This window comes from Pollicipes pollicipes, unplaced genomic scaffold (genome assembly GCF_011947565.3).
Source record: "Pollicipes pollicipes isolate AB1234 unplaced genomic scaffold, Ppol_2.1 Scaffold_4740;HRSCAF=5597_pilon_pilon_pilon, whole genome shotgun sequence".
Classification (NCBI taxonomy): Eukaryota; Metazoa; Arthropoda; class Thecostraca; order Pollicipedomorpha; family Pollicipedidae; genus Pollicipes; species Pollicipes pollicipes.
Genome location: NW_023596545.1, coordinates 19,475,155 through 19,544,080, shown reverse-complemented (window position 1 = coordinate 19,544,080; position 68,926 = coordinate 19,475,155). Strand labels below are relative to the sequence as shown.

The 68,926-nt window shown below is 53.6% G+C and overlaps 5 protein-coding genes across 12 annotated transcripts in view; 4 read left to right on the top strand and 1 right to left on the bottom strand.

Moving 5' to 3' along the window:
- The window catches only part of LOC119098511 (golgin subfamily A member 6-like protein 1), a 13,775-nt gene extending 5,660 nt beyond the window's left edge, over positions 1-8,115 (top strand). For all 4 annotated transcript variants that reach the window (XM_037221458.1, XM_037221461.1, XM_037221459.1 and 1 more), the window contains 7 exons: positions 4,206-4,372; positions 4,689-4,880; positions 5,287-5,427; positions 5,873-6,022; positions 6,420-6,575; positions 6,868-7,020; positions 7,424-8,115. In XM_037221458.1, the coding sequence (XP_037077353.1) occupies positions 4,206-4,372; positions 4,689-4,880; positions 5,287-5,427; positions 5,873-6,022; positions 6,420-6,575; positions 6,868-7,020; positions 7,424-7,486 (1,022 nt within the window). In that variant the 3' untranslated portion in view covers positions 7,487-8,115. The remainder of the gene's footprint in view (positions 1-4,205; positions 4,373-4,688; positions 4,881-5,286; positions 5,428-5,872; positions 6,023-6,419; positions 6,576-6,867; positions 7,021-7,423) is intronic.
- Positions 8,116-28,000: 19,885 nt separating this feature from the next.
- On the bottom strand, positions 28,001-32,130 carry LOC119098517 (uncharacterized). The gene is made up of 4 exons (XM_037221472.1): positions 32,020-32,130; positions 31,102-31,318; positions 30,399-30,576; positions 28,001-29,533 (listed from the first exon to the last, which is right to left on the bottom strand). Exons 2-4 carry the CDS (start codon positions 31,301-31,303, stop codon positions 29,365-29,367), a joined length of 549 nt encoding a protein of 182 aa, XP_037077367.1. The 5' UTR covers positions 31,304-31,318; positions 32,020-32,130; the 3' UTR covers positions 28,001-29,364.
- A 381-nt stretch (positions 32,131-32,511) lies between these two features.
- LOC119098516 (putative lysosomal cobalamin transporter) lies at positions 32,512-45,871 on the top strand. Of its 5 annotated transcripts, none has more exons than XM_037221469.1 (12): positions 32,512-32,569; positions 35,596-35,716; positions 37,528-37,768; positions 38,494-38,578; positions 39,180-39,364; positions 39,766-39,965; positions 41,064-41,185; positions 41,724-41,816; positions 42,189-42,396; positions 42,618-42,800; positions 43,753-43,887; positions 44,599-45,871. In XM_037221469.1, the coding sequence occupies exons 2-12, from the start codon at positions 35,642-35,644 to the stop codon at positions 44,665-44,667; spliced, it is 1,596 nt and encodes a 531-aa protein (XP_037077364.1). In that variant the 5' UTR covers positions 32,512-32,569; positions 35,596-35,641; the 3' UTR covers positions 44,668-45,871. The 5 variants fall into 5 exon arrangements, with proteins under 5 accessions (XP_037077364.1, XP_037077362.1, XP_037077363.1 ...); XM_037221467.1 differs by lacking the exon at positions 32,512-32,569 and adding an exon at positions 32,577-32,701; XM_037221468.1 differs by lacking the exon at positions 32,512-32,569 and adding an exon at positions 32,577-32,731.
- A 3,360-nt stretch (positions 45,872-49,231) lies between these two features.
- LOC119098025 (cilia- and flagella-associated protein 61-like) lies at positions 49,232-54,534 on the top strand. Its single transcript, XM_037220955.1, has 10 exons — positions 49,232-49,463; positions 49,550-50,610; positions 51,175-51,423; positions 51,466-51,942; positions 52,077-52,342; positions 52,693-52,789; positions 52,847-52,943; positions 53,258-53,325; positions 54,085-54,320; positions 54,429-54,534. The coding sequence occupies exons 1-10, from the start codon at positions 49,232-49,234 to the stop codon at positions 54,532-54,534; spliced, it is 2,889 nt and encodes a 962-aa protein (XP_037076850.1).
- A 1,823-nt stretch (positions 54,535-56,357) lies between these two features.
- On the top strand, positions 56,358-58,194 carry LOC119099500 (cilia- and flagella-associated protein 61-like). The gene is made up of 3 exons (XM_037222657.1): positions 56,358-56,400; positions 56,803-56,959; positions 57,738-58,194. Exons 1-3 carry the CDS (start codon positions 56,390-56,392, stop codon positions 57,996-57,998), a joined length of 429 nt encoding a protein of 142 aa, XP_037078552.1. The 5' UTR covers positions 56,358-56,389; the 3' UTR covers positions 57,999-58,194.
- The last annotated feature ends 10,732 nt before the right edge of the window (positions 58,195-68,926 follow it).

Genomic DNA, 68,926 nt, shown 5'->3' with positions numbered 1-68,926 from the left:
GACCGTTTTCGGCGCGGCCAGAGAAAAACACTGGCAGCTATCCTATGCCGCTTTGTTCGCTGTCGTGCGGCGCCCGGCCACCCAAGGTCGTTTGTGTTGACGTTCTAGTCGCGGGCGCTGGAATCGTTGGGCTACGGGTTTACTGGGAGGGCTATCTCGGCGTGCTATCACAGAATTTGCGCAGGTTTTGCCGCTGTTTGTTAGCCGAACCACGGCAGGACCTGTTGCGGACGGGACACCTCCTGCGATGGGAATCTGCCGACGAGGAGGCGTTTGCGCGAAGCGCGTACGTCTGTTTTGGGCGCGTTTGAAAGCTCGGCTGGCCTGCGTGGTTGTGCGTGTGGGACTGCCATCGCCGGACTTGAAAGCAAGCCAGCGTCTATTTCTGCGCCTGTGGTGCGTGCCTCTGGCAGAGCGCATGCGTCCGCGTCTGTGTGTAAATATTTGGGCAGGGTGGCGCACCGGGACGTGCGTTGACCGTGCGCCGGCCGGCGCCAGGTGCCGGGGTCGGGATCTGGGCCAGTGATGCGCCACCAGCCTGCCAATGTACACCGAGCCGGCGCTCACTTTCGCATCACAAGGACATTCCTGCCGACTTGGGGAGTTGGACTGAACTGATGGCGTGTTTGAGCCGCCACGGATAGGTTTGAGAAGGAGACTGAGGGAGTTTGAGGAAAAGTAGCTCACTAGAGTTTTTGTCAGAAGCGTTTTTAATTCAAATGCAGTCCAACGAAATCCAAGTGGACGAACAAAGGGAACGCTTTCACAGCTAGCTCGAACTACCGCACGCTGCTTGCGCGAGCATGTGGAGCTCCCTATCTTTCAGTCGGGTGTACCGTCGGCTGATCTGACGTGTTTTGCCGGACGTGCCGCGCAACTTTGTCATAACCGTGACAACACGGATACGGTCCGCCGACCCCTGCCGCAGCTGATGGTGGCGGCGCAGTTGTCTACTGCGCATGACCTCGCGCCGCTCATGAGGTCGCCGCGTGCACGGTACGACGTAGCCGCAACCAGTCCTGGTCACGTGATGCCGCTCCCAGCTGGTCGGCCAGCTGGTGCGAGGTCACGTGACGACGCGCTTTCCATCGTCGGAAGGGGAGGGGAGGGGGGGGGGGGGACGGACACTGCGCAGTCCGGCGCGGCCTTGCGGGGGCGTTGCCCGCGGCTGGGTCCCGTCGCCGCGCGCGGCGCCTCTGCACGCGGCGCAAATACCTGCCGCGGCGGCCTTTGTGGCGTCTGCGCCGGGGCTCGACGTGGGCGGCGCCGGCGGCCGCGCGGGCCGAGGTCAGCGGAGGTCAGCGGACAAAGGGCTCCCGCCAGCCCGCCGACTGATGCGCGCGGGACGACGCGGCGTCGCTTACAGTGGGACGGGCCCGGGACGAGGCGGGCGGCCAGACTTCCGGGACGGTTTTTGCCCTGTCTCGCTGCGCGGTGTTGTGGCTGATCCGGGCTCGGCCGCCTCCGCTTGCCAATGGGAATGGCTCCGCTCCGCCTCTCACTCCGCCTGTACTGTGCGTCTCAGACCGACGCGGCGCTTACAAGGCGGTCAAGAAGAACAACAAGCCTCACTGTAAGCAGCCGAAGAGACGGCATTTTATCAGTAAGTGTGGCACCAATGGTTGACCTGATGCGGCTCCCTCCGTTTTGTGGCCTTTTTTCTTTTGTGCTTGCTTCCAAAAGGAGCCGTGCTCCGCATATCCGTTTGGCATACGTCCCGCCCCGCTGCTCGCATGAGCCCAACCCGCCGTTAATTGGAGAGCCCTGCCGCCTTCCAGCGCAGAGCTGAGCTGCATGTTGAAGCAAACGGCAGCTCCCGCCGGGATTCGAACCCAGTTTTCTGGGTTGGGGCCCGACCGTCAGCACCCGTCGGTGGCTCTGCCGCTGTGTGTTGTCCGCATCAGCCGGCCCGTGAAGCGGCCATGATTGTGCGGACCGTGTCGCCGTTCCCGAGCGCTATTTATAGCGTGGGGCGCGGCCGGGCCGCCCGCACGGCGTCCCGCGGGTCGGGCCGGCGGCGGCCCTCGCCCCTCGCCGGTCGATACGGCCGCCGGGACCGGCCGACGACCCCCGCCGCCGGTCGTGTTTACCCGCCGGGACGCCGCCACGGCTGCCTAGCGGTAACAGCAATTAGCGATCATGACCGTGCCGGGCACCGGCCGAAATAGTGCCGGCACCGCGCGAGCCCGGCCGCTTCATGGCTCGCCTGCGCCCGGCTGCGCAGCGGACGCTTCGCTGTGCCGTCGCTGCCTCTTTGTGCGCTCGGCGCTTGTCGATTGGCTCGGCGCGACGTCTTGCGTTTTTTTTTTCGCGCGCTTGACCGTGGTAGTGGGAACTGGCCGCGCCGCCGGGGTGGCCCGGGCCGCGCTGTGTTAGCGGTCAGCGGGTCCGACCGCGGCCTGACAACCCCCTCACCTCGCCGCTGCTATCGGTGGCGTGACGCGAGGCTGACTCCGTTCGCTTCCCGTCAGATACGGCCGTGGAGGCGGCGCGCTTTGCTGCGCCGCATACTGATGCGGGCCGGCGCGGCCGAGGCCTGCCTCTTTGTCGGGTGTTCCACCGTGCGGCCCGGACGGGCGGGCCTCGCCCTCGCCCGGGCCGCCGCCGCCAGTCTCAACACCGGTGGCACTTGTCCACCCATGTGCCGTTTGTTCAACACACCTCGCCGGTTCCGGTCTGGGCCAGACGCGGACGGCCCCCGCCCCGCCCCGTCCCTTCCCGTCCCGTCCCGTTTTCATGCAGGCTGGGCCGGCTTGACGCCCGCGCCTCAGCTGTTGTTGCATCCGGCCGGCCTTTGTGGCGGCGTTGCATGATCGCCCGCCGTGCGACAGCGCCGGCACGTCAATGTTGCCGGTCGCTCGACGTTCGTGCCCCCGCTTCTCCTCCCCCTCCCCGCACCAGCCCCACCCCAGCCCCGTCCGCCGTGCACGTCACCGCCTGACGTCGGTGGGCTGCTTTAGTGCGTGCATGTCGCCACTGCGTTTGTCTGTATGGTGCCCGCGGCCTGCAGAGTGGCATCTGACAGCCAGTCAGACGCCCACCGGTTTGTATGTTTGTGTGTTACGCACCGCGCTGGCGGCCGGGTTTTTGTGCTCAAGTGTCTGCGCGCCTCGTGGCCGTCAGCTGTTTGTCGTTGTGCGCGTGTCGGAGGACCCTGGCTCAAAAACAAGCCTCGCCCGCGGCTTTGCCCGTCGCTCTGTAACGGCGCGATGACAAAATCGAACCACATTCACCAGCGCTGTCTCGCCTGATGTAGTGACCCACCTCAAGGACGCCGCTGCGAACGCATTCAAATCAGTCGCGATCTAACACGTCGCCAGTGAGAGAAGGCCACGGAGGTGGCGGCGAGTCGTAATGCGCTCGGCCGGCGCGGCGGCACGCGTCGCGTTTAATACCGCGGCCGCGGGAAGGACGCCGCCGGCCGGCCGTGCCGCCCACCGGGTCAGCCGTCACGCTGTGCCGCAGCCGGCGGCAGCGCGGCGCGCGGCCGCGTACAGGAGCAGGCCATTTGTTACGGCGTTAGGCAACGCCGAGCGTTGCGCTGGCTGGTGGCTGCGTGCCGCGCCACTGCCGCCGTGTGCACGCCCCGGATCTGCCATGGAGCCGTGGGTCGCGGCTGGGCTGTTGCGCCGGGTGTGTGAGAGGGACGTGACGCGTCGCGGGCCCCCTGCGCGCTGGGTCGGTCGCCGTCCGCGTCTCCGGCGTCGCTCGCCGTCCGCACCGCTCGTCTCCGAGGGAGCCTGTACCCATGGCAGGGGACGCCCTCTGGGGGATGCGCTCCCACTCGTGGCGGATGTCGCCCCGACTGTCAGTCGGGAGGCCCCCCCCCCCCCCTCCCGCCGACCACTGCTGTGCGGTGGGGCGCCGTCGTGCTGGGAAGTTCCTTTCCGCGCCACGTCAAGTTAACGGCATGTCTGAGACATGAATGTGTTGCCGTGCGTCGGGGCGTGATCATGTGACCGCGTACAAACCGGCTTGGTTCCCTGTGCGTGCTCGCCGTCGCTGCTTATCCGTCGTGGTGCGGCGTCGCCGGCGGCCCAGTCACGGAGCGGGCAGTGTATGGTACCGGTCCTGTGCCGCAGCCACCGAGGGGCCCTGTCACGGAGCGGGCAGTGTATGGTACCGGTCCTGTCACGGAGCGGGCAGTGTATGGTACCGGTCCTGTCACGGAGCGGGCAGTGTATGGTACTGGTCCTGTGCCGCAGCCACCGAGGTGCGCTGCCAGGAGAAGTCCGGCGGCCTGGCGTATGAGGTCATCCTGGCCACGCCCACCACCGAGCCGCCGGCCAACGTCGCCTCGCCGGCGCCCAAGGCCACGCCCACCGCTGATGACATCAACAAACGGCTGCAGGCCGCCGAGGAGCGCAAGAAGGTGAGCACTGAACGGACGGCAGGACGGCCCGCCCGCGGGCCTTAGCACGGCCAGGCATGAGGTGGTGGCGCCCTGTGCTGCAGGGTGGCGGCCGAGACTCCGGATGCGGGCGGGCTGACCTCGGCCGGATGTAGCGGCCGCGAGGAGGGGACGGGTCATTGCTCGCGCACCTGTCTCACATCCATGGCGATGAGATTGCGGACTGGCCAGATGGCAGCTGGTCTGACCACCATGATACGGTCGGCCGTCCTGTCCTTGTGAGGTCTGACCTGACCTGACCTGACCTGACCTGACCCCCCTCCCCCGCTGTCCGCAGCGACACGAGTACCAGCGCCAGGCCTCAGTAACTGACAAGCTAGCACGGATCGACGAGGCCAGCAAGAAGCGACAGGAAGCCGACCAGCAGTATATCCAGCAAGCGCGTGAGCAGCTGGAGCAGAAGATGGGCGCCAACGTCAAGAATCGCGAGAACATCATCAAGGGCATGCAGGAGAAGCTGAAGGAGCACGTGAGTGACCGCCTCACGCACCCCGTCTCGCGGCACGGGCCTGGCGTGCGTGTCTAACGGCTGCACCCCGGATCTGACGGAGACCAGCGCGCGGGAGCCAGTTTTCGATCATAGCTTATGCTGGTGGACACCAGCCGCCCTTGTCTACAAAGAGACAGTTGGATCCGGGGTTCAGGTGTCGCTTGTTTGGCATGCTGAGTTCCATAGGCACCGGCCCAGACAGGCCCGGCACGGCTAATGTGTATTTATTACGCTTTGCCTTAGATGGTTATGTTACTGCCTCCACCACCTAACGTCCTACGGTCTCTCGCTGTTTTCGTCCACGTATATCGACCTTGGCGGACGGACCTGCCACCTGCTGGACTGTGGTGGAACTAATGGTGGGTACGGTCTCCGTGTGGCGCAGCTGGAGCAAGTTGAGGCCGTTCAGAATAAGACGCGCGTCCAGTACGCCGAACTGGCCGCCTCCATCCAGGAGAAACAGAAGGGAGCCGAGGAGGCTCGCGATGAAAACCTCCGCAAAACGCTCGAGAAGCTTAAGGAAAAGGTGAGCGTGTACAGCCAATTGGCGGAGGGCCCCTAATGACATTGTTGTCATTGCAATGTTGACACTGCTGCGTCTGGACATCTGGGGCGTCTTGTTCTGATAATTTTTAAAGTGAAAATCCAGCTAGTTGGGGGATGGGTGATTTGAGCAGAACAGTGTAAAAGGTAGCATATGAAGTAGTATAGCATAGCATAGGAAACAGTAGCCTCTGTTTCGTATAATTATGGAGTGGTGGGATCCAACCCTGACCAAAGCGCACCCTGCTCGTACGGTATTCATCGAATGTCCCCTGGTTAGAACCACCCAGCGAGCTGTTAATGAAGCCAGCGGATGGGAGGTAAGGAGTACAGTCGATCCCGTTCCCAAGCCTGTGGCGTGGCCCCTGTCTCCGGGGCGGGGCTGTGAGGACCGACATCTGACGGACGGCCGACCCCGGCGGCGGCAGGAGGAGCAGGGGGAGAAGGTGCGTGCCGCGCACGTGGAGCACATCAAGCAGCTGAAGGCCAACATGGACAGCTGGGAGATCAAGCTGAAGAATGCCGAGGAGAAGCGCGTCAAGGAGATGCAGAAGAAGGTGGAGATGCTGCACGAACACGTGAGACACGCCCTCCGGCCTGTGACGGGCCCGCCGCATGACTGCCTGCGCTCTGGCCTGTTCTGTGTGCTCATTGGAGGTGTGCAGTGGCCAGCGTTGTGGACCGCTCTGTCGGCATGCCTTTAATCACCGTGCTTTAATCACTTGAATCACGGAAGGGACGCTATGTGACATCGCCGTGGAGGCGCTATGAACCGTGATTGCCGTTGGCATCTTGTTGAAGCCTTACATTGGCTGGATATCATGTAACAAAGCAGTTGTGAGTGCCAGGACCGCAGCGTTGTCGCAGCGTCTCGCGCGACACTACGCCCTGCCGGCGTGCCGACCATCGGCGAGCGCCCCGCCGTCGCCACCGCGGCGGCCCTGCCCTCACGTCTGTTGCCCGCGCACTCCGCAGAACACGGTGAAGCTGCAGAGTGCACAGCAGATGGCCGAGCAGAAGACCAAGGACCTGGCCAAGCGGGTGGAGGAGACGCTGCCGGAGAAGCTGGCCAGCGCCGAGCAGCGCCGCCAGGAGGGCATCGGCAAGGTGGTGGAGAAGGCGCGTGAGGAGGTGAGAACAGCAGCAGCTGCTGCGACGGGGCGTGTGACGTTCGTGCCAGCGGTGCACTACTTCTTGTGCAAAAAAAAACTCACGCGAGCGAACTGTCGTGCATATTTTTGTGGTTATTTGTCGCAGCTGCGGGCTGTGGGTACAAGTAAAGAATCACACGCCCGACGCATTTGCACATTCAAAGGCTTTCCACCTCTATCTGTGGCGTTTGTTTCACAACCGAGTCTGTTAGGGTTGGGGTCCCGGCGCGGCGCTGGGGACCGTGCCTGATTTCCCCCTGCCTCCCCGCCAGCTGAGCAAGGTGCCGGTGGTGAGGTCCAACATGGAGGAGTCCGTCAAGATGCAGGAGACCAAAGTGCAGGAGCTGGTACAGGCCAAGCTGGTGCAGGCTGAGGAGCGGCGCCTGGAGCTGATCGAGAAGCAGCGTGAGAAGCTCAAGGAGCGGGTGAGTGGCGACGCGCGGCCGTCTCGCCGACCGCATGAGGCTGTCATGCGGCGTCGCCGCTCCGGACAGCAGGCGCGTGCCGCCGACGCGCCCCGCCTCAGCGCGCTAAGGAACGGATTTGCGGGCCTTCCTGTCTGGTCGTGTGTGTACGCCCACCTGGGAGGTTTTGTCGCGAGCGTAGCGTGTTACCGTTGTAGCGTTGCGCGTGGGGACTTGACGCCAAGAGGTCTTGTTGTCGGCGACGCTCGGTCCCGTGGCGGCTGGCGTGTACCCCGGCTGCTGACGGAGCGTTTTCGGTCGTCGGGCGTGCCACCCACCCGCCCGCCTTATGCAAGCCGTCCTCTTGTCTCCTGGTGTGCTGTCCCGCTGTCTCCCAGAGAGTGACGCCTGTCTGGGCCCGCAGGAGCGTCACGGCGAGGTGGTGCGCCAGAACAAGGAGCGCGTCTCCGAGGGAGACAGCCAGTAGGCGTCGGAAACGCCAGAGGGACGCCGCGCGCGGGTGTCCGCTCTCTTCTGCTGTCTCTCTCTGAAAATTACATACATGGAAAAGATCAGAAAAAAACCAAGAACGATCTCTAGTCATAGAGTTTCCCCCTATTCTCCGGTTTTGTTTGCAGAAGTTTATTGCTTTTGAAGCGCGCGTGCAGCTGCCGTGACTCCGTTCTTCTCGCCCTGTTGCTCCTGTGTGTACATAGTTCTTCACGACGTGGAAGCGGTACGACGGAAGGATCTCCCGCCGGTGTGGTGGCGCGCCGCCGCGTGCGGGCGTGCGTGCGTGAGCGAGCAGCTGTGTGGATGGTGCGCCCCGGAGCGGAGTGCCAGGCCAGGGACCTACGAGACGCAGCCGAGCAGGCGGGCGCGCGAGAGACCAGATGTGACTGTTCACTGCCGCGCGCCAAATCGCCGACTCGGCGCCTGTCAGGCGACGCCCGCAAGTGTATACTGTGCTTGACGCCACCTGTGTAGCTCAAATTATTATTTTTGCACCGTTTGGTTACTAGTCGCAATGCGTACAGATCGAGTTCCACATTAATACTATAGGATATTAAGGCTTGTCCTTTGCGCCGACATGTGAAATACAAGGTGCAGATGACGCGGAGGTGTCTGGGCGAGGACGGCGGCCCGTGAGGCGGCTGCCACTGTTCATCGGACAGAGGGCGTGGGGTCATGGAGCTCATCGTCCATGGACCGGTGCTGCAGAAAAGAGAACAGGCCCGTGAAAGAGTTCCGGAGCTCGAATAGGAACGATTATCACATAGCTGGGGCGGGATGCCCCATGGGTTTGGACATGGGCCGCGTGCCGTGAGAGTGCCGCGCAGACAAAGGTGGGATTCTGCATTTGCAGGTGCCTAATAGTCTACCGCTCCTCATTTGCACGCATTGATATCGTTATCAGACATAAAACGCTGATGCCATCTGGTGAACCAATGAACCTACAACAGCAGGGTATTTTGCGCAGCGTTTTGCACGGAAGTGGGTTGCCAGAACGGGCGGGGGGGGGGGGGGGTAGATGATGCGGCATGGTCTGCCCACTCGACTGACTCATAAGGCGCAGGGCCGTGGGCAGCCATGCTGAACGCTGTGAACGTTGCTCTACTCTCACGTCAAGTTCTATTGAGAGCGAGCCAGGTGTTGGTCATCGAAAATCCCTCTGAGAACCTGACCATCATCACCATCGTTCCGTCAAACACATTAAGTGTGTTTGCTCGGCCTGACAACAGGGAGCACGACTTTGTCGTCGCATCGGCTCCGGCACCCACGGAGATCGATGGCTGCGCCTGCATGCCCAACACCGACGCTATCAGGAGACGCACGCCATCCGCGCACCCTGTCATCAGCGTGATTTCCGCTGATGCTTCTCAAGCACGCGAGGCGAGCTCAAGGTCGAACGATTTCAACGCACTGGGTCCAACGTTCAGAAGAAAGGATGCGGCAGGACGACTGTGGGTGTCCTGTATGTGGTGTTCTCGTACACGCCTCTCCCCAGGGTTGCCCTGGATCCTCCCTTAACGGATCCGGCGCGCGCAGGAGCCGACGCGCAGCAGGAGAGTCGGCTGATGGCTGCCGCGCGTGTCGTATGTGTGCGTTATCATACAAGGGTGCGTTCCCGAATACAAATCCCGATTGGACCCCTGAGTGTCAGCGGCGCAGCGGCGGTGACGGGAGACTCGGAGGATAGAACACTGTCGACTGTCGGTGATTCGCGAGATCCTTCCAGGCGTTGTAGATGACAAAGGAGAGCCTTCCCTCGCATCATACATGTATGCCCCAGCCTACACCGAGCAGCCTAACAAAATGTACCGGCTGCGCCGCATGACGTCACTAGGAAGCACACACGACGTCAATGCAACACCAGTGGCATACCGAATTTACCATGAACAGTGGATTGCGGGGGGGGGGGGAGGAGCAGGGACACAGGCTACCCCGGACAATAATTAACAATCCTCCATGACGATGTACGGAAACAAACAAGGCTAATATCGTGCATCCCTCTCTACATTCTTCACGTTCTCTACCTCACAGGCTCCTTCGCCTCTGGGATTCCCTTTTTGCTACAACCCAGCGAGCCCTCCATACTTACTGTTTCTGTGGGGAGCTATCGAAACGTCCAAGATGGCAGCGTCCAATGTTTATGTCATCCAAAATGACAACATCCACCGTTCAAAACATCCAAAATGCGTCCTATTTCGTGCGTATTGGCGGGGTTTAAGGTATCCAAGCGCGCAACATCCAAACCCATAACATCCATTGTGCACAGCATCCAGCGATCACAACGTCCAGAATTAGTGTTGATTCCTGCTTCTAGTTGGCACTACAGTGGCGCATTTCTTTCGGCTCCTGCCGTATGCATGTACAGCAATGCCATACTTTGCTCTTTTGTCGACAGATGATTTGAGGGGAGGGGGGCGGGGGTGACCCACATTCATAAGGGACTTCGAATTAAAATAGCCACGTTGAAAACCTTTCGGTGCTGTTCAAAATTCTGCCGTTCCCCCCTGCTGACCTAAGACCCTCTAGGTTCTGAGTTGCACGCCGCGAAAATAGGGCGATACGGCCTGGAGTGCTGTGGGTGGCCTATGAAAAAGACGTTCTTATGTTCCTCCAGACCTACCACGGACTACATGCATCTGTCTCTTCCCCTCACACAACATGCTAATTATGTTTTCAGTGTTGCTGTGAGCTGGCTAACTTTTGTCGCACTCGAAGTTTAAGGTAGTCGGAAGGGAGATTTATCCATTTGGCAGCCGAACCATCAACATGGGCTATGAGCACCATAAAAGGCGTAGCAACAGCGCACAACGCGCAAAACAATGTACCGCGCGAATTGCCACGCCTCAGCCGTACAGCCATTCTCGTCATGCATATATTTGCTTGTGCGTAGGCGTTTAGACGCATGATGGGTCATCCCACTTACAATTACCAACCGCCGATCATTTCAAACTTAATAATCACAGTCAAGGCCGGGTAGCAAGCCACGCCTCATCGCCTCAATACGTAAGTCATCATTGTTTTCGTAATTGGTCGTTCGCCTCCATGCGTAAGTCCTTGTATGTCACTCGTATGGGTATAGGGGAAGGGAGGGCCTGAGAGCCAGGCCTGTCCCTTCTTTTCAAGGTTGGGGGGGGGGGGGGCATTGTTAACTGCCTTCTCACACTTTTCAGATTTTATTTGCGTTTAGCTAACTTTTGTATTATATTAAACGCGCATGCCGATTTACCTACTTTATCAGTCATGTTCCTCAAACCACACTTGACAAAATTACTTCACGTGGTAAATGGCCACATCTTGTCCTGACGTGAACGGCAAACGGATATTTTTAGGGGCAAACCCGGAGTTTCTGTAGTGCCAAAGCCTCCGTTCTGTCTTTTTTTATAGACTTAGTTTTTCTGCATGGCTGCTTGCAGTCTCCTCAGCACATGTTCATGGCATTCAAAATGGTATGTTGTTTCCCTCTAAGGACCACTGGATCGACCAGGGGACACATCCCCGCATCATCAGAATGGCACCCGGAATGTACCCCGCGCCGAGATGGAATGTTCATTTAGCCCTGGACCGGTAATAATACTGTGTCCCTTGGTGTTCTGTTTACGGCCACCTTGCCCAGAAAACGTATGGGTCTCAGAAGTGTTGGATAGAGTGGATCGAAATGAAGCCGAAAATGACAAAGCCAACCCATGTTCTCCTGAAAACGTTCATCATTATATGAACTCATCTGATTTAATCTGACCGGTAATGATTATCATTTATAGCCCTGGACAGAAAATGATTATTCATTGATCTGACATCATTACGTTCATTAAAACGTCGATATGTAATACGTAAAACAAAAACGCATAACGTAAAACAGCTTTAGATCCTGCACGCTCGCAATCCCAGCAAGAACAGCGATGCCCGAGGTTCTAGTTTTGTAAAACTGAACGGCGTGTGCCACTGCTGCGATAACGCCAGGCAGTGGGAGCCTTGCGCGCGAGAACGACCGTCGTAAAACAATGCTTCCAAGATTCTTTCCAAATAACTTTAAACTATCCCAAATTCAGATTGGGGCAAATGTTTTGAACAATTTTTAGGATGACTTTTGGCCAAAATATTAGTTAAAGTGGCATGAAAAATACTGATTTATCTTTAATCTTCCACTCCCACCATCCGACCCCAGCTCCATTTTGTGGTGCTGTAACGGCTTATCGGTCGTAATGATCCATCCAGAATCGCAAAGGTGAAATGGACGTCCAGACGGCTTTCTAAACGTACAAATTAATGTTCTGAAGCGTTAAATAGTACTTCCTTCAGATGTATGATCTTTTTTGTCCGCCCGCTGGCCACCCCTCAGTGTTAGCCGCGAGGCCGACACCGCACGCCCTATGGAGACTGCAGCGCCGGGCGTCGAGCCTGTTGGAAGTGTTGCCAGTGCGCATCCTCAAAACACTTACATAATTTTTCCCAGTGATTGGCTATGACTGAATGTCAAAAGTTTCAAGACAAGCATGAGCTGGCAATGTCGATGCAAAGTTTGGACCCTATTTCGATCTCCATTCTACGCTCAGGGATCCACAATAACTCTGAAAAATAGAGAGAAAAAAACATTGGAAAGCTTCAGGGTTCTATCGGTTTAGAAAGAGACCACTGGACTATTGTAAAACAAAGGGTGCTAATGATTTATTCCATCCAGTCGTTCAATGCCTGATTTCTGCAGGTACACTGAGTCTGCCCCTCCCCCCCTTTGAGACGTTCCTACGCCTATGGCCACTTATGGTTATGGTCATTTATGGATCTGTGCGGATCCGATTGCATGCTGTTTTGTGTCTATGGCTGCAAATTTTCATCACATGCTCCACAAACTGTTATTTTTACATGCCATACAGCTGGTGCCGCTTTGGTACGAGGCAAGTCTATACTAGCCTGTGGCATCTCTGCCCTCTCCCCCACTCGGTCTCTAAGCGCATGCTGCCTTGAAGTCAACAGACGCGCACCAGTGGCTTCTTCTCATGTGGCGTATCGCGCTAAATGCCGAAAACATGATACTCTGGTATTTATTGCGGTGTTGCTACATACGGCCCGTTGCCAGACGCCTAACGCCTTCTCTACCGAGCTTCCTGTTTGAAAAGCGCCTGTAACAGGCACTGCGCTCTGTACTCTCTGCTCTCCTTGCCCTGAGCACACGGTGTCCCTACGTCCATCAGCAAATACTTTGCAAAACGATTAAGCGGGCTGTACATGTTTATGACTGCTGTTATCACACCCATATTATATGTACCTGTATCATCGTTATACTTCCCTCGGTTTTATACGAGCTCGGGTTCACTGCCACCCGGCCTGTGCAGTTACAACGATCGGTTGCCTTGGCTGACCAGCCGATCGCGCCATTTTCTTCCGCGCCAAGCTGCCTTAAGAGCGAAGAGTTAAGAGCGTGCAGTCTGGCGCGTGGATGAAGATGTTCTAATTGGTCGGACGGGTAAGCTTTCCAAGCGTCGTAGATGTCCGGCACCAGACCACGGACAGATCACGACTTATTGCGTGGGAGTTGATCTCCTGTGAATCAAGCAAGGAGCAACCAAATATGGAACAGATTGAACAATAGTACTGGCCATGGTTGCAATTCTCAACAAAATAATGATAATCTTTTTAAGAAACATCGTTGCTGATATGCATTGCACCATTAACATAACGAGTAAGATATGGCGAGAATAGGGACATACATACATACATACATATATATATATATATATATATATATGTATATATATATATATATATATATATGTATGCACCTACATACGTACAACCATACACGTGCAGAAGGGTACATACGAACACCATCAACCGGATATTCTCGAACATTACATTACAGGAATTCACAAATTCGCACTATAATTTCTGGGTCACAGCTATGTCCCGCTATGTAACTCCGTTCACAACCCAGCTAGATATTGAGAAGGCTAGAAAACCTTGACAACCATCAGGCGAACGCGCAATTTACTGCTGTCATCTGTCGTCTGTCAATAAATGCTGTCATCTTCACCGAGACGTGCATCAGAGAAAACCTGCCACCGATTTTCACGAGTATATGCAACGTATCTAAGCATTAAGTGTGACAGTGTTTTCAGGACAGTGTTGCATATATATATATATATATATATATATATATATATATATATATATATATATATATATATATATATATATATATATTCATCACTCCTTCCATTCTAACGTTTAGAGATCTTATCTCATCTTCGGAGAAGACTAAATTGCACAAGAAATAAGTTTTGAGTTTTAAAGGATGAAAAATTGTGCACTACTGTTGGAGAACATCTTTTGGTACGGAGAACATAAATGAAGCACAACTAATTGAAGTAAGACGGATTGCTATCTTCATCTTCATACACGTAAGAAACACTCGCAATGGGAACATCACAAGGACACAATGGGAACACTATTGTCACAATCACATCAGAAGTGCTCACCGCCCACCACCTAGTAGCTCAAGAGTTTTGCAAGAATTTGTCTATCTGTTTAAGACCGGAGAGAGTTCGTTAATGAATATGCTTCCCCAAATTTGAAGGCGTCTTCTGTCACTGCACGTCCGTAAAATGTCAGTGCCGGCTGTCAGTTGTTGTCGTGTCAATGTCATGTCGTATTCCTGTCGCATGTGGTCCAGAGGTGCCCCGTCACGTAAGTGCATTGTCAGGCGTCGTGAGAGTGTCGTTTTGGTCACACCAATGTAGTCTGTGGGACGAAGTTTGCAGCCTTCGATGTTGCATTGGAATTGATACACTACATTGGTGCATTTCAGTTTGTCGGATTTGTCTGGGCTGTTTCTCATAAGAAAATTCGATATCTTCTTATTACCATAGTAAATGACAATGTCTATTTTGTGGTCGTTTTTGCCTTTAACATGTTGAGAGATAATTTCCCGTAAAGCTTTTTCGTCCTGTTTATGAGCAGGTGTCATTTGATTTTGATAGTACAGTTTGACGGTCGGTTGGATGTCTTGCCGTGGTTTGCTGTCAAAGTGTCTTGTCATATGTCGTTGTGTCTCGTTTTCAATGTCAGAATTTGAAAAAAAACCGTTGTTCACCAGGATCTGTTTGATTCGTGTCAATTCTGAATGTAGTCCTGTCCAATCAGAGCAGTGCTTAAATGCTCGTCGAAAAGACCTTATGACGCTAACTTTGTAGCGTCGAGGACACTCACTGTCAGCATTTAAGCACCGTCCGTTGTTAGTCTGTTTTCGGTATACAGTTGTTTTGAATTGCTGTCCTTGTTCATCAACAGCTACGTCAAGAAAGGGCATTACATTTTGCACACTTTGCTCTGTTGTGAATTTTAAGCCAGGCTGTTCTTCAAAGGTGTTTTTGAGATGTCCTAGTTGGTCAATGTCCCTAACTTCTACAAAGATGTCGTCTACGTAGCGGCAGTAAATGTCCGGTCTTATGTCGTCATTTTGTAGTATGTCGGTTTCTACGTGTCCCATAAAGAAATTAGCGAATAGAGGTCCTAGAGGTGAGCCCATCGCAACACCCTCAATTTGGCAATATATTCGGCCATCAGGCCCGCGGAAAGGAACTTCCAACGTGCAGGCTTTTAGTAATTGTTCGAGAAGGCGCCTTGATATTTTGAGAGGAGGAATTTCAGGATGATTGTAGACGCCGTCAAGGACGATGGATGTGGTTCTTTCAATAGGCACGTTTGTAAATAGATTTTCAACATCTAGAGAGGCTAGTAGGCCCTTAGGTTGACGAGATCGCACTATATCAATAAACTCATCCGTTGATGACAAGCTGTAAGACATGGGAAGATATGGGGACGGAAGACCATTAAGACGTTTTGCAATTCTATAGGTTGGTGGAGGGATCTGTGAGATTATTGGACGAAGGGGGTTGCCGTTTTTGTGAGTTTTCACAGACCCATAAGCATAGCCAGGCGCAAATTCACCCGTTATCTTGGAAAAGTGTATGCCATCAACAGCGGCATTGGCAGCAGTGATTAGTTAGTTAAGCTTGGTCTTGAGTTTGTCTGTTGGATCTTTTGTGATGCGCCGGAACTTCTTGTCGTCGTTCAAGATGCAGTTTAGTTTCATATGATATTCCTTTTTGTCAAGAATTACGTAGAGTATTACGTCCGCTCGCCGAATGATGATGTCGTCTTTTTCTCGAAGTTCCCTTGCCGCCGTCCTGAGTTCTTGCGTAAATATCTTGCTTCTATCATTTCCACGCTTTTTCGTGCTCTCTCCTAGTAAGCTGTTCTTTAGATCCTTGTCCACGGTAACCTTGTTCTCTTTTACCAAATTCAAGGTATCCTGGTAAAGAATTTCTAGTTCTACTTGCTCCTTAAGTTTGTCATATTTCGACAACACATGGCAATTAAGTCCAAGATTAAGCACCTCTTTTTGTTTCTCAGTAAGGTCATGTTGAGATAAATTGATGTAACCGTCGGCAGTTTCCGGTAATACTATATGTCCACCATGGAGCCTTGAGAGCTTTTTCACGATTCCGTCTCTAGTAAGACGTCTAGCGTCACATTCAATCACGTCGAGTTCGTCAAGTACTTTTTGTTTAAGTTCATGCTCAGAGCAAGGCACCTGTAGCTCTTGTTCTAAAACTTTTCTCTTTTTCTTCAGGATTTCACAGGCCGTCTTCTTTTGCTGCAGTTGGTGATTCACAAGTCGTTCTCTATACCTTTTGGTAAAACCCTCTTTCTTAACTGCCTGGTCATGTAGCTTTATGTTGGAATGTTTTGGCAGAATTCTTTCTTTGATGCATGTTTGATTAAAAATAGCTGCTGACTCAGCATTGACGAGCTTTTTGATGCATCGTTCTAGTTTCCGGGCCTTTGACTTTGCGTCATCGCTTAGATTAAAGATGGTTCGCACAAAATTATTGATATATTCGTCACCCCTTCCATTCTAACGTTTCGAGATCTTATCTCATCTTTGGAGAAGACTACATTGCACAAGAAATAAGTTTTGAGTTTTAAAGGATGAAAAATTGTGCACTGCTGTTGGAAAACATCTCTTGGTACGGAGAACATAAATGAAGCATAACTAATTGAAGTAAGACGGATTGCTATTTTCATCTTCATACATGTAAGAAACACTCATAATGGGAACATCACAAGGACACAATGGGAACACTATTGTCACAGGCGCATCAGAAGTGCTCACCGCCCACCACCTAGTAGCTGATGATGATAGAAGATGAAAATAGCAATCCGTCTTACTTCATTTAGTTATGCTTCATTTATGTTCTCCGTACCAAAAGATGTTTTCCAACAGTAGTGCACAATTTTTCATCGTTTGAAACTCAAAACTTATTTCTTGTGCAATTTGGTCTTCTCCGAAGATGAGATAAGATCTCGAAACGTTAGAATGGAAGGAGTGATGAATATATGAATAATTTTGTGCGAACCATCTTTAACATACATACATGTATATATATATATATATATATATATATATATATATATATATATATATAGCACCTCTGCCTGGAGCATGAATATTTCTGAGTGCTCCAATCAAGCTGGTTTGATAATCACCGAGGTGGTGTTTATTCTGTTTTTTTTCCCGGCAAATGTTCAGTTTTTAGTTTGAAAGATCTACGTTTTGGTGCATTTTGCTCCTCCCCCCCTCCCCGGCTAAATAAGAAGAAATATAGGTCTTCAGAGGTACACCACACACACAAGTACACCACAAGAGCTGAGAGAAAGGTGCGACCGGTAAGATTAGTTTCGCTATACGCATGCGCGACCGGCGCCAGTCTGTAGACTTGCAGGCATCCAGCATTGTAGTTTAAGTTGATTATATTAGGTTGATTTCTATTGGGATAGGTCTATTCATATGGCCTGCGATCTGGTTTCTGCGATACGGGTGTATAGACTCAGAAGGCATCCAGAATTTACGACGGAGGTGGGGTTACCATGACATGAGGAGAGGATTATTTTTTATGAGCGAGTCTCAGCCCTATCGACAGAACCAACGCATTACGAACGGACTAATAAGCCTCACAATCGCTTATAGGTACTGTGCTTAGCGCGGTATTGAGCTATCGATGCTGGTTTGTCCCGGTGCTTCAAACGATTGTTGCAGCTACTAGATGATATTCTCTAAGCTATTCACTAGTCTTTTTACTAAATGACGGCCGTGGACCCGCTGGCGGCGACTGCGCCCATTACTTTCCCTGGTCTGCTGCGGGAGCTCAAGGCGTGGTGTGGTGATACTGGCGCCTTCAGTTTACTGAGCTGCGTGAACATGACGGCTTTGCCGTCATGAACACGAGAAAGTTTCTGAACTCGGTGAGCGGTGTTGTCTCTGATGTGCTGTAGCGATGGCTATATCAAAGTCTCAAAATGAAACCTAGCTTACACATGTTTTTGTTGTTTTTGTGCAATGTATACCCGAAAGGATCCGATGATTTTCGCTTTTTTAACAAACACTTCGTTTTGCTGACTGGCTGTGCACCACCTACGAGAGCGTGCTGTTCGGGGAGATTTTCTTCGCTCGACTTTCATTTGTATGGTAATGCAAAGTCGGTTCGTAAAGCGGCATAAAAAATTTAGTTTAATGATTCAATGACATTCTAAAAAGAGGTGGGATGTAACCAGCCTGTGGGGCGGGAGAGGGGAGCAGGTGCGATTCGATGGCCTAAATAGTCCGGTCTGCTAGCAGAGCACCCTTCATCAAAGGTTTGAATATGATGGGTGAAATCGACAACACGGTCGCACAAAAACATCTACACCAAAATTGCAGCCATTTAGTTTACGGGCTGCTCGCGAAAACTCTCTCAAAGAAGCATAATGAGAAACGATCGGGAAACTTCGTGACACATGACTGCTGCGTTGATCCTCCCTTATGTCACCATTAAGCGAAGCAAGTTTTCAGGCCCGCCGCGCATTCAGCTATAGCTGAATTGGCGGGCAGGCTTATGAGAAGGCCATCAAGTTTTACGACTTCAGGGATAGGTTCCCACGCGTTGCGCCTCACAATGCGAAGAACGGTCTGCAGGGATTTACTTACACCCTTAGAAAATGGCAAGGGGACCGCTGGTGGCGCTGCCCTGAGCGCCTCCGTAAAGGTGGCATTTAAGTTCTGCTGTTCTGGTGTCTCGCCCCCGGCTCGCTGGTACACACGATGCGTTCAAAGTCACTTCTGTATTTGAAATTCGTCACAGGCCCTCCGCTCAGTCCGTCCCGCCGGTGCATCCGTCCTTGCGCTGGCGGCTCTCGGAGTCTTCCCTCTCTTACTCCTTCCTCCTCTGGCCCCCGCGGTCGCGTCGCTCATGCAGGGCGCCTGGGGCAGGAGAAGGGGAACGCGAGCGCCCCTGAGCGGCGCTCGCCAAACTATGCAAACATTCACTGGTTAGCGCGTAGGTGTTCTCCGACACCTTGCAGGTATACGCAGCTTTTCCGTGATCAGTGATAAGAATGCTACGAGCTTGAAAAACCAAGAAATGAATGAAAGGGGGTCTGTTCAGTTTGCATCCATGGGTGTTAAAACATATTGGAGCTAAAACAAAACACGTCTGAAATCCTTCCCGATGATTCAGTTGGTTAGAGCGCCTGCCTTCCCCATCCACACACCCGTGGCGGAGCGTGCTCGAGTCGCTCAGGCGCTCGCTACTCGTCTTTGACAGGCATGGTCTGTGGCCGGTGGCAGCGGCTGCCACGGCCGGACTGGTGACGTTAGGTGACAGGGCGGGCCGTGAAGTGCCTTTGCGGCACGTTTAACGTTCGCCACCAATTTCTGCCGGGAATCTGGATAGGGATGCTGACACAACAAGTACTGCATAGTGTGAGTTCGATCGTAGAAGTTCATCCTTTCCAGAACGTTCGCATTAAATCTGCGAATAAGGTGCATGCTTCATGGGTATCACGGGTTTAAAAAACGTGCCCGACTGGCGGCAGGGGGGGGGGGGCGGGTATTTGTGACATCGCTTGTGTTTCACACTTATCGGGACGCTTCTTCAATATTCACCAAGTATCTGTATCTCCAGGCCTAAACAAGTCGTGATAGTCGTGATACTCACCACAGTGAAGTCGTGATACCACAGTACAGCAATGGGTACACAAAAGTAATGCTATCTTTTATGCAAGGCACATATGTGCGAAGCGTTTCAAGGTACGCAATCAGCTGAAAAGATACACAAAGTTCCAAGGCCTTATCTATTTGCGTTCTAAAGCTGCTGCAAAAACACGACCAGGAAGTGGTAATGGTGCGTGTTAGGCATGACGAGAGCGTACGAAAGTAGAAGCCATACCTGAGCAATGAAGGATTTTACATTGTAATGCGTGTGCTACAATTTAGCATGAGTTTTCACCTTTCCCTTAAAAAATGGTTTGATATTCATAGGTTGCAGACACATCACGCCCCATTTACTCCTACTCCGACTTTAAGCTTTAGGAAAGGAAGACAAAGACATTTAATGTGCACGGCTAATTTTAGGAAAAATTCCCGAGTGGTCTTTTGAAGTCCTAGTAGTTTCGTACCAGTATATTTAGCAATGTAACTCTAGCGATGTATGGAAACTTTATCGTGGTATAAATGAAGAAAAAAGGGGCACTTAGTCAAACATCTGTGCAGATAATTATTTTCTCCTGCAAAAAGGTTGCTGGGTGTACTCTTCTATCCGACGATAGAGGGGGACGCGTCCCGCCGGCCTCCTTCCCCCCCCCCCCCCCCTGGTGGCACTATCACTAGTCACTGGTGACCGATGGTGAGCCTAAATCAAGCGTCCCATTACGGCCTCTCTCTCAACTATAATCGAGTAAGTGTCTACCATTAAACAAGGACGGCCGAACGACAGTCAAAGAGGCCAGTGTTGAGCTGGATATCTCACACACAGGCTCTTAGCGCCGCCAGAGAGTGGAGGATGCTGGCAGATCGTAGCACGGTGGACACATCACCTCCTCGGATATGAACAGACACAGTGCCGCATCGCCATCTCGTTCCCTTCTTTGGCTGGTTCACACCAGAAAGCGACAATTGTCTGAGGCGGCAATTTTATGAATGGTATCGCGACCAGCGACGAAATCTAAACTCATTGGGGGGATCCAAAAGACGCCAGAGCAAGGCTTGCAAGGGGTCTAGTCAACCAGTTCCAATAGGTTTAAAAAGCGAATGGGGCTTTACCGCCTTTGGCAGATCGATCCTCTGACAAATTTTGAGTCCAAACTTGATTGATGTCTCAGTTATCTCGATGCGACATCATAATGCTCGCGCAAGGTTTACTGGAGCTGAGACGTTGTCGACGGCTCTGACCGTACCCACTCGTCACCTAACACTGCAAGCTCTGACCGTACCCACTCGTCACCTGACACTGCAAGCTCTGACCGTACCCACTTGTCACCTGACACTGCAAGCTCTGACCGTACCCACTCGTCACCTGACACTGCAAGCTCTGACCATACCCACTCGTCACCTGACACTGCAAGCTCTGACCGTACCCACTCGTCACCTGACACTGCAATGTCTTTTCTGGGGACGGGGCAGGCAATGATGAATGCTGCGGCGCATGTGGCGATGTGCGAGTTGCGGCAAAAGCTGGGGTGTAGGAAACGATGTAATCCTGCAATAATTTTACGAATTGAAAGGGAAAATGGTAAAGTATAGAAATGATAGTCATCCGTTCCTCTGCACGTTTGGTTTTCCATTGCATTTGATTATTCGAGGCAAAAACATCAAACAGTAAATATTCAGTCACCCCACAGCTGCTCCGATGTAAGCTCTCAGAAAGGTGTCAGTCTTTTCTACTAAGCGGCGACCTCTAGACCTCTGATGCGTGCGCCGTCAGCATGGGACGGGCGTGCGGATTTCTCAAAAATCACATGGCTTTACATCAGACATCAATTTCATCATCAACATGATATGTGAAACATTACCAATGCAATGAATCACGTAAGGGATCCAAACACCGCAAAGGAGTGCCTCCACAGCCCGCAATAAAGAAGCAGCAGGTAACCCAAGAGCCTTCCACGGCCACTATGAAGCTAATGCCAAGTAACCAGAGGTCTTTGAGGCCACGGACCGGAGATCAATATCTTTAATTTTTCATACGCCGGCTAACAGAGTCGTGTTGACGCGGCTAAGTTTGCGTGCATGAAGAAAGCGTTGTGCATATCCATGTAGGCAGTGCGTATACACCCTCCAAAACGGAGGGCGGTTGCGCACCGGGCTTATACACCCTCCAAAAATCTTTGAGATGGTTGTGCTTGTCAAGCATACGCGGATTGGCAAGCTTGGAGGGAAGAAAATGGAACAATGGAAAATCCCGTGCGAAAAGTTTGTTCTATGCGTGATAGACATCAAACGATCACGAAATCCGTCAACTCACTCTGAACCATTTCTATTGTAATCACGAATATTCGGCCGCCGGGCCCGCGTCTCCAGTGGATGGATGGTTAGCGTGCGTTAGCGTAAGCGTTGGCTGGTCTCGCACGCGGTAAGCACAGGTTCGAATCTCGACGACGACCGCTGTTACGTGGGTGGCTTCATGGTCTATCGGCGCGGCGTGATGATGCCAACTCGCTTCACTTCTAAGAGGGATTATTTCTAAATAGGGATTGTCATATCGGACAGCACCGTAGTTTCTAATGCTAGGGGGAGGGAGTCCACACCCCACAGAGATATTGAGGATCCCGTGAAGGTTGACCGTAAATCTAAATATGTGTGACACACTGAATAGCCGGTGGAAATCACGCCTACGACGGCGTAGGTATGTAGAACTACGTTCGGCACTTGCGCGTAAAAATCCATAGGCGCGTATTCGACTGCTGCGCAAAGGCGAAGGTACAAAGGCCAATAGGGACGGAAGGTGAGCGGTCGTGAGTGCCGTAGCAGACCAGCACAGTGACTCCCGTCAACAAGTATAGGGGCCTCAGAGCAAGCAAAAGAACTCACGTGGTGGGCTGACGTGGTGGGTCCATGTAGTGGGCCCCTAGACGATCGGTAGTGCCACGACAGGCTGACCTATGAAGCCCCGGTCATAGCGTAGGACCCTCCGAGCAAATGGGAACTATTCAAGACTATAAATTAGCACCCCTGTGCAATCAAGAGTGCACGGGCGGGTTAACAACACGAGTCTCGATAGGAGTGAAAAGTCAGCCGCAAATGAGACCAAAGGGGGAGGGCCCTCGATAAAATTAGAAGACTCCTGAGCATCGAGGGTCTTCGTGCCCTACTTTATAAGAGCCCTAGCAACGGTAAAAAGCCATTCAAGCAAGTAGAAAATACCTGAGATCTATGTGAAGGCCCCCTGAGCAACTGAGTGTACTCTGGCATATGCAGCCCCGAAAAAGTGTATGTAGCCTTTCGGGCGAATGGGAAGAATCCGTGAAGGAAAACTTGATTGATCAACAGTTCTTAAGCATGGAGGCAGATCGCGTCCCAACAGCACATTGGGGCCTACGAAAAAATGGGAAGAGATCAAGGGTAACGTGGAAAGCTCCTTAGCGATCAGATTGACTCAGCATGTGGACATATAGAGACAGGCAGCCAACAGCGTAATGCCTCAAGACAGCGTAATGAGCCACCAAATTTCCCCTGAAGGAACACTCTCTCAGTCAGCGAAGAATAAACTTCGTTTACTTATGAACTCTTTGTTTTTGCTAGCAATGGTTCCTGGCCATCTGTAGGCCCAAATGCATCCAATTTTGTTGTGCTTTTGTCGTAAGGAAGCTGCGTCTGTCCGGCCGGTTACAGGCCCCTTCGGAGCCTATCAGTTCCCTCGGCATGGTCCATGGGACATGGTCCTGTGCCTCCCCCCCCCTCCCAACCTCTACATCCGTCACCGGCCCGAGCAGCTGAATAAATGGGGCCCGCTAAGAGCACGGGGCCATATATTCAAATCAGAAATACTCACGACGCAATGTGTAGGGCTCTGAACAATCGAGTGCGCCAGAACAGGTTAACATACAGGGCCCCTGTCAAGAGCTTGGGGCCCTCCATTCAAATAGGAAGTATTCAAGACCCAATGTAGAGGGCCCCCGAACGATCGGGTGTGCCCGAGCAGGGTAACAGGTAAGGCTCCCAAAAAGAGCGTAGGACCCTCCATTCAGACATGAAATATTCAAGATCCAGTGCAGAGGACCCTCGAATGATCCAGTGTACCAGAGCAAGTAAACACATAGGTCCCGGTCAAAAGCGTAGGGCCCTCCATTCAAATAGGAAACACTCAAGACCCGGTGGAGAGGGCCCCCGAATGATCAAGTGTGCCCGAACAGGTTAACAAATAGGACTCTCAACAAGAGCGTAAGGACCTCCATTCGAATGGGAAGCACTGAAGATCCTAAGTAAATGGACCCATGGTGCGTGTGCCAATGATGGAATGTGCCCGAGTAGCGTATCAGAAGCCCGACAAGAGCGCAAGGCCCTTCATTCAAATAGGAAGTACTCAAAACCCAGTGCGGAGGGCCCCCGAAAGATAGAGTATACCCGAGCAGATTATCAGGTGACCCAGACAGGAGTGTAGGGACCTAAATTCAAACACCAAGACCCAATATATAGGGCCCCCGAACAATCCGATGTGGCCGAAGCGGCGAACAGATGGGGTTCCCGACAAGTGCGTAGGTTCCTCCATTCAGATAGGAAGCACCCAATACACAATGTGGAGGGCCCCCGGACATTCAAGTGTGCCCGAGCAGGTTAGCAGATGGGGCTCCGGCAAGAGCGTAGAGCCTTCCGTTCAAATATGAATTACCCACTTCACGATGTAGAATGCCCCGAATAACCGAGTGCGCCAGAGCATGTTAACAGATAGGGCCCCCGAAAAGAGCGGAGGGCACTCAATTAGAATAGGAAGTACCCAAAACCAGACGTAGAGGTCCCCCACGATCGATTGGGCCCGAGCATCTTATCAGATGGGGCCCCCAACAGGAGCTCAAAGCCCTCCATTCAAATAAGAAGTATTTTAAACCGCATGCGGAAGGCCCCGCAAGATGGAGTGTACCCGAACAGGTCATCAAATTACCTCGATACGGGCAGAGGGCCCTGAATTCAAACACCGAGAACCAATGCGCAGGGCCCACCAGCAATCCAGTGTGGCCGAGGGGGTGAACAGAGGGGGCCCCCGACAAGTGCGTAAAGCCCTATTCAAATAGCACGTACCTAAGGCCCAATATAGAGGCCCCCGAACGATCGAATGTGCCCGAGCAGGTTATCAGATAGCTCCCCCTCCCCACAGAAGCATAGGCTCCCCATTCAGAAAATAAGTACCAAAAACCCAGTGTAGACGGTCCCCGAACGCTGAGTGTGCCCAAGCAGGCCATTAGATGGGCCCCCGACGATAGTGTAGAGCCCTAATCAAGTGACAGAGAATTGGAAACGCCCTAGAACAATGTAGAGGACCCATGAGCATATCGCAAGTGTGTCGGTAGGTTAATCGATACCCACGTAAAGGGCCCCTGAGCAACCGAGAATACCCCGGCAGGTTAAGGTAACGGACTCTAACGTAACGTATAAGGTAACGTGGGATGCTTCTAAACGACCGAAATGAATCTGCAAGGGGCATATACGTTCCCCGGAAACAGCATGGGACCCTAGACGGTGTAACGGGGCTCAAAATTTCCAGTTCACAACTTTTCCAGTCGCTGAGTAATTTTTGGGACTTCTCATAGGCCCTTCACGCTCGCTTATAATTGCTCTTGGTGGCCTGAAAGTCCAGAGATACCCAGTTTTCTTGAGTTTTGTGTTACAAAACTGCGCCTGTTCGCACGGTTATGGCCCCCCCCCCCCGGAGCCAGTGGACCCCTCCGGGGCCCAAGGGAGGGGGGGGGGTATACCCCGTGATCCCTCCCTCTGAATCCGCCCCTGCTTGTTACCTTACGTTTTGGGGATACTTTTGTTATTTTCCACCTTTTTGTTCCTCCCCAAACTCAGTTCGCCCTTGATGTCGGACTGCGTGGGGAGAACGTGCCTCATCCTAAGCCTGAAATGTCATCCAAGTGACCACGACGAAATCTCAAATGGGAGCACCGTAAATTCGATATGAGACCCGATAGGCTGGCTAAAGGTCATTGAGCGGGCGCGGGTCGGACCCTCAAATACCAGCCAGAGGGCCCGTTGCACCGATTGGGCCTCGGCCTGGACCTGGGAGCCCATTTCCCAAGCAGGGACAAGGGCAGGATTCACAATTTACATTAGTTAGCACACCCCGAACCAATGAGGGGGCCTGTGTCGGCCAGGGGCACACAGCGCCTAACCGGAGATCCGGCGTTGACAAGGGCCCCCGAGTTGGTCAGGGAGTGTACGAGGGTGCCTGAAGATGGGCCGATGTGCCCTTCAAGACTGACGATAAACGGGCCGATGGGAAGGCTGAATGGCCGTAAGGGTCGAAAGGCTGCAGGTCATCCTGGCCCGTATGGCTGTGATCCCAAATGTCAGCCAATGTGCCTCTTTCGCCGATTGTGGACTCCTGGGACAGTGCGGCATCTATTTCCGCCGAAGACCACACCAAACAGCTGACTCCGTGTTGTTCTGAGCCCTGGGGCCCTATTTCTCTAGCAGGAACGAGACTGAGGCCCGTGATTTGTATTGGTCGGAGTCCCTACAACAATGAGTGGTCTTTTGACGGTCAGGCTCTCAGAGTGTCCAACAGGGGGTCCTGTGACGGAAGGAGTCCCGAGTCGGCCAGAGGTGACCCGGGGCCCTTGCGGGGCCCTTCACCCCGTTTTAGCCAAGGGTCCGTTGGCCAAACACGGGTCTCTGTGCCAGTTACTGGATCACCTGCGGTAATCAGAGATCTTGTTGCCCCAATGAAGTCTCTTGCGCCTATTCCGGGTCAAATGCCCCAGCCAGAGGCCGCCAAAGGACCTCCCGCGCCAGGGAGGGCACCAATGTAGGACGTACATCTGTGAAGGCCTCCGGACGAACCCATCAGGCGAACTCGCCTCCATGTCTCCAGAATGGCAGCTGGTAGACACCCCGGGCTGGGACGTCTTTATGATGGGATGATCGGGTTATCTTTAATGATCTTTATGATCTTTAAGCAATTACCCGGAAGGGTCGTGTGCACCTAACTTTTCACTAATGTTTGCACATTTTACGCATTACATTACACACAACGTTTACACATTACACATTTTCAATTAATATTTACACAAGTTGCTGGCCTTATTTAGATTTACGGTCAATTTTTCCTTCCCTTCATATTATCCCTTCATATCCCTCCATATTGAGGATCCCTTCACGGGATCCTCAATATCTCTGTAGGGTGTGGACTCCCCCCCCTGGAGGGACGGAGTCCTCTTTATCTCAAGTCCTCCCCCTGGCATTAGAAACTACGCTGCTATCCGGTATGAAAAGCCCAAATTAGAATTCATTGCGCTTAGAAGTGAAGCGAGTTGGCATCATCACGCCACACCGATAGACCATGAAGCCACCCACGTAACAGCGGCCGTGGTCGAAACTCGAACCCGGGCTTACCACGTGCGAGACCAGTATGCCAAACATCCATTCACTAGAGACACGAGCCCGGCGGCCGAAAATTTGTGATCAGAATGGACTGGTTCAGAGCGAGTTGATGGATTTCGTGATTGTTTGGTGCTTATCACACATAGAGCCGACTTTTCGCACGGGATTCTGCATATTTGCACTTGCTTTCCTCTAAGGCCGGCCATCCGCGTATGCTTGACATGCACAACCATCTGATTTTTTTTGGGGGGGGGGGGGTATATAAGCCCGGTGCGTAGCCTCCCTCCATGTTGGGGGGTGTATAAGCCTGGTGCGTAACCGCCCTCCGTTTTGGAGGGTGTATACGCTCAGCCGTCCATGTATAGTGGTTTGATCGGGCAGCACTGTACCGCGTGACGGCACTCGTCAGCTTAGACGGCCAATTCGGCTTCGTATCCATTTATCTGGTAGTATCTAAGCCTCTAGCTTAATATTTATCAGAAACTGACAAGGATCAATAACCCTTGAGCGTCAAAAACGCTAGATGTCCGAAACTTTGGATGCTGCGAGATGGGATGTTGTGATTATTCTCTGTCCATGGACATCGAACGACTTTTGGTTTATTTTTGTTGTAAACTCCAAATGTTTCAATACTCAATACGCATCCGTTTCTGGGGCGCCGATAATGTAGTGATTAACGCGTAGCGTTAACCATTGCGCGCCTGGGAAGGGGGAGGTACGGGGTTCGATTTCCTGCGGTACCCGCCCTTCCCGCGAGGACAAGCAGACACCATATACTCCCAGCAGCTAAGTGCATCGAAAAGCCCCAATGACGACGACGCGTCGGCTCCGAGTGGGGAATTCTGCATCGCACACGGCACGCCCTACGCCGCGGCCGTGCCATTCCGGCTCCGCTTCGTCCGTCCAGCCTTCCCACAGCTGGGGAACCAACTCGCAGCGCTGGCACTCACAGCGCATGTTCCGCGTCCCCCCATCCCCTTAGTATCGCAGCCACGCCTTCCCACTAAGAGGATCAGGCGCCACGCTAAAGCAGGCACCATTCGCTGATGGCCGTAGACTTGGTAAGTTTGTACTTCCGACAAACAACGGCCGCCATGCGGTGTTTATTGAGTACTCGAAAACCACACATTTCTTGACTCCTTCACAGCGTACAGAAACACAAGAACACAAATTCGCGTTCGAGCCAAGAGGAGGTTCAGCAGTAACTGGCGTGCCTATGGCATGGCACCTCCAGCCACCACACCGTCACCCGAATCGACACAATTTTAGCGTCTCACTTTTTCAGGATAATCGATCTTGCATCTTGGCAGCGCCAGCTGTTCTCACTCTTACCCTGGTGGCCGTGTTCTGAACAAATTAACGTTAGCATACCGGCTGCCGAGGTCCGGGGCATTTCGCGAACTAGAAATGCATTGCACAAAATCGTGATTTTGCATTCAAAATGCATTGCTTATAATTCGTTTATAAAATTGCTGTTTCTTCCAGAGCCTGCCAACCTGTAGATTCATCCCGCCCGTGGTGCAGGGTACCGGCACGAGCCCAAAACACTGTACAAAATGGATTCATTGGTGCCCTCTGCAACCCACACTTCCGAACAGCCTCTATCCTATCTAAACAGCGTATTTGGTCGGTACACAGCTGGTCGACAAAATTGCGACGCATATGACGAGACCACGAGCGGAACATGCCTCACTCAACGCTGGTCTGAACAGCAGAATGCACACATGATTGCACACAAGTGCCTGATTTTCCGTTTTCATGTATGCAGGTTACTTGTTTGCATCGCAAGGTACATTACATATCTCGCACATGACACTGCCCGAAACAAAGGCCAAGAAGTTGGTCAATGTTCAAAACAGACGGCTGCAGCAACGATAATTAATACCAGGAGAGACCATTCATGCTGGACGAAAGATACGACGGCAAGTGCTCTGGAGGAAGAAAGGCGGGACCGTTTCAACGTTCGCGGATGCCACAAACAAGTTAGTACCCACTTCAGGGATGACGGCGATACGCATGCGCCGGTCGAAGGGGTCATGGTCTCAGGCTGGCCTGCGGACGAGTAGGTGTGGGAACGCAGCCAAACGTTCGCCCGTTCAAGGTGACGTCCCAGTGGGTGAGACGATCACGCGCAACCCACCGGAGTGTGACACTCGCATCCCATCCAACAGTCCCATAACCGTCTCCTGCTCGCTCGCAGAACCCAGCTGGGATCAGGATAACTCGCATGAACGAAAAACAAACGTCGTCGGGTGCTCCCACAGATTCCCAAGTACGTCAACAGTGATGAAAGAACATATAGAAGAAAACTAAGGTCTTAGCCTGTCGGCATCCAACCCGAGCCTCCATCACGACTCCACAGCACGGACCACAGGCCTCTCCACGCAGCACGCGTGCGCCGCCTCGCCGTTCCCCACAGGGCTGCAGCGCCGCGTCGGGCGCGGTCACTCGAGCTCCGACGGCAGACTCATCATGTGGTCGATGTACTTGAGCAGACCTCCCAGGCGGGCGCCCACCGTCTCCTGGTCGAACGCGGAGCAGTTGGTGACGATGCTGTGGAACGACTCGTCCAAGCGGCCGTCGCCCTTCAGCGTCCTCACATATGTCTCGCACCTGCCGGCGGTACCAGGGGCGCTCTGTCAGCCGCGGGAGCCAGACTTCCCGCACACACTCCAGCCGCGGGAGCCAGACGTACCGCACACACTCCGGCCGCGGGAGCCAGACGTACCGCACACACTCCAGCCGCGGGAGCCAGACGTACCGCACACATTCCAGTCGCGGGAGCCAAACGTACCCGCACACACTCCTGCCGCGGGAGCCAGACGTACTGCCCACACTCCAGTCGCGGCCCCAGCCAGACGTACCGCACACATTCCAGTCGCGGGAGCCAGATGTACCCGCACACACCCCTGCCGCAGGAGCCAGACGTACCGCACACATTCCAGTCGCGGGAGCCAGACGTACCGCACACACACCAGCCATGAGAGCCAGACGTACCGCACACACTCCAGCCGTGAGAGCCGGACGTACCGCACACACTCCAGCCGTGAGAGCCAGATGTACCTCACACACTCTAACCGCGGGAGCCAGACGTACCCACACACGCTTCAGCTGCGGGAGCCAGATGTAACCACAGACACTCCAGCCGCAGGAGGCAAACGCGCCTCACACACTTCCAGTCGCAGAGCCCTACGTACCCACCCACACTCAAGCCAGACCCTGGGCTGACGTTCCGTGAAGCTTTCATGCATCGTGTGCGGCAAGATCACAAGTGCCTTTGTTGATGGCACCTTTATGAAATAACCCACGTGGATCCAACCACAAATCAGACCAACTTTTTGCGATTAGAATGAGAGGTACAAATGCTGTGATAGTGCCATCTTGTGTAGCTCCATTGCAGGTCCAGCGCCCCAGCAGATCTGGCGAGCAGTGCGGCAGTCCGGACTGGACGGAACGGTGGCGTCCCCTGCGCACTCACGTGACCCTAGCCTCGGCCGGGTTGTGGCGCGCCGTCAGGATAAGCTGGTCGATCCAGTTGTTGACCATGTGCAGCGCCACCTCCTGGTCCGGCTCGCGACCCACGTCGATGTTGATGTCGACGTTCAGGCACTGTGCCACCAAGCTCTCGCAGGTGGCGTTGGCCGTCTCCCGGTCCCCTGCAGCAGAGAGGGGACCCCACTCACCGGTCTGGGAGAGTCGTGGTCGTCTAGCGAGCGCGACGCGTGGAACCGCCACGCACCCACAGAGACATATAATATACAGAGCACAGCATACATGTGCAGACTGGAAAGGCAGCATGCCATGTCAGCCATGTCAGAGATCAAGAGTCAAACTTCAGGTGTTTGGCTACTTCATCCCGTATATAGCCTTGAACTGCAGTGCAAACTTGCACAAGTCCAACTAGCAGTGAGATACAAAAGGTCAGTGTGCTTGGCTCACTTCACAAAGTTTCAGGTCTAACCCACCATCAGACATCTACACACTTTGAGAAGCATCCACCACTGTGACACCAATACATTGCCAGCTATGGGCCTATGCCACTGGGCATCTCCTGGGTGCAAACCAAACATTTCCTGTCCAAGCTTCAGGCTGCTGCCCATTCCCCAACATCTAGCATACAACACAGCTCCCCATCCATCCATAAGCAACAGCCTGGTCCTCATCAGTCAACAGCCACTCACTGGGGCTAAGGCTCTGCAGGCTCTCCTCATTCTGCAGGATGAGCAGCGTTTCTAGCAGCGCATCACGCTCCTGCTGCACACGCCGGGCATCACGCATCAGTGCCTCCACCTGGCGCTCCACCAACTGCAGGGTGCGCTTGACAGGGCAGCCAACAGAGGTCACTGCATCACCACTCCCTGCAGGGCACTCCTCGGTCTCCATGGGATCCGCTGGCCTCTGTTGGACAGGGCAGAGCTCAGTGGACAGAGGGAAGCTGGGTGAGGCAGGCAAGCATGCTATGACTACCACACATCTGCTGCTCTCTGCCTAGTGACCAGACACTCAAGAGATTGACTCCCTTTAGCTGGAAGAGGCAGGAGCTATGAACAGCTAGGCTAAACCACTCACCCAATCATGACCTACCAGGTTCTCTTTCCTTATTCAGAAATATTTTTAGGCTTGTGGTCTTGAAACACTTTGAGGGCCTTATTTTAATGCTGACCATGTTAGCATGGCTGAGGCATGACAGCAACCACTTTGACACCCCATTCACTGAATGCAGAACCACTATTTCAAGAAATTGTGATGTTGCAACAGAAATTTCAGGCAAATTCCATCTCAAATATTTTTTCACCTAAAAATTGATTGAACATTCAGCATTAACAACTGTCCTGGTCTGAGTGCAGTATAAGCAGGCATGAAGCCCAGTGCACCATGTCACCAGCCAGTGGGTGAATTTCCTGCAGACTGGGCCCCAGTCAATCCAGAACCCATCCCCTTGGCTATGGTACGGTCGGATAGCGAGCAAATGGTTTTATGGATCCCATCACACAGGGTCAGCCACGGACAACCACGAACAAGCTATCATAGCATACAGATACACGGAAACGTGATTAACCAGCCACCCAGAAACTCCTTCAGACAGCACACGCACTTACCTGGGGTCCACAAACGCACTGCAATTGCACGTTACTGTCGCGAAGGTCACGACTGTTGGGGACAGGCAGCTGCCTTCCCTTCCGCTTCTCCGAAGTCCAAACGCCGATCGTTAATCGACCAGACGCCCTCCGCCCACACCGCCCCTCCCGGCGGCTAGCCCACCCCAAACAACTGTGATAGCTGGGTGGTGGAGGCAATCACTCCAACTCCATACCGGAATACTCTGGAGCTGTGACGTCACGTTATACCCCGAGCAGCCCCGAAACATCGAGATGCACGTAATTGGCTCGCTGGCCTGCAATCATAATGCATCTTCCATTCGATTAGAAATATGACTCTACACAGCCATCGGCTTAATTTAGCTAGCGGTAATTAATCCTAGAAAGGTGAGCTGCACTTTTTGAGGATTGTCTCACACGCTCCCAGCTGAAAAACACTCTCTCGTCGACCATTTGTGAGCTCTTCTGGCTACACCCTTGCTCTCATTGGCTGAATTGGGCAACTGATGTCCTTACTCACGGTTTTGTACAGCCAATCACTTTGCTCAAGGTCGTTTGTCTTGTTTTGTTTTCACTCAAGGTTTTGCGCATCGTGTCGCCTATGAGGCCATAAGCTCAAGTTGCGTCAACCCGGAGTGGGGCTATCTGAGTTGCTCCCATTCGCGGGTATTCGTGCCACTTTGTAAGCTGATAGGCGTTTTGGGAGAGTGAAGTGCGCACTGACACTTGAATTTGGGCCTATCTCAGGGCCCCAACTGGGCGATATTCCCGCTTTACACTGTGTCGTGCTGTTGCGGACCTCCTACCATACCACGCGTGCTGCGCATGAGCCTCTAATAGTCAGCCACTGCGTAAAGTCGATTCGGGCCCTTTCACTAGGATTTGGATTCCTGTGTTTTCTCTTAATGGTCAAGTGCACTGTGAAACTGTAAGTGGCAATACAGAACATTTGTGCCTCGTGCTTGGTTGGAATGATTCACCAGATGACTCAAACTTAGACTAAAAAACATGTGTCTGCACATGTCCGGCAGTACCGCGACATTACGGCAATAGTACCAGCACCTGTGTATTGTAGTTCTGAGCTCTTGAGTGCTGTATACAGCTTCCACCATTTTTATCATACAGAGCTATTTTTTCAAAGAATTATGATTTTGCAAGGACAAATCTGCAGTCTGCAAACCATGGCAAACATGCTAGGATGTTTGAAAGAGGTAGAGAATGCTGCTCCAATAGCAAACTAGACTGCTCCATTGAGGAACATGTTGTTGAGATTTTTTACCCCTTTTAACATGATTTACCATTATATTTGATCATTTTCTGTAATATTCAGTTTGGTAGATCAGAACAAATTTTATTGATTCTGTAGTCTCATTAAACAATTTCTATCACACAATGTTAGTTGGTTGCACCAAGTTGGAAGTTGTGACCTACCTGTACACCAATATCTCATCAAAATGTGCTGTGGTTTATGGGCTGGGTGATTTCAGGGAAGCATGCTCTGTAAATATTTTCTTGGATTTTGTAAAAATATGGCATTATTTGTCATGGCCTGATTTTGGCACATGAGAACATGAGGTTCTGCACACTGATGCTGCAAAGACATTCAGTGTAGTGAATGGGTCTTTACATCCTAGCCCCAACTGACACTGACAAGTCAAAGGTTCCTGAATAGAGGAATAAGGGGCTTATAGTAGTTAGAAGGGGTCTGAATAGGGACTCATCCAGCTTAAGGAAGAGAGACACTCTAGCTAGTAAGTAGGGGAGTAACCTTTTGGTGTATGAGTAGGGGATGGATAGATACATTCCTCAAACACAGCACAGCATTTGGCATCAGATTGAAATAATATGAACCTGGCATTTCCTGCATCCCAGTCATGCTACTCTGTTTCCACAGTTTCTGCACTCAGATGCCCTAGGTCTGAGTGCATTGAGTTTGACACCACAAATTTCAGTGCATACAGACCTCATGTGTCATGGAATTATAATGTTTGATGCTAATTTCAGGTGAAAATAGTCCAAAATACCCTATTTTTTGATATCTGGAAATCATGGAATAAGATTTTATTAATCCTGAGTTGTATGTAGCATATAGGATGAATATTTGCAGACTGTCTCATGGCCAGGGAACACAATATGAACTTGCTGGGAGCAGCAGCCTTTGGCATGCTTTGTCTCGAGAGGTTTCCGGCCCATGCTGTTACAAGGTAGTGCCCTCTTCTTTCCTGACCACATGGTTGAGGTACCCAAAATACCTGTCAGATTAATATCTTTCGAGGCTGCACGGCCTTTATTTTTCTCAGGCTGGTGATATATGACACTGTCTGGTGATTTTATGTAATTGGGCACCATTGGTTCCCCTAGTCAATGTGCTGCATACATCTTGATAGCTCCATGACCTGAGGATCTCACAGTGACAGCAGTGTATGCTACTTCCCATACAGGTATGCATCATGACTGATTGGTGGTACTGTAGGTAACAGACCTTGAAGAATAGCTTGGAAGTCCAAAATTAAAGTAAGGCACTGCTTCAGAGGCTTCAATGCCGCTGTTACCACTATGACAAGGGCAATGTACATACCATAGTAATAAACAATGCTACAGAAATGGTATAGCTAATGAGTGGTGACTCCTGTGGTGTTTCAAATTTGAATGCACGTCAGAACAGCACATCTTTCTCTTTCTCCCAGCAAAAGTTTGATTGCAAGCATTTTTCTTGTTTTTTAAAATACCTTAGCATACCAACAGGAAAATACAATTTATTTCCATTTTGCCCATCCACTAGCATATCAAAATAAAATCACAGAATGCCTGTCTACAGGTTATCTGTTTCACTGCTGTTGAGTGGCGTGCTGATGAAAACATGATGAATGCTACAAAAGCCTATTTTGACTTGCAAGGATAATTCCTCAGCATTGCTGATGATGTACATTAAATAAGAAGGATACCAGATTAGTATCAAGAAAATGTTCTAGCACAAGTGTTCTAACATTCTTTTCTTTTTTACCTGATAGAACACTTTTTTTCTTTGCTATGAAGTTTAAATGGGACAGCCTCATGCTTCTAGTAATTTAGCTCCTGGCTAAAGGCTAGCCAAATCAGATGTTAAACCACCATATGTTGTATTTGGCAGAGCAAGGCACAACAGTTACCTTTGTATTGTATTAATGTCAGATGCTCTCTCCATAACAAAATAATCAGACAGCTTGTTATATAGCTCTGTTGTTTGTTGGACAAATTAAAATGCATGTAGCTTTAAAGCATTAAGCATGAAAGTCCAACTATATGTAAACTCAGTCTTAGATGAGCTTGCTTGATTGTGTTGTACTCAGTTTCCACAATGGCTCAAGCCTATTTGATTGTGTTCAATAAGTGTTCAATAAGTTTTAGAGCTTGCAAGGTTCCAAACTATGGTGTGTTTTTTGGAGAATATATTTGTTCACTGCCATGTTTGTATATGCCTGAGGTGTCCAGAATGTGCTAATCATGTGATGCAAGTTTGTAAATGTATTTTGATCTCTTGCCATGCTCTCTCTTTCTGTCTCCCCTTTTTACATTTATGCATCTTTTCATCTGCAGGTGGACATAATTTATCAGCTCTTAGGGTTCATCATTTGTGAGCCCCATGCTGTACATGGAGAGTTCTGCACCTCCATCCTTCTTTGCAGCCAAATGGATTGTCATCATCATTTCAATATTGGTAAGACACTGTGGGTATGCGCTGAATGTTATTTTGTGTTGTAGGCTCTTTGTTAGCTATTTTGACTGTCCGAAAACATAGCATCAATGGCTTCCTGATGAAAATCAATTATGCCACTAGTGTGTGATGTTTCAAGCAAAAGACTTTTATGACAGGTGTCTAAGAAAAGTGATTGTCATGTTAAGATTAATGATATCTGAGCTTTGGGTCATCCTAATCCATGACTGGAAATTATAATCTTTGTTATTTATCAGAGTTGACTGCGGTATTTGATAAGGCCATTTCTTAGGCAGTTTTTCATTTATTCTTCAGTAAGTTAATCCAATGAACTATTATCTCAGCAGCATCACAAACAGGGCCCCTTCTCAGCATAGCTGTTAAGTGGATCTAAATGCAAATTGAAGTAAATTTTGTTTGGCCTGTTAGCTAAATTGTATTTGTATTGTGTATGTATATTTGTGTCATTCGCATTTGATTCATCATCTCCATGGTAGTGTGAACTCCATCCTGATGGTGTGCCTGTGTCTGTGGGTAGTGCTGACTAAATGCTGTCTGTTCTGTGGGCCACACTGTATGCCATGCCCTTCATAATCTCCATGGTAGTGTGAACTCCATCCTGGTGGTGTGCCTGTGTCTGTGGGTAATACTGAATAAATGCTGTCTGTCCTGTGGGCCACACTGTATGCCATTCCCTTCATAATCTCCATGGTAGTGTGAACTCCATCTTGATGGTGTGCCCGTGGCTGTGGGTAATACTGAATACATGCTGTCTGTCCTGTGGGCCACACTGTGTACTGTTCCCAAGTAACATGATTGTGTTTCTCCTCTTGCAATGACCTGGCAGGCTCACCATTTGTGACTTAGCTTCTGAAATGGAAAAGTGTTATACTGTGTCCTGTGCCACCCCTCCCCCAACATTTGCCATTGCAGGGCAGTGTTCTGGGCGCACATGATAGGTTCGACGTTTTTTTTGGGGGGGGAGGGGGCGGAGGAGGCATACCAGCCACCTCCAGGGACATCACCAATGCATGGAGCTGGCCAAATGTTATCTTCTAGCCGGGCTGCTCTTGTGAGCAATTATCATGTATCCACCACCAGGGAGTGGGCAAGTGCGGGTGGCGGCCGAAGGGTGGCATGGCTGAGATGCCACAGTCAGTGTTTACTTTTCACAGCTGTGTGGTGTTGACTGTACACTTTCATGTTGTGAAAACCATAGCATTGAGGCTGAGCAAACTGCAGGGGGACAGTTGATGATGCCATCAATCATTCCAGCACTGTAAAGATGGTGATGTTGATGACAATGAGGTGGTTTTTGCCATGGCCATATGCTGGCCACACCCGCTGTACCCTCCCAGTAGATGTTGCCTATATGCTGAGTATACTCACCCTAGTGGTCTTTGCTGAACTCTGACTGTACCCTCACAGATGGTGTCATCCGCACCCCGCCCGTGTGGGGCAGGTGGTGTCTTCCGTATCCCGGCTGTACGTGCTGCCCCGTCCCCCTCCGCCTCGGGAGATGTCAGCGGCAGCCAGTCCGTGTTGGGCAGATGGTGTCGGCTGTCTCCTGGCTGTACGTGCTGCCCCGCCCCCCTCCGCCTCGGGAGATGTCAGCGGCAGCCGGTCCGTGTTGGGCAGATGGTGTCGGCCGTCTCCTGGCTGTACGTGCTGCCCCGTCCCCCTCCGCCTCGGGTGATGTCAGCGGCAGCCGGTCCGTGTTGGGCAGATGGTGTCGGCCGTCTCCTGGCTGTACGTGCTGCCCCGTCCCCCTCCGCCTCGGGAGATGTCAGCGGCAGCCGGTCCGTGTTGGGCAGATGGTGTCGGCCGTCTCCTGGCTGTACGTGCTGTACTACCAGCACAGTAGGCGACGCAGCTGGCTGGTCAGCGGGCTGGTGGCCGCCAGCCTCTCCGTCACGCTGCTGGTGCTCGTCATCATCCCCGTGGACGTGTACGCCATCAGCAGCCTCAAGACCAAGGAGGGCCAGTTTGAGCCTTGGGCGAGCACGAACGCCTCCCGCGCGCGCGTCGAGGACACCATCATGAACGGCTACTACGGTAGGTAGGGCGGCTATACGTGCAAGGCCCAGCGGCGACGCTTGAACGTCGGTCGGCCCACGGAGAGCTCGGGTCTCGGGTCGTGTCGCTGCCTGAACGCCGGTGGGCCCGGCGGAGCCTGCGGCCGGCCCGCGGTGAGCTCGTGTCTCGGGTCGTGCAACTGCCTGAACGTAATGTGACCGTTTTATGTGAGACACGTGCTGGCTTTGATTTGCGTTGCTCGGATGGCTGCCGATTTGCCGCGCTAAGCGAGCTGTTCTCGTTGTGTGTGATATCCACGTGCCACGGGCGTGTGATTGCTGTGCCAATAAGCGGCCTGTTTCTCTTTGCCGGGGGTGACTCCTGCCGATGTAACGGCATTTTGCTAGCTGGTTAGAGTGAGTGGTGTAATTGTGTTTTGAGACGGCGGGAGGCTTGGTCCATCTGGGTGACGTCTTCGGTTGTGTGTGAGAGAACAGATCAATGTTTCTGAAAGATGGTGGAGCATTAGAGCGTGGTCAGAAACATCAGTAATGGATGAATGTATGAGGGTGACATATCTTCTGCCGTCAATAATGTTGGATCGTGATGAACATAAGTTGCATTGGGTGCGACTGCATGCTTATGTGACGCCAAGTGTTCGCTAGGTACTATTAGTCGAGTTACGTGAAACCGTTGATGATTTCAAGGCCATTTGCCTGCAGCTTAGGTGAAGTAGAAGCTGTTTAATGCCTTCTTGCTTCCAGTGCTCTACTCTTTGGTATTCTTCGTGGTGTTCTTCCTGATGCCCTTCGCGTACTTCTTCTATCGGGAGCCGAGTGATCAGGAGACGTGAGTAACGATAAAAAGTAGGACCTGTGGAAGTGTCCTACTTCCTTTGTCATAAAAGTGCTCGCCCATCGTAAAACAGTTTTAACTGCTGTGGACATGAACTGTGCAACTTGCACGCTATTGGTGTTGACTTTACTTTCGATTCATGCTCTGCAAATATTTTGGTGTGGACCCCTTCACTCACTCGAGGGGCATCTAGGCTTCCCGCTAGCATGTGGCCAGACATGCTTGAGGAAGGATGTTGCAGAGTTATGACCCAGATAACCAGTGTCCAAACACGCGCAAGTTCAAGGGAGTGAAGTTGATGCGCAAGCAACACGATAGTTCCGTGGTACCTCGTAAGCAAGCTTGTACTTTTGAAACGCTGCTGATATGTCGTGAGGACTCAACCGTGACAGGCCGTTTGAAATCTATCGACACGGGGAGCAGGCATTCAGCTAGAATTCTCAGCAACAAAAAGGACGTATCAATGTTCGTTGATTTCCCGGTTGGTAACCGTGCAAGCGTGTAAGGGATACCAGTTGTTGGCCTCGGCGATAGCGCGCGCGGATGCCCGGCGCCTGGCGGACCCGCTAATGGGAGCCCCGCTATCGCTCGGCAGCGGCGCGCCGGAACCGACGGCCAAGCAGCGCGCTCGCACTGCCGTCAAGTACTCGCTGGCGTTCGTGCTGATGTTCACGCTGCTGGTGGGCCTGGGCCTGCTGGTGCCGTTTGCGCCGCCGCCGCCCACCAACTCCACCGAGTGGCAAAAGTTCCGCTTCATGGTGCACGAGCTGGAGACGGAGGGTAGGTGGCTTGGCTGGACATGGAGAGTTGTCTGAGGGACTGGGGTCAGCTCGCCCCAACGGTGTGTCACCGCCCTGACCGCTCAGCACGTAGCTAAGGGCAATGCTAAGCGCATTGCAAAATGTGTTACCTGAGGCGCCAGTCGGAGGCCTCCAAGGGAAGGCTTCCTCACAAACGGGTTGTGCAGTGCGTATTCTACACATTGCATCGCGTCACATGCGTCGTTTGGTGCTGCATATCGGCGTAAGTGGCGTAGCTTTTTGGAAAAAAACTTTGGAGCAGACCGCACGAATGAGCCTTATTGTCGTGGCGCCTCGTTCTAACTGTGAGTTGAGCACGTCTGGTCGACTGCGTCGCCGCCGCCTCGCTGTGTGCGTGTCTGATGCCGGCCGGCCCGGCAGCCGGCGAGGATGTGGTCTCGATTCTGCTCTACTCGCTGAGCCTGGTGGGCATGTGCGCCATGATCGGCTACACGGGCCTGGGCCTGTCGCTGTGGCCGATCGGCCTGCTGCGTGGCCGCGAGAGCGCCCAGGAGCAGCGCGAGGATGTGCGCCAGGAGCGCCGCCGCCTCCAGCTGCAGATCAACTCGCTGCGAGACCAGGTGAGCCGCTCCGATCACGTGGTCCTGCGGCGGCCACCGGCCCGGCCGTGTGACATGGTGAGCCATCCCGGTCACATGGCCCTGCGGCGGTCGCCGGCCGGGTCGCCCGCGGTCTGTTAATTGGACCAATGCCGAACTTGCGGTGAGTCTGGCCGTCCGTCGGTGACGATTGAGACGTGTAAGGATGTGTGCTGTACGATTAGAGAGTTGATCTGTCTTATGTTGTATCGCGGGTGTGACGACTCGCGAAGCACACCAGCATATGCTTGCCATCTTCATGTTCGATAGCTGTAGGCGATCCTTATAGTCGGCGACCAGTGGAAAGTCTTGCTATGTTGAGTACTTCCCTGGCACTGGCTTGCCATCTGCATGTTCGATGGCTGTAGGCGATCCTTATGGTTGGCGACCAGTGGAAAGTCTTGCTATGTTGAGTATTTCCCTGGCACTGGCTTGCCATCTGCATGTTCGATAGCTGTAGGCGATCCTTATGGTCGGCGACCAGTGGAAAGTCTTGCTATGTTGAGTACTTCCCTGGCACTGGCTTGCCATCTGCATGTTCGATAGCTGTAGGCGATCCTTATGGTCGGCGACCAGTGGAAAGTCTTGCTATGTTGAGTACTTTCCTGGCACTGGCTTGCCATCTTCATGTTCGATAGCTGTAGGCGATCCTGATGGTTGGCGACCAGTGGAAAGTCTCGCTATGTTGAGTACTTTCCTGGCACTGGCTTGCCATCTGCATGTTCGATAGCTGTAGGCGATCCTTATGGTCGGCGACCAGTGGAAAGTCTTGCTATGTTGAGTACTTCCCTGGCACTGTACTCGATCCACGTGATCACGTCTTAGGCTCTCCTCGTGAACTTTGGCCTGACGTCCGTTGCCACTTATCAGCTATCTTAGACCGAACCAGTGTCGTCCACCCCCTGTGTTACCCCTTTCTGTGGTCACTGCAGTCCCGTTCGGTCCTCTGTGTACTGTAGTTATGGACGTCAGCCTTCTCGTCGCTCCTGTGTGCGTGTGACTGGCACCGTTTCCCTGTCTGCCCCACCTTCTGGGTTCGCCGTTGCCAGCGTGAGCCCAGTGCCATCTGTCCGCCGGCAGGCCAACTACTCGACGTTCCCGTCGTGGCAGGCCGACCGTCTGGCCGGCCTCGAGCGCGAGGAGGCGGCGCTCGGCAGACGTGAGCTCGAACTGAATGAGGCCGTCGCCGCCTGGCTGCACAGGTGGGCACGGCTGGCCGGCGGCCGATAGGCGAGCGGGCGCCGCTGGGCGATGGGCGAGTGGGCGAGTGGGCGAGTGGGCGAATGTTTCGGAGGTAGAGTGTGGGCTCGCCTCTCGTGCCGGCCGGCCGGGCGATGCTGGCAGGTCTTTGCTGACTCAGTGTAGTGTGTCTTCCTTTTTCCTGGAGAGGTGAGACCTGTTTTTGGCTGGTAAATCGAGCTCATGCTAGCTTCGAGTTGAAACTTGCTGTACGCACGAATGCTGGACATGCAAGAGATGGATCGTGCAGCTGGAATCCATGTCGTTTCCATCCAGTTCAATCTAATTATCCAATTCATCGCACTGCATGTCGTGAAGAGCTGGACTCCAGGGCTGGCCTCGGCTGACCATTGATTGTTCGGTCGTGTTCTGTGTGTCGCCGGAGGCGCCTCAGCGGACGTCGCTAGGTTCCACGACACGTGCTCCGTGCGTGGCCATGCCGCATCACCGCTGCACCCGCGTTACCGCGGACCTGACCGGTGTTGTGCGTACTGTCGTCAGGTGCAGCAACTTCCTCCGGCCGTTCGAGCTGGTGCTGGGTGTCACGGTGGCTTCTGTCGGCGCTGTGACCTTCACCGCGCTGCTGCTCAGCAAGTGAGATGGGTGGCGACGGCGTCGTGACTGAACGTGTTACGACATCGTGTCCTGTCGATCCACACTGGCCGAGTGCCGTTTGCAGTCACTCAAGTGGAATTATTGAGGTTGATGTCTAACACAATGCATGTGCAGCTGTTCTGTCGGACGGTCCGTCGGCAGCTGCATCTAAATCAAGCTCGCATCTTGTCACACGGGCGCCCACACCCAAACCCTGTGCGGTAGCCTGCCTGGTGCTGTTCTGAATCCGGACTCCGGCCCCAGGTCCCAGGTTTGCTGCGGTCCCGCGTCGGCCTGCGCGTCTCAAAGGGAGGGTCCAGGCTGACCACTTCCGTCCCCGGCTAACCGTCCCATCCCCCTTCTCTGCCGCAGCATCGACAAGGCTCTACACTCCCTGGGTATGAAGTCGGGCTACATCTTGCCGGAGCGACAGTTGCCCAACCCGATGGACTGGTTGCTGCAGCAGACGGACCGCGTGTACCCGCTCGACTACATCCTCTACTTGCTACTCATCTTCACGCTGTTCGGCGCCACCGTCAGCTGCATCCAGGACATCGGCGTGCGCGCCTTCGCCGTCAAGGTGCGCCGTCGTCTGTCTGCCCCGCAGCTGTGCCGCGCCTCCTCTGACGCGTGGAGCACGCGTCAGGGCTGCTGGTGATGTGCTCGGCGGTGCCCGCTCGCCTGACGCCCGCGTCCGATCGCAGCTGTGCCGCGCCTCCTCTGACGCGTGGAGCACGCGTCAGGGCTGCTGGTGATGTGCTCGGCGGCGCCCGCTCGCCTGACGCCCGCATCCGTTCGCAGCTGTACGCGGTGCGGCCCGGCCGGACCCGGCCGCACGGTCTCATCCTGCTGGTGCTCAGCCTGGTGTACGTCCTGCTGGCGCTGAACGTCATGCTGCTCTCCATCGCGCCCCACTACACCATGTACGGCGACCAGCACTACCGGCTGCTGATCCCGCAGCCCGACAACACCGACACAGTCGAGGTACGGGTCGGACGTCAGCTGGGGCGCCGAGGGACCCGCGCGGCTGGGGAGGCGTCAGCGCCGCCCAGGATACCGAGGGACCCACGCGACTGGGGAGGCGTCGGCGCCGGCCGGGGTGCCGAGGGGCCCGCGCGTCTGGGGAGGCGTCGGCGCCGGCCGGGGTACCGAGGGACCCACGCGTCTGGGGAGGCGTCGGCGCCGGCCGGGGTACCGAGGGACCCACGCGACTGGAGAGGCGTCGGCGCCGGCCGGGGTAGAGAGGGACCCACGCGACTGGGGAGGCGTCGGCGCCGGCCGGGGTACCGAGGGACCCGCGCGTCTGGGGAGGCGTCGGCGCCGGCCGGGGTACCGAGGGACCCGCGCGTCTGGGGAGGCGAAGACTCCGGCCGGGGCGCCGAGGGACGCGCACGGCTGGGGGGGGGGGGGGGGGGGGGGGGCAACGCCATCCGGGATACCGAGGCACCCGTGCTCCTGGGGAGGCGGCAACGCCAGCCGTTGGTGCGGGGCTTAGCACCATATAGGATGGTGCCAGCTAGGAGGTAGTTAATAAACCACATGTCTGAATATATGGCATTGCAACACGCTCAGCAGGCCAGATGTGGCCGTGGTGTGAGCTGCAAGGCATGTTGTGTTTTGTCTTGTTGACTGGACCATTTCTGTGCGACCGGGTTTTGCGACGCCTACGCGATCTGGACAGCGTCATCGGCCTAGAGGGCGCCGCTGGGCTGGCAGAGGGCGCTTCCGGGCCGACATGGAGCGCTTCCGGGCTGGCAGAGGACGCCTCCGAGCTGGCAGAGGGCGCCTCCGGGCCGGCAGGGGGCGCCTCCGGTCCTTCAGGGAGCACCTCAGGGTTGGTAGAGGGCGCCTTCGGACCGACAGGGCGCGCCTCCGGTCTTAAAGGGGGCGCCGCCGTGCCCGGCTGACGCGGTGCCACCGGCCGGCCTGCCGCCAGGTGCTGTCCTGCTCCACGCGGGCGCCGGCCGGCGAGTGTGTGCTCAGCCGAATGGCGCTGCTGCTGCTGCGCTTCTCTTACAAGGCCTGGATATTCGGTGCTGTCTTCTACTGGGCCACCTGGCTCTTCCTCGTGGTGAGCGCGGACGTGGCGGACGTGAAGGGCGGACGTCAGCCGTCAGGAAGCTGCTGCCTTGTGTTACCATGGGGTTGAATCGGACGGCGCGAACAACTACTTGCTTGGATAAGAAACACAAGTCGCTGTGTTTTATACTTTTCTGTACCGCGCAGAAGTTTCAATCAGTATGACTAGGGTGGCGCGTAACGTCTGTAAAGTATTGTCTGCTCAGCGCTCTCGGGCGATGACAGCAGGGCATCGACATCGGCCGACAGCCTGCGCAGACGAGTGAGTGACCATGCCGTGCCCCTGTCTGACCGGCCACCATCCCGTGCAGACGAGTGGCTGACCGTACCGTGCCCTGTCTGACCGGCCACCATCCCGTGCAGACGAGTGGGTGACCGTGCCGTGCCCCTGTCTGACCGGCCACCATCCCGTGCAGACGAGTGGGTGACCGTGCCGTGCCCCTGTCTGACCGGCCACCATCCCGTGCAGACGAGTGGGTGACCGTACCGTGCCCTGTCTGACCGGCCACCATCCCGTGCAGACGAGTGGGTGACCGTACCGTGCCCTGTCTGACCGGCCACCATCCCGTGCAGACGAGTGGGTGACCGTACCGTGCCCTGTCTGACCGGCCACCATCCCGTGCAGACGAGTGGGTGACCGTACCGTGCCCTGTCTGACCAGCCACTCCCCCGATCCGTGCGTGACGTCCCTGTCGGCCGGCAGTCGGTGGTGGTCGGCTTCTTCTTGGCGCTGTGCCGCCGCCGGCCTCAGGAGGGCGCCCCTGCCCTCTGAGGAGGACCGCCTGCTGGACGCCGTCCGACGCCTGAGCGGGCAGCCGGCGGTGGTCGGCTGCGGGGCCGCCAGAGCCCGGCCGGCGCGCGCCGCCCCCAGGCGGCCAAGGGCGGCCGGTGATGCACTGGACAGATGGCTGCCGGGCGGGCAGCAGAGGAAGGACGCGGCGTTCTAGTCGGCCCAGGCAGCAGGCCGGGTCCGCCGGCAGCGGGCAGGATCGGTCCGCCTCCCGGTCTGCCGCTTGTGCTGTGACCGGGCTACCCCATAGGCTGTAAGGTAGTGGTGCGGCTTGTGCATGTTGGCTAGCGTGATTGGCGGCTTGTTTTGGATGGAGAATGCCAGTTGTTCTCTCGTCTTCAGCGGTAGCATGTCGCACCCGGGGTATGTCTGTAAGATCTCGGATTAATGTTTAGTGTCTGGGTTTTCTTTTCTCCGAACGAAGGTATTGCAGTTCCTTCTCTGTATTCCCTCGCAAAAGAAACACAATTCCGCCGTTGGAAAGACATTCACAAAGCCTATCGTGAAGTGTGATGGTGCGCGTACATTTCATTTATCGTCTAGTTAATTCCGGCGTCGTCGCGCTTTCAGTTGACACTGCTGTATGCTGCGGTAATGAGTTTAGGTCAGACGGAACCCACGTCCCATTGTACTGAGAAGGCGCTGCGCACTTCTTAGGTCGCGAGTGTTACCTTTAATCACACCCTTCGGTGGCCTAAGACAAGGCAGGCAACAAGCCTTGAGCCTCCATTTAGGCTGTTCAGATTTTCTCGCATCCTGGGTGACCGAACTGCTCTGCGACGGGCATGGCGAGAAATTGTTCCCTGGATTTTGTACGAACCAAGTGATATGCCAAGGTTCACAGGACAGATTGCATGGAGTTGGCTGATGTGATCAAGGCATGAGGTGGGTGAGCGTCGGTTGCCCAAAGATGGGCAGTGACTGCCTGACCGCTAGCTTCACAATGTACCATGCATGAATGAGTGCTGTGTCAGCTCATGGGCAGTGCATCTGACCTGAGTTGCCACTCGACGAAACAGCGAAATGTATATTGTGAGAAGTAGGTCGATTATTTATTCGCATTGTAATTGAGCTGAGCGATTGTCGTGGGTATTGTGAAGGAAGCTTAGTTGTTCAGGGCTTGGTGTTTATTCAGGAGTTGCTTTTGAGTTATGTTAAACTAATATACTCGCTAATCGCTGGCACACTTCCCACGTTTCTATGATATGTATGTTTTGATTGGCCTCAAGATGTATTTGAAGAGGATTTCCTATTGCAGAGGCATCCTCCGCCAATGCGGGTTTCGGTAAAACACGGATGATAAGTGGCAAAGTGGTGAAGGCGTGCAGAACACGCAGAAAAAGTCGCGGAAGCGTTCTAAAATATATCGTCCCTTGCTCAAAGACGTAATGCCGATCATTTCCACAAAGTATGCGTTTAGGACGCCTCGTGTGACCTGGTATGAGCGAGGCGGTAGCAGAACTAACAGTTGTCTGCTTTTATGGTGCAGACGATGCTAGTGCTCGCCAGTGGTCCCAGGGCGACCGACGCCAATGAGTGATTAATGTATTATAAAGTCCTCATACTAAGTTAACCCGTGCGGATCCAGTGGTGTACGGGCACGGGCGTGTTTACGCACAAACTTTGGATGGCCATTGGTGACAGAGGGCCGCATTGCACGCCTTTGTGGTCGCCTTGACCCAATCCGTCGGTTTAGCACACCGCCGGTGCACACCGTGCGCACCGCGTTCGCCGTTGGTTTCAACGAAGGCGACACCGACCGCTTTCCGGTAGAGTGCTGACGCCTGTGAACGGATCAGACATCTTTGAAGGACGTTAATGCGTGTTAGCCGGTACACTCATCCACACAGTGCGGCTTTTTACGTCCGTATGTAGTCTGGCTGCTGACGACCCGCACGGGTCGGCGGCTTTTGGCTCACATTTTTGCTGATACGGCTGACTTAGAGCTATTTTGATCAGTATTGATCATTTCTTGCCTGTGATATTAAAGAGAGAGGGAAAACTAGAAGGACAATGGTGAGGCCAACGTGGCAGCCCTCCACCAGCGAGCCCTACCACACGCAGGTTTTTGGTGCTTGTGTGGGCACTCTGGCCAGGCTCCCACCAGGGCGGCCGTGAGGCCGGCTCCCGTCGAACGGTCGCAGAGGCAGGTGTGAAGTTAGCAGCAGTTCAGTCTTCACACCCAGCATAAATCGACGACCCACCCGATCTTTACAAACTTGTGCCAAAGGAATCCTATAGTGCACTGATAGCGTACGCCAAGTTTTTGTAAGGTTCCGAACAGTTTGACCTCCAGAGGTCGTAAAGGGTCAGCCAATATGTGCCTACAAACTTGATGCATGTTGTACCCCATTCGTTCGGGGATTTTACGCAGATGCCAGAAAGGCCCTTAAAAATGGCCTAAACTAAACAGATCGAGACATTCCTGAAATATATATATATATATATATATATATATATATATATATATATATATATATATATATATATATGCTGCATATATAATGCATATATGACAATATATATAATATATAACGTATAAAATACGGCCATAATGCATATATATATATATATATATATAATCAAGGTTTTGAGGCGGAAAGAGTTAAGCACCTGAACTGGACTGCAGGTCACGCCAGGTCATGCTATTTATTTTGTTTAGGGGCGTTTAAGATGTAAAACCACTCAAATGAGGGGATTTTTCATTAAACTAAAGCGGACGCAAATCGGGTTCGGCACATTAACCTACCCTGCTCAACAATCATCACGTATTATACCTGAACACAAGGAATATCGATTTGGCACGCGGTGACGTCGAGAGGTTTAACTTTTTGATGCCCGTGAATAACCGAGAAATGAACCCTTCTCTGAGTTCTACATTTGTAGCGTTTTTAAAGAAAGCCAAGGTGATAGGAGTTTTTGCAAGTCGTTGGGTGGCACGTCAACGTCAGCGAGAATAATGCTGTGCGACAGGAACTGGTTGTTTCCAGGCATTTATGTGTATAACTCATGAACTAGGCCCCACGCGACCGAGCAATCGGCGCCATTCAACTAGGCATTACATTTGCTCTCTGGTAACATGTCACGATTGCCTGCGTGAGGTCATCACTTGATGTGATGTTACTGGCAGTCTTGCTCAGGTGCTTGTTGTTCCCTGAAACTTTGATTCAATTCGTGCGCACGTTCCAATAAAACAGGCGAATATCAGTTTCAGCACATTAGGTTACCCTGCAGATCGCAGCCATCAAACAACACTATCTTTAGATATACATTGTATAGATCTTGCGGGGATAACTTTCGATCTGTTGGGCCTAGGACTATTTAAAGAGGATTTCTGGAATATACGCAATGTTCCCGACCGGGTGGTTCACAACAGGGGTCGCGTTTGTTGTCACACATCGGTTGACCCTTTATGACATATGGAGGTCAAACCACTCGATGCCTTACAAAAAGTCTGTTTGTACGTTATCAGGGCACTTTGGGGTTTTTTTAGCACAATTTTCTTAAGACTCGAAGGAGTCATCGATTTTTGCTGAACATGAGCACCGAACCGGTGCCAACTTCACACACGCCGCACAGGGGGGTGGGGGGGGGGGGGGTGGCGGCGAGACAAAGCGTTACGGTGGGGTGCGGTGTGTTATGAGAGCACGCAATGAATCTGGCAGTGGCCATGGTAATGTACATGCACAATGCTAAGCCAAAGCTTCGTATTCAAATAGGCAGGGTGCGTATAAGACTGGAAATGCCTCGTCGCTGTTCAGGCCGTCTTTCAAAAGACATCGTTATAATTAATCTTTCAACGTCCTAAAACGTCCGATACACGGCACCATCCTGAAGGCTGCTCGAAACAGACGTCTTCACCGAGAGGGTTCGATAACCCGTGTCGAGCTTAGGGCTTAACAGCATCCCGTTAGATGATGCCAGTAGTTACTCAAAGCAACGACTATCAAATTATTTCCAAGCGTACCTTACCTGAAAACATAACTCGAATTGCATCTCAAGATGACTTGTGTCCATTAGCGTTTGGCTAAGGCTACGGATGTGCAACGAACTTGTTATCTTGAGGCCTACGTTGTCTTGTTCTGTTGCTATATCGACGTTTGTTGCACTACGAGCCGCATGGTCGTATGTTATTTTGCTGCTTGCCTGCCGCGCGCTGGAACTCACTCTGCCTGCGGCCTTCCTTTTGAAAGTAAATCTTAGCCGAAAGACTGTGGCTGAGATCCAACAAAAAACTGGTCGATGACGGTGACATTTCGCGAGAGCGAATCATTGACAGCTCTAAAAGATTGGCACGTGCATGTTGCCGATTTTTTGCTTGAAAAATAAACACCGTTTTCTGTCCTTCGTTCTCACGTCAAGACAGCATCAAGATTGCTCGGTTACGTCATCTTATCTCAGACCAAACCAGAATGAGTTTTAATCATCACCCCACCGCACACTACAATACAGCATATTCGTGACAGTCGTCTCGCGGGGAGTGCAGCCGACATCATCACCGCATCAGCATCGCTTATCTGAACCCCTGCTCTGCCCCACGCCCACCATGTGTCCAGCAGCCAACGCCGGTATGAAGCGGCACCTTGCCATGGCGACGGCCCCTTCGACCGAGTCGCCGGCGCCGCGCCTGGAGGTGCGCCGCGCGCGGCCTGAGGACCGCGCGCGCATCGATAGCCTCGAGTGGGAGCACAAGTGGACGCAGCAGGTTTACGGCTACACCAAGGTGACCGCGCAGATGGAGCACGCCGCGCTCAACGTGGTGGCCGAGGATGACGAAGGCAACGGTGCAGGGGTTCGCTGTTTACAACTGGCACCCGGACGAAGCGACAGTGCCGGACCGGCGCTGGCAGCCGTGGCTGCGCAGCGCGGCGCCGCTGCTCGACTCACGCCCCCCTCAGCCCCGCCACGTGCCTCTTCCAGACGCAGCTCGTGTGCGCCCAGCCGGCCGTGGGTGCCGTGCTCCGCGCCGTCCTCACCTGGCTGTTTTCGGTGCTGCCTGACCTGGATCGCGTGTTCCACGCCACGTGCTGCCACCAGAGCGAGCTGGGCTTCCTCGAAGAGGCGAACTTCCGCATCATCAGCGAGCGCGGCGCGCCGGTGCCGGTACTGGAGCTGGAGCGGCGCCGATACGTGCCGCGCCTGGCCTCGCGCCCTGCCCGTCTCGAGGACCACGACGATCTGCGCGAAATGTTCGCCGTCGACGAGCAGCGGCTGAAGGAGGCGTACGGCGAGTTCTTCCTGGCTGAAGTGATAGCGGACGAGCGGGACTCGTCCTTCTCGGCCGTAGTGGAGGTGGACAAGCTGGCGGTCGGCATCATGAGCGTCACGACCGAGGTCGACCTCGACATGCTCAACGACAACTTCGAGCTGGCGCCATTCCACGGCCTTCGGAAGAAAACCACAGATGACACGACCGGCTTGGCCAGCAGACTGTCTGACGAGGTGATGGGGGTACGGCCCTCCCGGCTGTCGCCAGTCACGGAGGAAAAGGCCGACGAAGAAGAAAGCAAAACGGACGCTTCGGATAGCAAGGACGGAGAGGCAGCGTCTACAACAGAGACAACGACGGATGCATCCAAAACAGCGGCTGTTGCGGATCCTTCCAAGACAAATAATGAAACAAATGCATCCAAATCCGGCTCCACAGTAGATGGTCTCAAAGGAGCAGATGCCGCAAAAGATACAGCGAGTGGTGAGGCAGATGGCTCATCGAAGTCAAAAGTGGACGTAGATGGTTCAAATGCAGGTGATTCAAATGCAGATGGGACAGTCAATTCATCAAATTTGGGGGCTTCAAAGTCAGATGGACCTGTGAATGCTCCAAGAGAAGATGGGGCAACCGGTGATACGAAGGCAGACAGTACAATGGCTGTGTCCCAACAAGAAAGCAAAGCAGATGAACAAACCGGTCCTCCGTACACCGCAGTGCCCCAAACTGACAGCTCAACTGCCTACATCCGAGCAAAAGGGCAAAGAGTGGTAACAATCCAGGGACGCCAAAACCAGCAGCGCGCCGGATGCGACTGCCGGCGCTGACGCTGATGCATCTCGCGCAGACAGCACCGCTGAACCCGAGGTTGGAGACTCGGCCGCGGACGTTGCCGCCGCCTCGGCCTCCGCAGCTGCCGTCGCCTCCGCCTCCGCCTCTGCCGCCTCTGCCGCCTCCGCCTCCGACTCCGACTCGGCCTCCGCCTCCGCCTCCACCTCTGTCTCCGCCTCCGCTCCCGCCACCGCCGCCGCCGCCGCCGCCGCCGCCGCCGCCGCCGCCGCCGCAGCAGTCGCAGCAGCAGCAGCTCGAGCACGGGGGCCGCGGGTGGTGCCGCTGCTGGAGCAGCTGTGGGGTCCAGAAGTGCTGGCTCCCGGCTTTCGGCGAGCTCGAGGAGGAGGAGGCGCCGATCCCAGACGACGAGGAGCCGGACGGCAGCCGGCCCGTGCTCGAGATGATCTGGGGCTACCCGGTGTCGGCGGACGGCCCGCGTCACGCGCAAGGTGAGCACCGTGCTGAGCGGCCTCTCCACCGAGCCGGTCACCGGGCCGCCGCCGCGGCCGCGCGCCGTGCCGCACTACCACGGCGCGCCCAACGCGGCCGCCATCAACCTGTTCTGCATCCAGGAGGAGCATGCCTGCCGCTCGCTGGACCTGCTTCCGGCGGTGCTGGCGCGCCTACCGGACGTCGACTATCTGGTGATGACGGTGCCGGCCGACGAGCCGGAAAACGCCGCTGACGCAGCTGTTCACGCGCGTGCCGTCACCGCGCCACCTCCACCTTCCCCCTGACAGTTGTACGTGTTCCACCGAGCGTCGCTCATCACGGACTTCGAGGTGGTGAGCGCGCGCAGCAACGAGCTGGGAGACATCCGCGCGCTGGTCAAACACACGGACGCCGCCGAGACGCTGATGCAGACAGTGCGCGGGCTGTTCATGGACAACGCCGCCGAACACACAGTGCTGGTGGTGCGTTGTGCGGACCAGGTGGTGGGTGTGATCGTGGTCCGGCACGAGGTCGAAATGGAGTACGTCCGCTCGCACTTTGAGGTGGAAGAGTACGTGACGTTCGAGCACCACGACCAGCGCGACGGCTTCGGCCACCTTTACCACTTCGCGCTGAACCCCATCTTTCAGCGGTACGCGGCCGTCATTCTGGGCGAGGTGATGCGGCTGACGACGTTCTCAGTGCTGCTGTACCCGGTGTTTCCGCCGGGCTCGACCGACACAGAGGGCCACAGCCTGACCTCGGCGCTGGAACAGCTGTGGCCAGTGGCCTGGCGCCGCAGATCCAGTACCCGCTGGTGCAGGGCACGCTCGGCGTCAACATCCCCAAGCCGCACATCCTGCAGCACGAGGAGCCGCGCACGCTGCAGCTGACCACGCGCGGGGCCGTGCTGCGCCAGCGCGCGCGCATCAACAGCAGGGTGGTGGTGGTGGGCGGCGGCGACGCAGGCCTGGCCGTACTGGAGAGGCTGGTGTTCTCGCGCGAGCTGCTCTTCACCAACCTGACGCTTGTCGAGCCGCACGGTTTCCAGGGCGACTCCGAGGCCGGAGCACTGGCGACCGACATGTGCACTTCCACCGAGAACTTCCAGCCGTATCGGCTGGCCACTATGTGGCTGCGCACCTGGGTCAACTTAGTGCGTGGCGTCATGCACACCATAGACAGGTGACAGAGGGAAGGGGACGGACAACAGGACTATTGTGTTGCGTCCTTTTTCAGATATGTGAAGATGACACAGCTGTTTGAATGTAGCCATGCAGGTGAAAAGACAACGTTCCAAGCTGCTTGATCGCCTGGTCAGAACATACCCCAAAGTTCCTTGTTTCGCGACCTGTTTGCTTCTGGCGTTACCTATTACATCAACGTCACGTCAACACCAACACCTGTCAGGCGTCAATGTCTGACGCCTCGGACCGTCGCCCCGTTCCGACCCCTCGGACCGCTGCCACCGTTCCGACTCCTCGGACCGTCGCCCCGTTCCGACCACTCGGCGGTCACAGTCCGGTGTCCGGCAGGAAGCGCAAGTGCATCCTGGTGTCGGGCGCCGCCGAGATCCCGTACGACTACCTGCTGCTGACGTGCGGCCAGCAGTTCCAGCTGCCGGCGCGGCTGGTGCCGCGGCCGCCGCGACCGTTCGCGGACCGGCCGCCGCTCTTCCCGCCTGCCCAGCTGCCCGACACGCCCGACAACGTGTTCCGCGTCAACTCGCCGTTTGACGCCGAGCGCGCGCTTGAATACGTGCGCGCGTATTGCCTCGACCGCGCCGGTGAGTGGGCGCGGCAGGTCCCCGCAGCGCTGCCGAGGTGCAGCTGGGAGGGGCGCTATGCTGTGGCGTTTCGACGTCGGAAGTTCCTCCCGATTCAGCTGCGCATACCGTCACTTTAAAAGGGATTAATAGTTATAATTTAAAGTATAACTGGGCCTGATTCACTTCTAGGTACTGCTGAATTGCCAGCATTGTCTGACTAGAGATGCTCTATCGATTACCTCCTCTAAGCTTCCCCAGCGGCCTCCCGGCAGGTCCGTGACTTGCAAACAGACCCTCTGTCCGCTGCTCCTGCCACCGTCACCCCACCGCAGAGAACGTGATCGTGTACGGCTGCTTTCTGGAGGCGCTGACCTGCCTGGAGACCCTGATCCAGCTGCCGGTGCCGCCGCACCGCCTGGTGCTGGTGCTGCCGCCGGACGCGCACGGCTCGCCGCCGCAGCTGACAGGGACGACCCCCAGGTGCTGGAGCCGGGCTCGCTGCCACAGCCTCACCTGACGCCAGGCCCAGCGGTGCTCGGCCCGGCTGGTAGCCGGCCTCGGGATGAGAACAGGCCCTCACTCAACACTCGACCAAGTTCAGGCACTGAGTTATCGGCAGCACGTGCTGTTCCGATGTAGCGCCCCCAGATATGCTGTTTCTGACACTTTTGTATATTTTTGGGTTTAACAACGTCGGCGGCTTTCTCAGCTATTGGGCTTGATACGGACATACGGTCTGTAATAAGTACAAAACGCAGATGTGAATACGCGTGGAATGTGGATTTTGTTGTGAAATGAACGCCTTGTTTGCAATTCCTCTCCATGTGCGTCAATTGGCTCACGGCTGTTCGCTATGTGGACTGATACACGGGAGGGGGAGTAATGCCCGAGCGAGTAGCACCTTCGGTTCCCATGTGAGGGGCCCAATTCGAATCCCAATTGCGCCATAGCCCTTGAGCGCTAATATGGTCACAGCAATCGCTGGGCCTTTATGAAAGGGGGCGTGACGACTTGCGTTACGTTCCCTTTAACACAGATTCAGAGGTTTGTTTGACCAACCCTTGGTGTAGGTGGACCGCGGCATCTTCCACAACCTCAAGTCGGCTGGGAACGGCATCCGCATCCTGGAGGGCTACACGCTCACCTATGGGACACCAAGTCCAACAACCGCATCTACAGGGTCCAGCTGACGAGCGAGGCCGCCGAGACTAAGGAACGCTACCTCTCCTGCTGCGGCCTCTTCGTGTACGACCACAAAGGCGTGGAGCTGGTGACGTTCAAGGCGCTCAACGACGCCTCACTGGTGTTCGACGGCAGGCTGGTGATTGATCATCAGTTCAGCACCAATGACGCCAGCATCAGAGCTGTCGGTACCATGACCAAGTACTCCAGGAGGTTAGTGTAAAATGTCCGCCTTGCTCTCGTGACTTGCTGCTCTCACTCTTTGTCTTCACAAGAAAGAGCTCCAAGTCTTGCCACAATGTCCCACTACCTTGTCGTCAGGTACTACGCAGACAGCTTCGACCACTTCGAGTACAACTCGCGTGACGTGGGCCACGCGCTTGGCACCCAGCTGCTGAAGGTCTTTGGCGAGACCACCAGCAGCTGACCACCAAGCTGGGCACCAAGGACCGGCGCCGCTCCTCAATCAGCGGACAGCCTCTGCCGCCCGATTCGAGCTGCGCTGATGACGCGGCGCGACTGCCCGGTGGCTGGCAGTACCTGCACATCAGCTCGCCCGGCCCTGTCTGTCGACCTGAGCCCGCCCTGGTGGTGCTGGCCACCGCCCCCCGTCTATAATCAGGTGGGGCTCGCTGGCTACCAGAGACCCCGTCCTATAAGCCAGGTGGGGCTCGCTGGACCAGGAGACCCCGTCTATAAGTCAGGTGGGGCTCGCTGGCTACCAGAGACCCCGTCTATAAGCCAGGTGGGGCTCACTGGCCACCAGAGACCCCGTCTATAAGTCAGGTGGGGCTCGCTGGCACCAGAGACCCCGTCTATACCAGGTGGGGCCACTGGCCACCGGACTCCGTCTATAAGTCAGGTGGGGCTCGCTGGCTACCAGAGACCCGTCTATAAGCAGGTGGGGGCTCGCTGGCTACCGGAGACCCCGTCTAAAAGCCAGGTGGGGCCTCACTGGCCACCGAGACTCCGTCTATACGTCAGGTGGGGCTCGCTGGCCACCGAAGACCCCGTCTTTAAGTCAGGTGGGGTTCACTGGCCACCGAAGACCCCGTCTATAAGTCAGGTGGGGCTCGCTGGCCACCGGAGACCCCGTCTATACGTCAGGTGGAGCTCGCTGGCCACCGGATACTCCGTCTATACGTCAGGTGGGGCTCACTAGCCACCGGAGACCCCGTCTATACGTCAAGTGGGGCTCACTGGCCACCAGAGACCCCGTCTATACATCAGGTGGGGCTCGCTGGCCACCGGAGACCCCGTCTATACGTCAGGTGGGGCTCGCTGGCCACCAGAGACCCCGTCCTACGTCAGGTGGGGCTCACTGGCCACCGGAGTGCCCCGTCTTCAAGGTCAGGTGGGGGGCTTACTGCCACCGGGAGACCCGTCCTAAGTCAGGTGGGCTCGCTGGCCACCGGAGACCCCTTCTTCAAGTCAGTTGGGGTTTACTGGCCACCGGAGACCGTCTTCAGTCAGTTGGGGGCTCACTGGCTACCGGCGACCCTGTCTTCAGGATACCTCCTCCCTCCCCCTAATGTTTTTGTTTTCTGGACTACGTTTTGTTAAGTAGCAGCCCTGTTGGCAACCCAGCCAACCCCGGATGCATAGTGAGCGCCGCCTTTAGCTGATGGGTCGTGGACGTATCCCGTTTCCCACCTGCGGCACCAAACATGACGCTCTGTGGGCTGTAAGTGTCCGCGCCCACTTGCCTTTTGTTTCTTATATGGATGTTTGCCCCACTCTTGGCATGCCTTCCTGGCCTCACTGCGAATTACACTCACAATTTTCGACTTCAGCACTAAAAGCATTGTGAGGTAAACAGGCATTGTCTGACAGCTTAGTCAATGGTAAGTTGATAAGTACAATACGCAGCAAAGGCTTCCCCACTCTAAAACACTTTTGGTGTTGCACTCTGCACCTGCGCCGGCATCATTGACCGCGGATACAGCATTACGTGATTTGCGGTTTCGCCAGGTTTTGGGTGGAGCATATATGCTGGTTTTGTATGTTCATATCCATCCCTATTGTGTATCTGTACCTGTGGTGGCACCTCTGTGTATGTATATCTGGGTATAACACACACGCCGCGCGCACAGATCAGCGTCATATGTTATGTGCGTGTGCTCCAGTGTATCCATCCGTTTCCATTGTCAGCCACCGGCTATATGCGACTTGAGGTGAGCCAGTGGCGGGTGTGCAAAAGATCACGTGCTACTCGCAGAATGCCATCGAGGCGGACAACATGAGTCGCCCTGTACGGCCTGCACGAGGTGTTGCTCAACAACATGGTGGCCAGGTCAGTCAATGCCGACCCAGATTGCACAGCGCCAGAGATAAGCCGCAAAGTGTTGTGTGCGCGGGAAGGAGGGGATGACCGTGATGACTGTGATGGACGGCATACCACAGCCTCCCGCAGGCGACCGGGGCATGAAGCCGGCTTGATTGCATTGGGTTCAATCGTGTGGATTTTTCGTCGCGGTTCGTTCGTGGTGGGGACTGCGCATCTTTTGTGTGGCGGACTTCTCGGCCAATTGCCTGCCTCAGTACGTCATAGGAATGTACCGCAGCAAAAAACACAGCACTACGTTTCGCGACTAACTCAGGCAGACGTGCCAGATCCCAGGTCTGGACATGGTGGTGGTAAGCTTAGCTGAGAAGCCACATTTCCTTCATTTGGACCCCTCGTGACCGTCCCCAGGTACATGGAGGGTCTGATTCCGGACCTGTACGACTACTTCCGCCAGCCGTGGGTGATGGTGGTGTTCCATGACCGGTTCGCCGTGCTGCTGAACGACATCCGCCAGGCGATGCTGCGCTGCCAGTGCAGGGACGGCAAGCTCACCCTTGAGGAGAAGGTCAGGACTCGGCGGCTGCGGGGACGTCATGACAGTATGGCTCGAGAGCCTCAGCAGACCCGAGGAGAGGGGGGGGGGGGCTCAGGTCTGGTGCGGAGCCTCAGGAGTAACCGGGGGGAGGGGCTGAGGTTTGGCGCAGAGCCTCAGTAGACCCGGGGAGGGGGGAGGGGGCGGGGGCTTCAGGTCTGGTGCGGAGCCTCAGGAGAACCGGGAGGGGGGGGGGGGGGAGGAAGTGGGCTCAGACCCGCATTCTTCTTTGCGGTTAGGACCGTAGCACACCGTAGATGCCTCCTGAAGTAAGCACAAAACCGTGGACGGACACGATTAGACAATTCAGCGAGAGCTCCATCGCCCATTGAGCAGATGTATCCAAAGATGTCGAATTTGCGATCTTCTTCGGCCTTCTTATGAGTTGATCGCCGAGTTTCCTTCACCCAATAGAATCCTGGCTGCCCCCATGATCTTAGGAGTCCCACACATAACTATCTCAAGCGCACCTCGAATACTGTCCGTTGCAACTGACCGCGCTCTGAAGCAGCGCGCTGAGCAGCGCTATCCTTCCAAACAGCTGTTACCAAAGGAAATCATGTTCCTTTCAGGAAGTGTGAATGTAATGGACGCTCCCCTGCATTACGTTCTCTGACATTGTTAATGTTTTGACATGCTACTTGACATTATCACCGGCAGGTGAATCCGGGTTGACAGTGACATCACCACCCGCGTACGGTGCCCCGTAGCTGACACTGGCAGCGAGCTAACTCCCGTCCTGGGCCGGCAGATCGTGGACGACATGTGCCGCTACAGCGAGCTGACCCAGGAGGAGCACATCAAGATCCTGGAGGACTTCCGCGCCGGCGGCGTCGACCAGCTGGTCGAGTCGTGGGTGCTGCAGTACCTGGCCAACAACCAGTACCACCTGCCCATGTACGCCCGTGAGGGCACCGCCGAGTCGCTCAAGATCAACAAGGAGAGCGTGCGGGACTCGGCCAACGCAGGCATGGCGAGCTCACGCGCGCAGCTGGCCAAGATGTCCGGCTAGGCGGCTTGTGCAAGGGCGTGGCGGCGAAGAGGGAAGGTGGGAGCCTCAAAAGTCGAGGTGTGGAAATCTTTGCGAAAGGTGGACGTCGGAAAACGAGGGTGCTTGGATTAAAATGGTGGGGCGTCTTGCAGCGAAATGAAACACTGAGAAAGCGCCGATCGCGAGTTCTCCGTGATGCGCTGAGTGGTGCAGAACGATGACATTTGTTCACCTCTATCTGAAGAAGTGAAGCGTTCCACGAAGAACGCGAAGATCTGCTTTGTCCATACATAGCAGTGGCGGATAATGATAATTGCTGCGAGCGGGGGGGGGTTGAGTTGAGCGATGCTAATGTGAGGACGGGGGGTGATAATCACACTAGTGCAAATACACCCGGCAGATTAGTGACTGGAAGCTTATCTTGATCTTCAGGTAATCTACGAAAGTAGGGGCCTTACAGAAATGCTTAATGCTGCTTACTGAAACGACATAGCAAGTGCGATCTGCCGCGGATGGCAGGGGGGCTGTTTACTGACTGCTGCATTCCCGGAGAAAATCATCTTGCAGGAACGCACCCACGCGTCATGGCGGGCACCGGGCATTGCCAATGAATGGTAGCATTTCTTATGGCATGAGCTGACTTTTTGCTAGTCATTTCGTAGGACTCCTCTACGATCCTTGGTATGCCAGTACAGTGGGCGTTTTCTCGACGGCGCGGGGAATCCATGCCGAGTTAATTGTGCCCTGAGGGGATGGCGATAGCAGAGTGGCAGTAACAACAGTCCACGCCGAGTGCGGCTGGGCTCCGTGATTGAGAACGGGCGTCGAAGCCAGCCGATGTGGTTGGAATATTGATAAGGCATGTGTTCCGCGTGCGTTAACGTGATTGTGATGACATAAAATGGGGCTCAATTTTGAAGTAGACGTCCTCGTAAGCCGTTGATCGACTTTAAAACTCGTTTTACGCTGTCCTTTCTCGGCAATGCTTCGACATCAATGCCGCTATTAAGGAACGGAACTATCTTGACCGGCGCACGTTGGATGTTATCACTTTATTTGGTGCTTTCACAAACCACTGAAAGCTTTATTATGTTGCAAAAGAAGAGATTCTGACCCGCTGTATCACGGGGCACCTGGCATCAAATCCAAACAACACCGACCAGCAGCGGCGCCTGTTGTTAGATCCAACCAAGCGCGATCACTTTCACTTCAGTGCCAACTAGAGGACCCTGCGCGCCAGTCGGGACCCCTGAGCCGACAAGTGCTCGTATGCTGGTCAGACACCACCATTCACGTAACGTCGGTTCCGTGCCGGTATTGGCCTAAGGGCACATTCCCCAAGCAGAGACAAAGCAAGAGTCAGTGATTTACTTTGTTCAAGGCTCCAGCGTCTGTCAGGGACCCCATAGCGCCTAACAGGGGGCCCTGTGCTGGCAAGGGCCCGAGTCGGCCAGAGAAAGTGTTCGAGGAGGCCCGAAGAGCCTAAAGGGTTCACCGGGACCGACGGTAAGGGCTGGATTAGAGGTCTTAAGGGCCTGAAATGCTGGTCGGGTCTTATTCAGGGTCTCCAGCCCGCAGGGCCTCAAATGACAGTTAGAGGGCCCTTTGAGCCGATCGCGGCGCGATCAGGGCTCACTGGGCCCTGAGTCGATATAGGCCTATATGGCTGTCAGGCACCGCCAGTACCGCACAGTCAGCTCCGTGTTGATATGGGCCTTGGGGCCCACTTCACTACCAGCTACAAAACCGGAGACAGCGATTCACACTGGTCGAGGCCCCTGTATCTGTCAGGGGCTCGCAGTGCCTAAAAGAGAGAGTCCTGTGTTCGCAAGGGGCCCCGAGCCGACCAACGGCAGTGTTTAATGGGGCCCAAAGAGAGGCCTGGCGGCCCAACGGAACTGACGGTGAAGGGATCGGTTGGAAGGCATAAGGGCCTGAAGGACTTGATATAGATCACATAAAGAATAGCGGCCCATAGGGTGTCAACCAAAAATATCAGCCCGAGGCCTCCTTGTACCGTTTGAGGAACCCATGTGGCAATGTGGATGCCTCGGTCGGCCAGAGACCACGAGCGCCGAGCAATTAGATCTCTGTCAGTCTAAACCCTGGGATCCATTTCCCAAGTAGAGACAAGGCTGGGGGCCACGATTTTCATTTATTTGGGTCTGTGAAACAGTGCTTGGGACTTCTGTGTCGGTCAGCGGCCCACAGTGCATAACAGGAGGTCATGTCTCTGTTTGTGGCCCCTTATCGGTCATGGTCTTCGTTTGAGGGGGTCCGAAGTGGGGCCTGGGGCCCTCGGCACCATAGATTAAGCGCGCGATTGGGCTCAGACTCGCCCCCCCCCTCACACGTGGTGTCGTGACCCAACATGTCAGTCTGAGGCATGGGTGTCGATTTTTGAAAATGATTGGGGGGGCTTTATTCGTGGAAGTCGTCAAAAGGGACAGGATCGAAAACTTTTCGGGTTTGGTGCCTAATGTTCTAGTAATGAAATATATATATATATATATATATATATATATATATATGTGTGTGTGTGTGTGTCTATATATGTATGTTTGTGTACTACGCTGACATATGTTTTTGAAGCACATGTGTGTAGCCACAGCATCATGCATAGAAGCCTCGCATATTGCATCTGCTTTTTAAAAAGGCAACTGTTTTGTGAAGCGGAAGAGATTCAGCTGCAGCCCTCCTGCGTACGGGAAAAGTTAAGTTGATGCATGATTTACCATTCTACGCTACGGATTGTTTTTGTATTTCATCATCTGTTCACAGGAATCGTCCAATTTCCACAATATATGTGGCTATCATAACCGATTTATACGCAGGTTCTCACCATGCCAAAATTTTATCCTTAAAGCATATGTATTTTAGTGAAGATCATTACTGACAAATTCATGTGAAATGCTGCTAATGTTCATTCCACGAATAAGCAAAAACATGGTTTTTAGCGTTTCTACAGATACAACTTGGCAGATGCCGTCTTGTTGGGGTCGCGTTTCTCCGCTCTCTTCAATACACTTGGCAGATACATTTGGCAGATGCCGTCTTGTTGGGATCGCGTTTCTCCGCTCTCTTCAATAACACGAAATGGCAGCCAGCTTTACGCCTGGGAAACACTCTTCCTAGCTGGTGTTCCTCTGAAGGGAAAGCAGCCCTCACCTCTTTTACTTCGAGCGTGTGAAGAATAAACACCCGTCATATCAATGTCATGCACAATGCAGGTTGGTTGTAACAACGTTGTAGCTGAGTTGACTTTTCCGTTACCACGGGATGATATTGATTTAGAGGGGGGACCTGCCCTTCTTAAAAGCCACGAGTCACCAAAAGATGCAATGCTCTTTGTACTTTAAGTCGGTAAACTGAAGGAAACACAACGATGGTATTCATTTCATAATGTTTCAGTGGAGTCTTTCTAACCCGATAACACTCGGAGGCTGTATCGGATTTTTTCTGGTTTGTACAGGGACATTCGTGAACGTATATTTTAGTTGGAAATGAAGTCTTAAATTTGCATTCACATGAACATGTTTTGGTCTCAGAATGCTCAGCTTTTTTGGAATCAAATAGGGGAGGAATTACATAACGCAGTTTTGGCCACTTGCGCTTGCAAGTTTTACAAAAGACCCCTTCACCCGGCGTTGTAGTCTCCAATGGCTGTGCACCTCGGTGCCGTGTATAAGGTGGCCAACGGGCGGAAGGAAACGACAACATTTCTGAACACCTTTAAACGCTTTAGGTTATCAGCTGGGGCACCTTCAAGGTGTTCCGGGAGTATGTTTCAATTGTGCAATTTTTAAACTATCAATATGAAGGGATTTTTTTTTTGCATTCACGGCACCGCGAACCGTGGTAAGACTTTGATGGTAGAACTAGACAAGTAAAGATAGAGTCGCTATTTGCTTGTTGCTGTCGCTGTGTATCTCTCCAAAGGATAAGCTCGAAACTGTTCAAGTCGAAGGTACGCCGCAGTCTCATTCCTCAACAGTGCGCATTGATTTCAGAAACTTTCGGCAGCATTATTTCGCGATGGCTGTTCTCGGGCGCCAGGCGCTCACCACCCGGTGTTAGCTGCCGTGACCAACGCCGCTCGGTCTCATGGAAACTGCAGCCCCAGTCATTGGTGTTCCTGCTCATAAGGTTGTGAGCACGCAGGTCCAAAAGTCCTTGATGCAATTTGTCTCACATGTTGATCCTGAACAAGGATGAAGGCCTCGTTTGTGTTGGCGTTTTTCATTTATGAGCTCACTGATCCGGCCAGTTGAAAACTTAAGAAATCCCTTTCCTTTTCCGGGCAAGGGACCCAGTGAGCTGACCAATAAGGGGCACATTACATTTCCTGGTCAGGGGCTTTAGGGCCATTTGGTTACAGCGTGGGGTGCCCGACGGCTATCATTTTGGTGACACAGGGGCGAGATCCCCTGGTCGATACAGAAATCCTAAGCGGACACATCATACATCGGTCGCCTCACTGACGTCGGAAGCCCCGTAATCTGGCCATTTGTTCCCAAATGGACGCTGGGGATCTCATTCATGTAAAATATTTCTAATCGTCGTAGGTGTTCAATAAATAGAATAGAGACTACAGTTCGGCGTGATGGGCCCCTGGCTGAAATGGGATGGAGAGCCCTCCGTTTGGTACCGGGGCCCCGCCTAACAAACGGCCTTCCATTGCCGCGTTGTGGAATCACATTGCTAACTCTCATACCCATTTTCACTGTCAAAGGGCCTCGACAAATGCGAGAGGCCCCTGGCTTTCGGAGTCCCCGTCCCTGTCCCTGTCCACAGATGCTGCCCTGGCCGACTCGAAGCCCCTTGCAAACATCGGGTCCTCCATCAGACACTGTAGATCTTTGACCAACAAAGAAGCCGGCTGTTCGCTGTTGGTAGTCTATGGCCAAAATAGTGACCCGCATTGTCCCAGTGCGTCCCCAATCGTCGCAAAAGGCTCTCTAACTGACATTTGATGGCCCAACCCTGCCTCCGTGCTCTCCAATCGGGCACTTCATCATCGGTCCCGAGGGACGCTTCGGCTCCTCTGCGGGCCCCTCGGACACTGTGCCAGAGCCGAATCTGAGCTCCTTGTCATTGCCGGACACTTGTTTGACACTGTGGTCCCCTGACTGACACAGGAGCCGCTCATTGACTCAAGGGCCCCGAACAATGTAAATCACGGAACTCATCCCCGTCTTTGCGTGGGAAATGGGCCTTGAGTCCCAAACCTGACACTGGAGCATAATCTGGTAACAAATCTCTCGCGTGTCACGGTCGTTAAGATTCCACCATGGTAGTGAGTTCCGCAAAATAGGATCGGTAAGGCGCGGCGGGAAAAAATAGCGCCCAATACACAAAAAGTAGGCTGCCTCCCGGATTTGACCCCATTTACTTTCAGCGACGCTATGGAGTTGTACTCGCCACAAGCGGACTACAAAAAAAAAACAGACCTGCCCTAATACGTTTGGCTGCTCTGTCTCAGCGAAAGATGTTGGGCATCATTATAATTTTGTTTGGCGTCGATCGTCGAAATCAGGTTTCGGTAATCGACGATAGCAGATGTTATGTGGCTTCAGACATTGTTGGACGTGTACGGGTTCAGGAGCAAAGGGTGTATGTTGATTTGCGCGACTAGTAACGTCTGCCTTGGAAATCCCCGCTGATTGCCGCAAAGCGGGATGCAGGCGTATCACTCCCATAAGGGATGCTTGACACGGCCTGTGTTGGTGGTCATGGTCAGACGATTACCACTATCGGCCCAGCGGTCTGGTGTTGATCGTCGGCTTTTTGCACCTGTTTCATGGAATATTCATGTGGAAGTGAAGGTCGACATATTCCAGGAGTTCCTCCGAATATAGACAGCTTAATGACTTAATAACGTTCTGTTTTCATCTTCTGATAAGACGCCGTAGCAAAACAACGCAACTTGCTGCGGTCTGCATAACTTAAATATCGCTGAATAATGCCAAAACACTCCAACAATAGTACGAAACTTGACTTTATTTAATCATAGACACAAATCGTGTGGTTAAAAACATGCAGCATACGGGAAAGATGAGACAAAACTCAAATAAGCACGGGGCGACCGCGGAGCTTTAATTGTGTGACTAACTCATCAGGTACGCTAAACTGGGCATCATGTCACAGTTTTAAATTCTTTGCTTCCTTTATTTTTCAAAAAATGAGCAGAAACCTTTTTTAAATGTTGGATCATTTAGAGCTTGTGATTGTTATGTCCCACATGGACTTGGGCTCCAGAAGGTTAGGGGGCCAACCTCGCAGTTGGGGGGGGGGGGGGGCAGTCCGTGCTCTGTTGGTTTCTATACGGGCCCTCTTATTAGGGTTCTCTATTCTTTTTACATAGGACCTCGACAGAAAGCCATACTGTTGGCTCTATGTCCGTTTGAGCCCTTGAAACCCTTTTCCCAAACAGGAACAAGGCCGGGGCCCACAAATTTGCAATGTTGGGTCCTAGACGCAATGAAGGGCTTCTGTATCGCTCAGGGACCAAAACGCTTAATAGGGATCCTGTGGCGACAAGCAACCCCGAGCCGGCCAGCAGCAGTGTTTTAGAAGGCCAGAAGAGGGGCCGAGGGGTATTTCCAGACCAAAGATCAACGGCATGATTGGAAGGCCCAAAAATCCTGGCTATGGGTCATATTAAGGGCCCCGCCCATAGGGTCGTGATCCAAGATGTCAAGATAATGACCTGTGTTGCAGTTTCCGTAACGCCGAACGGCGTTGGCTATTGCAACTAACACCACGCGCCCCGTGCAAAAATCGTGAAATAATGGTTCCGCATGTGTTTCAAAATTACTTTGTACCGGGACAGCTTGACAGTTACAGCTTAATAACATCAAAAATGGATGTTCGCGGGAAACCCTTATATATCGTTACAGCTCAGGTAAAGATTCTGACCGAGTTTTTACATTTTATCGGTCTCGAAAGAGTCGACTGGACCACTGTATATTGAAGAGCGCTGGTGATTCATTTCATGCAGTCGTTCAATGCAATAGTTTTTGCCATTTATTGACTATACAGTTCAGACAGAACTAATTTCTCGTCAGCTTCTGACTTTTATTCTGGTGAATGGGAAATATCAAAGAAAAACATGCCCTTATTCACAAATGAGCCATATCCGGCGTTTTTTTTGGGGGGGGGGGGCGCGTGTCTTTTAACATCAGGGGTTCCCTTGCCAAACATTCGCTCCCCCCCCCCCCCTCCTCTGCTAAGGCTCTGGTTTCACACCTGGATGCGAAAGGATCTCTGTTAACCGCAGGTGGTCCGATGACTGGCACAGAAACCTCTGTTTGAAACCTGGCTGAAACGGGATGGAGGGCACTGCGAGGGCCCCGAGTCACCCATGGCCAAAGCGGGACTCTTCCCTACAAAGCAAATGGCAGGCTCCGGTCTCGTGCATGCTAAGGAAATGGCCCACTGGTCCTGATTTATGACTAGAATGTGACTAAGTAGCGCAGGTAGATGGGGGAAGTGGGCATAGGGGGCCGTGCCCCTTAGGTTCCGAAGGGCTTGAAGGACCCCCCAGAACCTACGATTAAGGACCGATTTGAGGGCCCGGGCCCTCAAAGGACCCAAGGAGTCCAAAAGGCCTGCCAGAATTCGCATTCAGGGGCTGCAGCCTGCAGAGCCGGTTGCTCCAATGTCAGAGGGCCCCGCGCGCTGACCAGAGTCCCCCTGAGTCCATAATGATCTATATGTTGGTCAGACGCCATCAGTAACGCCAGTCGGCTCCGTGGCGGCATGGGCCTGGGGCCCACTTCTGGGGCAGGAACGAAGCTGGAACCAACGCTTTACATTTGTCGGGCTGCTGCGTTTGTCAGCGCTCGACAGCGTTTTACAGGGCTCTGTGTTGGCCAGGGGCCCCAAGTTGGCCGGAGGCAGTGTTCGAGGAGGCCCGGGGAACCTAAAGGGCCCACCGAGTCTCGGTGTGGGACTAGACTCGGCGCAACTAGGCTCGGTAATCTAGTTGTGCCGATCGGGGGCCCCTGAGTGGATATGGGTCTCTATGTCGGTCAGGCACCATCAGTACCCGCCGTTTCCAGCGTGTGCAGCGGACAGCATGCCCTTGCGACAGTGCCGCAGGTAGTCGCCGAGACTTACTTGAAATGCTCGTACGCGTCACCAGGTACAAGGTGGCAGTGCTGATCCGCGATGCGATTGCCGCGGTAACCTAGATGGTGAGTGTGTATGTGTACACTCTTGTCTTTTTGTTTCGTTTTTTCTGTGGCTGCATCATATCTGCTTCCAACGACATTTTCAGTTTCCTCGTTGGGCTTGAGATATTCATTTCCAAGCCTCATTTCTCAAATATCACGGTAGCAGGCCACACGCCATGTTTTCCTTAACACGAAATAAGTGCTGTAATGTGACATTGCCCCCCCCCATTATCCTCTGTCTTGCTTCTTCCCGCATCTTCACGACCCCCGCGACCCTAACCGGGTACCCAACGCCCTTGCATGTGCTAAGGCTCGACGGTAATCCTCCTCCCTCCGGCACTCGTAAGCATGCCCCGTCGGCGCGTCGGCGCCGGTGACCTGCACGCGCACCTACGAGCTTGAATGGATTCCCCCCGGGGGGTGGCAGTAGTGGAGGAGCTACCTGTTGGAGACCCCCCCCCCCCCTGTGGAGCCCCGCCCCTTAGTGGATAGGCGCCCGCACTGCGGAAGGATTACCCTCGATTGGTGACATTGATGACGGTATGACCTTCCCCTGGTGGGATGACCCCGGCAGCTCACCTCCCGCGGCTCTTATTGTTACATGTCCTAGTATGAGCGGTTTGATATTCTAAAGCGTTCAAAGGCACTTGTTTCAAATGTGTCACTATTTTTGTCTTCCCATTAACCCCAGACGAGGGACCGACGCTGCGTGGAGACTCCAACGCCTGCCATCGAGTTTTTTGTTGTTGTTAAGAGTTTTGTTTAACTTGCACCATGGGGAGGGGTCTAAAATCGATATAAGATTTGAGCTCGTGTATTTTATAGCTTTTGAGATGCTTAACTTGCTACTTTAGTACTTTTATTAATTCACTTGATACTTGTGAGATCATAATTTGTATCACTTATCATTTCTATTCATTTCAGGCACGCAAGTATATCCCTTAGCAACGTGATAGTTCCAGAATAGCAATCTTGCTGTGCAATGTATAATAATAAGCCTATAATAATATTAATAGGCTTATGACAATAATAATAACCTTATGATAAAGCTATAAAAACAATTTTACTGCAGGGTCAAGCAGTGTATGACAAGCCCTGTTTCACATTTTTATGAACTGTGATCATATTAATGGAAATTTTGAACTTTTCGCTATGCACAATGGAACGTTAATATTTTGTACACCTTTGAGTGTAGCAGTGATACATGCAGCTGTCTAGATAATCAGCGCAGCTTTTCATTTCTTATGGCAAAGTCCGACTGCACATCTTACTACGTGGGTGGGGCAATATGTTCCACGAAATGTGGCAAGTTGAGCAGTATTTGTCATCTGTGATAATGGTCCTGGCTTTTGCATAATGACATGCCATGACACATCTTCATCTTCCTCACTATCAGGGTTGGGTGAAGGCATTCTCTTCCTCGTCGACTCCCGCTTCGCTTTTCCACCTTGTGGCTTTGCTTTCTGCGTTGCGGCTCGCTCCCCTTTTTCTGCTGTTCTTGCAAGTCGCTTTTTTAGGGAGCCGATGCCACTACCATCGACCTACCTCGCTAACGATTGGCTGTTCCACTCTTCCGTGCCGGTCCCTTTGTATGGGTAATATGGCTTCCACTGCAACATCCGTGACTGCTGGGTCCAGTATGGTTTCATCGGACCCCAGCTCAGTCTGTAAACGGGTGCTTCCTGGTCCCGCGCCTGTGGCGCCCGCTCAGTTCACTCTAGGAGAGCTGATGAGTGAGGGGTCGGAATTCCCGTCAGCGTTGGCTGCACAAGTCAGAGCGCACAACTTTCCTCTTTGTGCTGAAGTGTTAGAGCCCACGTGCTTCGACCCCTTCTTCGCCACCACTCTTTTCAGTGTCTGCATCGTGGTTACGCCCATCACGTCAACGTTGTAGACGTCCTCAAGCGAGAATAGCTGCTTTTCTAACTCTCTCTCTCCAAGTTATAAAAAAAAACAGTTTGGAACTTTCGGACACAACAGTTCCAAGTGTTGGAACAACTTTCCCAACTACGACGTGACACATGGGCGTGGGAACAGGGGAGGGGGGAAGGCAGGGGGGCCATGGCCCCCAACTTTTTTCAAGGTGGGGGGGGCGGCAATGTTAACTGGTCCCCCACTTTTCAGACTAAGGTTGTATTTGGCTTACTTTTTCACTAAATTAAACATGCATGCCGATTTGCCTAGCTCACCAGCCATCTCCCTCAAGATGCGTCATCTTTTTCGTTTGCTCACTGGCCATCGCTTAGTGTTACAGCCGCAAGGCCGACGCCGCATGGCACGGAGACTGCAACGCCGGGCGTCGAGGCTGTTATTGCTATGACTTGCGAGCACGCATGTTCAGCGCCATATTACATGGTGTTCCTATCAGTAATCAGCTTTGGCAGGATCTTGAGCATTTTGTGACGAACATGGGTTAGCCATGCTAATAAAAGAAGAAACCCTATTTCATCTACAATCTACAGTCAGGGATGGCTCAATATCTCTAAGCCCCTGGAATGGGGAACTTAATGACGCTTATTCCTAATTTGATATAAAAAACGCATTATACACCTTCCATGGACTTCTCAAAGATGAGAATAGGCCACTGACCTAAAACGATCTCAGTCAACGTTCTGTTTTTAGAAACATACTACCCGGCGTAATCCTTGACGGCTATTCAGATGCACAAATCAAAGAAGTCTTGTATGACTTTGGTCACCATTTCAATGGGAAGGTCTAAAAAAGTCACCGATCTCCAAGGAGCTCCAGTGACCTTTTACTTAGAAGAGCTAC

Excerpts from the sequence above, each read along its gene's own strand:
- LOC119098517 (XM_037221472.1), bottom strand. The coding sequence starts at position 31,303 with ATGGAGACCGAGGAGTGCCCTGCAGGGAGTGGTGATGCAGTGACCTCT. Across the intron at positions 30,577-31,101 it reads CCTGCAGAGCCTTAGCCCCA|GGGACCGGGAGACGGCCAAC; the intron begins GTGAGTGGCTGT and ends TCTCTGCTGCAG. Across the intron at positions 29,534-30,398 it reads CCGGCCGAGGCTAGGGTCAC|GTGCGAGACATATGTGAGGA; the intron begins GTGAGTGCGCAG and ends TACCGCCGGCAG.
- LOC119098516 (XM_037221469.1), top strand. The coding sequence starts at position 35,642 with ATGCTGTACATGGAGAGTTCTGCACCTCCATCCTTCTTTGCAGCCAAA. Across the intron at positions 41,186-41,723 it reads GTCGCCGCCTGGCTGCACAG|GTGCAGCAACTTCCTCCGGC; the intron begins GTGGGCACGGCT and ends TACTGTCGTCAG. Across the intron at positions 42,397-42,617 it reads TGCGCGCCTTCGCCGTCAAG|CTGTACGCGGTGCGGCCCGG; the intron begins GTGCGCCGTCGT and ends ATCCGTTCGCAG.
- LOC119098025 (XM_037220955.1), top strand. The coding sequence starts at position 49,232 with ATGTGTCCAGCAGCCAACGCCGGTATGAAGCGGCACCTTGCCATGGCG. Across the intron at positions 50,611-51,174 it reads CCGGTCCTCCGTACACCGCA|GTGAGCACCGTGCTGAGCGG; the intron begins GTGCCCCAAACT and ends GTCACGCGCAAG. Across the intron at positions 52,790-52,846 it reads TCCAGCTGCCGGCGCGGCTG|CTGCCCGACACGCCCGACAA; the intron begins GTGCCGCGGCCG and ends CCGCCTGCCCAG.
- LOC119099500 (XM_037222657.1), top strand. Across the intron at positions 56,960-57,737 it reads AGCTCACCCTTGAGGAGAAG|ATCGTGGACGACATGTGCCG; the intron begins GTCAGGACTCGG and ends CTGGGCCGGCAG.